We start from the raw sequence: 72,089 nt of genomic DNA on the forward strand, positions 1-72,089 counted from the left end.
GAACTCCCAACTCTTGAGCCACGATCGCCCAATTTGTCAGCAACTTTCTGCCAGCCCTCTCTCCTTGCTTTTGCAACTCTGAAACTCCTGAAATCCCTCAATCAAGAGTTCTTGCTCTGCTGCCGAAAAATACCGAGCGCGCTCCTTCGACATTTTCGCCAACCAATTAAAGGGTTGCCGATCAATGTTTCTGCTATCGATGCGTAGCCCCTGTTAAGCCACCCAGTGATCTCACATTACTTCATCCAGCTATACTAATCGTCAACAACAGGTGTGTTCGGAGAACCGGAATAGCGAGCTCAAAGTTAGCGCGATGATTTGATCTTGGATGTGTCATTTGATCTTGGATGTAGTAAGCGAGGTACGAAGAACGGACCCCAGTACAGAAGTGAAGCCCAACAATCATGTTTTACAGTCCTGTGGTCTCAGCCTCATACTCAACTAATCAAAGTGATGTCATGACAAAAATGAATGACAAAAAAAACTTTTTTTTTTTCTCCATTTATGTAAAAAAAAAAAAAAAGCTGTATGAAACGTTTCTCGTGGTTAGTATCATGGTTGCTAGGCAACCTGAACAGCGCGACGAAGGCTAGACCGCCCCATTTCACAAGCCTCTCACTTCCACACTTCTCGTACTTATAGTATGCACCGTACGTAGTACGCGTACTTGTGCATTCGTGTGTGTGTGCGCTGCATGGTGACGTAGGCGCGTGCATGTGTGCCCCGGTCACAGCTAGTGATGTGCGATACCACTGATTTCCTTTCCGATCCGATACCAAGTAAAATTCAGGGTGGTATCGACGATACTGATCCGATACCGATACTTTTTGTACAAAAACGTATTTTATTTATTGTATTGTTGGCAGAGGTATGAAAATGCGCAGGAAAATCTGACTTACATGGCAAACTTCACCGACGATATTTAGGGAGGAATAAACACACATCAGCCTTCGGCCATTTTGATGAACGCATACGCCCCCTAGAGCGCGCTTCATTAACAGCCACACAAATGTAAAGCACACATCAAACATAAATGAACCATTTGACTGTCTCCATAATTGAGAGCATTTTCTCTTATGTCAACATGCATCTCAAATTATAGTGTCATAATGATTACAGGACATCAGATTACTTGTTCTTATCACTTAATAATGCAAAGTTCATCATATAGAAATAAAAAAACCTGAAGTTGTGCGCTATTTGAGCACCTTGCCTGCCTGCAGCACTAAAGGACGTCTGTCTCGCCCTAGCAGCACCTGTCCCTGTCCACTCCTCCTCTTCAGTTCGCTTTAACATACGCTTGTCATATTCTGTGATATGATTTACTCTGGGGTGTTTGACAAATTTGTGGTGTTGCCACAACACCTCACTTTCTTGCCACATGTATGGCAAACCACATCTCGGCTGTTTGTGGATGTAAAATAGGTCCGTACATAACTCCAATTACGCTCAGCCATTGTTGTGAGTGCGCACGCCAAGGGGCTGCCACATTTATACAGCCATATTTCGCACATGACTATGAAAGGTGGAAGAGGTAGTAGTTCCTTCCAATTGTAGACATTCCGAATGAAATAGGTTATTTCCACTGTGTTCCTGTTAATGATAAACTACAAATTTACCCTTAATTACTAAAATATCAATATTTTAATGTGAGAATCGATTCTAGAACATAAATGACTGGTATCGGAGGAATCGACATTTCAGTATCGATCCGCACATCACTAGAGGAAACACACTACCTGTCGTCCATCTCATGATTTATCTGTTTTTTTCAGGTTAGTAAGTAATAAGGCCACACATGTGGTCCACATGTGGACCAGCAGTTTGTTTTGCTGAGATCTGTATTCGTCTGTTTTGCTCATTGAAAGGTGTTACGATCGAGAGTAGGAGCTAGCTTAGCTCGCCACATCCTGGAGTAGCTGTTAGCTTTGTTGTTTTCTAAACTTAAGGCACCCTCTTGTAACAAAAGTACACCACGGCTCCTGTATATTTGAGTTAATGTGTTCGCAGAGACAGTTTGATGTGTTGTCACTGTTATTGTCTAAAGTTAGTGTAATAACCTATAATAATTCTGATCGCTCTGCAATGTTGATGTGGAGATTTCCACTACACAGATACGCCATTAGTATATGGTACAGTACTGGAATGTTTGCTTTATCAAACTATGTGTGAAAAAAGTGTGATTTATAGCTCTTAGTAACAAACAACAGAGATGACTGTTTAGATTTTTGTTTATACTATTTTAGTTTATTCTGATTTTGGGCTTTGGGAATGTGAGACAGAGATGTTAAGAAGTTTTTGCAACCTGTTGTGAACACATGAATGTGTTTAAATAAAGATCTGGCAGAAGCGAGAGAGGAAACACACTACCTGTCGTCCATCTCATGATTTATGTTTTTTTCAGAACCAGACATAATCTGTCAGCCGCCCTCTTGCTTGGGGTGTGTTACACAATCATATGGCACACTGACTTCTGAGGAAATTTTAAATGGCACTCATCATCAGAAAGGATGCCTACCCCTCTACTAAACACTTTAAGGGCTTTTAAAAAAAATCCAGCTTCCCAGACAGTATAAAATTTGTCAGTTTTTTCAGCAGGGCTACATACTGTAAATTGGCTTTATACTGTTTCATGTCCACTTTGATAATGCATAGAAAAGTTTTCTTAAAGCTAAAGAGACAGAAAACTACAAAGAAACAAAAAGTACAAACAGAAGAAGAGAGGCGTGTCTCAGATGAAAAACTGAAACTCAACCAACCAGTTGTTTCAGTGTTCACTGGTAGAGCATCTGAGACGTAGGAGAGTATATCTGGGATGGATGTAATTTATAGAGGTTGGTGCAACTTATTTTAATCTTTGTAAATACTTAAACATTTATAAATACTGTTGGTTTACAGATCAAATAATTACCAAAGCATCAGAAAAGTGTAATGTATATAATTTTATTCAGAAATCAAAATCTTAATTAGTATTAAACAAAATTGGTGAAAAAGAAGAATTTGTAATGTATTTATCTCTTCTGATATTTTTTTACAAAGCCCCATGTCTGTTTGCTGCTCATGCACTGACATGGACTAAAAGTACAGAGGTAGGAAGTAATAAAGCAGAATTTGCAGTTGGGCTTTACTTGAGTATTTATTTTACTGACAACTTCTGACTTTTCCTCCCTATATTTTAAAACAAATATCTTAAATTGTCAGAACAGTCTTGCTACTTTTAACACAATTGAGGGGTGTTATTTCAAGCCACGTCCAAACATCAAACCGATTTGAGCCAAGACAGTAACGCATGAAAGGCAATTCTATTTGTGTATTAATCATCAGGAAATGTCGTATAAAAATAGATGAAAGGCGCAAAACATGTACCATACTCAGGGTTTAAAGCGGGTTGGTGTTTTTTTTTTTTGTTGTTTTTTCTTAGATGTTGTTACACCCCGGCCTAGGCAACCGGAGTGCAACACGAAAAAAAGTAAAAATAAAGAAAAAAAAAACCACACAAAAAACCCCCACTAAAGCTCACCACCAAAATCCCAAAACGAAAGTATCGACAAATCTATTTTACAGCTATTTACAACAAACTATTTATTTACAACAAAACACCAAACTATTTACAACACGGGGGAGATCGCGACCATGACACACTGAAACACAGGGTTTAAATACATAGAGGGAGCAATCAGGAAAATGGACAACAGGAGGGAAACACAGCTGGGGCAAATTAGAACTGACGAGACAGGGAAACGTAAACTGAAAACACTAAGATAACAGACTTTCAAAGTAAAACAGGAAACACATAACAGTCACGCCAAAAACAACACACCGACAACACCAAAACGTAACAGTTCCCCCCACCCAAAAATCAAACATTTAACACCAAGTGAAAAGTTTGATCCAGACAGACGAAGCCGATGAAGGCTGGAGCGGTCCCACTGACCCTCCAGCAGACGACGAAGGCTGGAGCAGTCCCACGGACCCTCCAGCGAAGGCGGATGAAGGCTGGAGCGGTCCCACGGACCCTCCAGCGACGACAAAGGCTGGGGCGGTCCCACGGACCCTCCCTCAGCGAAGGCAGACGGAGCTGATGAAGGCTGGAGCGGTCCCTCGGACCCTCCAGCGAAGGCGGATGAAGGCTGGAGCGGTCCCACGGACCCTCCAGCGACGACAAAGGCTGGGGCGGTCCCACGGACCCTCCCCTCAGCGAAGGCAGACGAAGCTGATGAAGGCTGGAGCGGTCCCACTGACCCTCCAGCGGAGACGGACGGCTGAAGCGAAGGCAGACGAAGCTGATGACGGCTGGAGCGGCCCCACCGACCCTCCAGCAGACGACGAAGGCTGGAGCGGTCCCACGGACCATCCAGCGAAGGCGGATGAAGGCTGGAGTGGTCCCTCGGACCCTTCAGCGAAGGCGAATGAAGGCTGGAGCGGTCCCACGGACCCTCCAGCAGACGACAAAGGCTGGGGCGGTCCCCGGACCCCCCAGCGAAGGCAATCCCGGACGAGCCCCCATATGTTACACCCCGGCCTAGGCAACCGGAGTGCAACACGAAAAAAAGTAAAAATAAAGAAAAAAAAACACACAAAAAACCCCCACTAAAGCTCACCACCAAAATCCCAAAACGAAAGTATCGACAAATCTATTTTACAGCTATTTACAACAAACTATTTATTTACTAGTGATGGGACGTTCTGTATCGAGGCTTCGGAGCGTGTGTCGAGTAATGGAGGGGGCGTTTCCGCGAAGCGCGTATCGAGGCTTGCTTCATTTATGGGAGGAGCTGAAAATGATGACGTCCGAAGCCTCGCTGCCCGGCTGTACCACGTGACTGGTTCATGAAGCGGTTCGAACTTTGCCGCAAATAATCATTTTCCATACTGCCAGCATAAATATACACAGTATACTGCCATCACTACAATATACATGTTTTACACACTCCTTTTGTTGTTGACATTTACAGGCTGTGTGCAAAATGCCACACTCTTCAAATTCATGCCAGCTATTATTTTTACGTCCAGTAGGTGTCCTGCTAGAGCAAATGAAGCTTCATGAAGCTTCGCGTTGGGGTGAACCAATTGGATGAAAAGCTCCAGTGCTTCATGGGGCTTCATCTGCCCATCACTATTATTTACACCAAAACACCAAACTATTTACAACACGGGGGAGATCGCGACCATGACACACTGAAACACAGGGTTTAAATACATAGAGGGAGCAATCAGGAAAATGGACAACAGGAGGGAAACACAGCTGGGGCAAATTAGAACTGACGAGACAGGGAAACGTAAACTGAAAACACTAAGATAACACAGACTTTCAAAGTAAAACAGGAAACACATAACAGTCACGCCAAAAACAACACACCGACAACACCAAAACGTAACAATGTCCATACGCTGCGGTTGTGCCGGTGTCATGCCAAAGTAGTTATTCCCTACAGAATATATCAGGCTGACCCTGCCACAATCTGTTCCCCCTGTCAAAATCATTGACAAACAGGATCACACATTCTTTCAGCTACAGAAATGTGTTTTACAAAAATAAAAAAAGACAATAGTTTTCGGCGGGGTCAACTGGATCTGCTCTCCCTGCCCAGCGTGAGCGAGCGAGGGGATCATAAGGGGCTGTTTCTCAATATGCATACTTGTCTGTACTTCCACGCAAAAACACTTTTTTGGGCGTGTTGTCTGCCAAGTTTCATAGCCTAGAGGCAAATTAATTTGTGAAACCTATCTGCACCTAGTTCTATCACCACCGTTGAAATGAATTCCCTTGCATCTGTAGCAGCTGGAGGATATTGTGACAAACATCCCAAACAGCAGGGCGTTACATCCTGTGGGGTACTTGTATACAAAGGAGCTATAATGCTCATGGTGTTGTACTTGAATAAAGACAGATTCTAATTAATAGAAAACAGGTTGCAGAACAAATTCTACCAGGGACAACAGTACAGTCTTTCATTGAAGGAATTGCCAGGCTAAAACTGGGCATAGTGCTCTGTCTGCTCAAAAACTCAGCCATACCCCAGAAACGTCTAGATATTCATTTAAAATTTAAAATATTTATGTTTTATGTTTTTCTTTCCCTTTCTTTCTCCCTTTTCTTTTCCCCAGTCAAGTTTGTCCCGTATTTAACAAGTGAAAATAAAATAAAATAAACAATAAAAAGTGAATCAAATAGACCATTACGGCAAGGCTGGGATGGTCCATTTGGTAAAGTAAATCCGTTGGGCATCTTTCTTCGCCTTTAGACAATAATTCTGATGGCAAAAGAGCCAAACGAGACAGCCAAAAAAAAAAAAAAAAAGCATAAGAGGTCAAAACAAGACTTCCATGGTGCTGTCTAAAAACAGCAGCTGTCCTGGAAAATGTCAGGACATGCCTTAGAAGATGATACTGATGGGAGGTCGGCTAATTTTAAATCAGGTAAGGTTTTCGGCTTGTATGTTCAAACAATGACAGACTCACCTTTTCTCGTAGGACAAAAGGACCAAAGTTTACCACATGCATGAAAATCAGGGCTGGAAAGAACTCATTTACACAAAGCAAACCCTAGTTGACTGTACACACATATGCACTCACAATATCACATGAGGTAAGATCATATCAGTCCCAGAACAGACTGTTGATAGGAACAATTACTCATTAAGCAGAGGCCTTGTGAGAAGTCTGATTCCATGCTTTTCAGGCATGCTTCACTATTGAAGCTGAGAAAAAGCAAACTGGCCTCACATCAGGATTTTTATAAACCAGCAAAAATATCATCAACAAACTCGTGTTTGCTTCACAACACGCACGCAGTGATCGGCAGTGAGTGAGAGCTTGGCATAGGGATGCCAAATGCTGTCATTTTTTCTGTAAAGCAAATTTACCTTGCCCATGGGTATAGATAAAGTTACCTTGACCTTGAACTTCTTCTTATTTTTCACATCATTGTGTGTCACACCTGCAGTTCATCCCCGCCCCAGGTTTGACAATGACTCGCTCAGTGACAGAAAACAAATGGTACGTGCGCACTGACCTTGCATTGCAAAGCTGTGTGAAAAGCTGCAACATGAATCATTCTTTGGTGTACTGTAAATATAAATGTGACTGGTGTATGAGAATATAAATGTCTCTGTACTCACTGGGATGTAGAATGTGTTCATCTTGGGATCTTCATTGGCAGTGAAAAGCATACCTGTTCATGAACCAGAGAGCAGAGGAACAGTTAAAACCTCATCTAGTAATTTATAGGTCAAGTTCCTTCAGCACTGGTAATGGTAACCCATTTCTGCTCTAATAATGAAGAGTTAAAAAAAAACATTCAGGCAGCCAAAATGAACAAAAACAGCTTTAGAGAACATCACTATAAGTTATAGAAAAATCTGAGGTTTTATTCCCCTTGTACACACTGCCTGTCACACAGTAAAAGTGTGGGAGCTCTAAAATAAGATGGCGCCATCCAGAGGTGGAGCTGCACAAAAAACTCTTGTTTTAAATACCAGCTTAACTTACAGGAATCATTACTGTTTCATTCATAGGCCTATTTAGTCATGCATAAAAGCTGCTGGTTGCACTTCAACACACTGCAGAGTTTCCACAATGTTTTTGCTTCAGTGGGTTTCTAGATGGGTTTAAGCTTTGGCTGTATTTTAATATACCTGCAGGCATATTAAAAGACAGCCAAAGCTTGGGGGGGGGCAACACAGCAGACCACCCACCCACCACCACCTGTGAATTTTCTACTTTTGTATTAATTTAATGAAAAGCACAGCATCTTAACCCGATTCCCGATAACAATCGATCAGGAGTTCAAGAACGTATCACTGCTGCATATTTATGTGCAGTTATCTGATATTGTAATATTAAGAATGCAAGGAGTGGAGTTAGGGAGGATAACATCAAATTAAAGTAAATATAGCTGGGGCAATGAGGTTGATCTGTATACAGCTGCTAGTTAAAAATCAACAGGTCATGCAAGTGGATAATGATAAAAGTAATTTTTTTCAGATGCCGAATGCTTGAGAAAGAAAAAAAAAAAAGAGAAAAAAGAAAAAGAAATGTATGTATAAATCCTCTTGTAGCATGCATTTTCAATGACCTTTCCAAACTATGCCTGTAGTGAGAGAAGCTCTGGTGCAGTGACTGACTTGACTTTCAATGTGCAGAGTGCCCTTCAATTAATACATAATGTTTGCTGAAGCCTCATCAGAAATGGTCAGGATACACCATGAAGAAGCCATTCTTAAGAAAAGGAAAGGGCTCCATAATTTCCTTTGAGATTAATAAAGTACAAGTTGAGAGAAATATCACAAAACTGAGACTGAATATTAGTGGCAACGGATGTTATTTGAACCAAAAATGTCAATATTATAATTTGTTCAATGTCTAATCCTGTCCATCCCGGTCACTGCAGGCTAAATTTCAGTATCTGCTCTTTGTACTTTTAGTTCATGTCCATTTAGGAACAACATTTGTAGTAGTGATTCTAAGAATTTTGGTAAACAAAGGAAATGAAAGCAAAATCTCTAAGTATAATGTAATTTATTTAACACCCGCCCCAGTGTTTTTTTTATTTCTCTTCACAAGCGCTCTGAATCTTTTTCCACAGTAACCTCTAAGTAGGTTTTTTAAAAAATTAATTTATTTGGATTTCACGTTTCCTGTAGTGTTTTTTAGTGTGTGTAATGTACATTTTTTAATCATCAAGTTAATATTGAAATTAACTTGTGATTCATATCTAATGAGCATTACAGTCAAATGACTAGTACTAATATATCACAAAATTATTATCTCTCTGACTTCTAATCTTTGGTTTTGTCTATGCTTGCAGAAGTGAAAAAAGAAGGAAAACAAGAATGGATGAAAAAAGTGAAAAGAGAATTTAAAAATGGCCCACTTGCATCAAATGCTGTGTTTGGCTTTATTTTGACGATCCTGGAAAGGTTGGTGCAGACAGAGTTTGAGTGTCCCTGTAAAGGGACAGACGTGAATGGTGGGTTTGTGGCTACATTCTTCATCGTTCCAGGGATTTTGGCCTTTGTGCTGATGGCTTCAGTTCAAGAACCGAAGTGCTCTTGTGACAAAGACAAAATGTGGTAATACACCATTTATGACAGGTTTGATTCTAAATGGGTTTTTTTTTTTCATTCTTTATCTCTGTTCCTTGTTTTAGTGGGCTGGACTTGGCTTGGTCTTTCTGTTGGTCTTGGCCTTGGTCTTGGCCTTGGCCTTGGTCTACCTGATCAAAGAATGCATCATGAATAAATCTGAACAAAAGCAATCCAGTCTCCAGGTACCTGTTCACTTTAACCTGTATTCAGTAGAAGTGATAACAATGATTAATAAAACAATTTACAACCTGTTTTTGTCTTTAAATGTCATGAATTTCACACACAAAAAGTATTACTGGAATGTTATGATATGCTATTAATTGACATTAATTAAGTGACATTGTTGACTGTATTCTGATTGTATATTATTTTTTTAAGTGATAATGAGAAATTATTGTGTTTTATGCTTTGGTGTGCACACATGTGCTGGCAGGAGGGCAGGAGAGAAAGGTGATGATGATTCTAAGGGCCCATGAGTAAGAGTCCATTAGTCATTATTATTATGAAAATTAATAACTGATCACCAAAAAATAATGTTTGCTTCACAGTGTCACTCAGCTGACCCTGAGTGCTTGACCTGTACCTCTGCAGGAGAAGGAGACAATAGAATAGCTATATTCAAAGTGAAGTCTATGTTTCAAAAAAGAAAAGTGAGACCGGTGGAAATTATACTCATAGGAAGTCTCCATGAAAGACTTTCCTAGTGTTAGTTTGCTTAATTTCTAACGCAAAATAATCAGACTCAATCAGTGTAATCAGTGCAGACAGACCCTTTGTACATATGTATACTAAAATACTTTTTCCTGCATCTGCCAACCTGCTGCCAAACAGATGAATCTATCCCACTCTGCTACCAACAGTCCTGACACCAACCCCACTGATATGTGAAGAAGCATAGGTGAGTTCTTTTATGTCAAACAATGTTTCTAACTGGCAGGAAGCCGCTTGGGAACTTTATTTATTTTTTAATAGTTTTGATAATAATAATAATAATAATACATTATAACCCACACAGAGGATTTGTGGACAAGTGTGTATTGTTTTGCATATATTTAGCACAGTTCAGTAAGATGTTTTACGCCATTTAAAAGTTACAAATATTTGTAGTTGGTGTACAGTACAAATCAAAAAATGTTCAAAAAAGATATGTAACAAAAGGATTGCACATATCTCATCAAGCTTGCAAAAAATAAAAATAAATCTATTTATCTAAGCAAAATATTGATTTTGGAATATTAAAGTGGTGGGCCCAAAGTGATATATTTTTGTTTCCACAGGGCCCCAGTTTCCTTAGGTGTATCATCCTTCATTCAGTGGCCAAGAGAATATTGCAGTCCGAGAGATAAAAGTCCATGTTTTGAGATGTAGAGGTGGAAATGGTCAGACGTATATTAACTAGGAAATTGTAACTTTCATGCTGTTTAGGAAGGTTGTGTTTTGGACTTTGATGAACTTTTACTTACTTTTTTCTGCAGGATTTTGCATCGGCACCACCTTGCTTCCCCTTTTGTTATTTTTTTTGTTTGATTAAAAACATGCAAAGTCTGTATGTGTGTTCACAAGTTAAAATTGTCTTTTCATCCTACAAGTTAACAAACTTTTGATAAATCTTAAGATTTAGGTAGCTTAGAAATGGAGAGGAGAACAGCAAGAAAATAGACAAGCTATTGACTCTTCTTGGGGCACTGGTAAAAGATTTTCAAACAGCTGCTAAATTTTTGTTTTGTTTTTTAGTTTTATTTATCTAACTGAGGAGTGGGTGGTGCTAGAGAGATACTCCCATACAGCTTATGACAAAATTTGATCCGATTTGATTGATGGCCCTAATCCAGAGCGTTCTCACTCCCGAGGCGTAACATGTCGACGTTTTGTCACGTCCCGCGGCGTTCCTGAGGAACGCGAAAGGAGACCTTCGGCGTTCTTATGGTACGCGGCGGGTTATGGCTGGAATCCAGTGCAATGACGCTCCCGCGGTAATAGACGTTCCAGCCCTGTATTCCAGCCCTAAACCTAACCTTATCCCTAGCCCTGACCATAACCTTATTCCTGACCTTAACCAGGACTTTAATGATGTTAAATAGCGTGTTTCTAAGCGATTTGAAGAAAAAGAGCGAACATGTGTAGGTTCAGTCCAGACGGTTCTCATATTTCCTCTTTTTCCGAGGTCGTCATTTAGGAACGTGGTGGGTAGCCGAAAACGTAATATGGTGACGATTTGTCACCTAGCGTAAAATGTTACGCTTTGGGAGTGAGAATGGGTTGCCTAATCATGACCTTTTGACCTCCCCCCTCCCCCCCGGAAATGTGTAATTTGATCCCCTAAGCGTGACGAGTTGCATCCGGAGAAGGGAGGGGGAACCCCCCGGTGCATCCGGAGAAGGGAGGGGGGAAACCTCCGGAAGCGCGGCACCTGTTGTTGGAAAAAAAAGAAAAAGGTTTTTAGAGGGAGGGAGGGGTCTGCGGCAGGGGAGGGTAATAAAAGCAGAGAGGAGGCCGTCACAATTTCCAGGCACAGACGCAAGATGGATCCTTTCATTCTGCAGCCCAGCAGCATTCCTGTGTACTTGGACGGCGAAGAGATCTGCTCTCCCGAGGCCGCGAGCATGGGAGGCAACAGCTGGGAAGATCAGAGAGGGTTCCTGAAGCATAGCGGTGATGCAGCAGTTGATTCTGTGCTGTATAGAGAGACAGAGCGGCAGATAGTTTTCCACAAACTCATAGTTTGAATTCTGTTTCAATATTATGACAATTTTCTCTGTATTTTTTTTTTTATTTTTTTTTACAATAGCGGATGTAATTTTACTTTCTTAAGCTGCACCGGCGCTTGTAATGGGAAAAAAGAGTGACTTCCTATTGCCTGTAGAGAACCGTTTCTTTCATTAGTATTTTATTTTCCTATAATACAGACGCAGTAAAAAAAAACCTTTAAGATGATCTGCCTAGCAACAAATTGCATTTTTTAGGCTACACCATAGCTTGTGATGAAAAGAAGAATAAATATCCCTTAGTGAATACTTTTCTTTGAATACTACTTTTCCTTTTGAGAATCCCTTTTACAAGGGACTGAAAAACAAACCATAATTGCCGTGACAGGCGATCTTGTTTCACACACACACACACACCGCGGGTCAAGGAGGAGTGAGACAGCAGATATCAGTTTTTTCTCAATGCTTATATCCTATAACACGCCCCCCAAAAAATATTATTATTATTATTATTAAAACATCTATATGAGGTAGGTTTTGCGCAACCTGCTCCTTGTCAGACCAAAGTAGAGAGTTTTTTTCTTCATTACTTTTACAATGGGTTTTCTCAATAGACAGAAAATGAAAATGAGGAGTCAACAGCCGATATTATCATTGCTTGTAACCCGGTAAATAATTTCGTACATCTCCCCATAAAATAAGCCTTAGTGGAAAAAAGCTCATATTCGAATAAGTTTATTCCTCTCTGTGGGGAAAGAGTTTTTTTCCTCAGAGTCAACCATGAGGCGAGTTTTGTCAACAGGAGACGAGCAAGAACAAGGGCAGACAACTGTTGCCCATAAAGTAAAACAAATATCCGCCTCTAAGTCGTATTTTACCGTTGCAGAATGTGGAAAACAGACAGCCCTCACAAGAAGGCGCCCCCCAAAAAAAAGGATATTGGACACCCCAACTTTCCCCCCTCCCGACTGCGCGCACACACACACACACACACACACACACACAAAACAATTTCTGTGGTTTATTTTAAGTTTACAGAATATAACATGTGGTAAGACGACGAGTTTTACTTCTCACTGACCGTGTTATGTGTATCTATTTATCATGTATGCTACTTTGCTCTGTGGACTGTAAAATGTTTCATTGTGTTCATGAAATAAACCAGACTTTCACTGTCTGCATCTTTTACTGTTTTTCTGCTTTTGTTTTCTGCAAGTTTGACAAACCTACAGATATCCAGAGTTAACTCGCTAACAATGTGGAGCAGTCTCAGTGTATTTAGCTGCTTTTTCCCTGAACACAACCAACTGAGAGAAACGCCTGTAGGCCTCACTTTGGTCATTTGAACGCTGAAGGAGATTTGTTCCATAGACACCTTATACTAGTGTTTCCTGCATTTAATCCATCACTACTATGTTCTATATAAATCCAGATTCCTTTTATAGTTTGCAGTGAAATTTGTTAAACCATTGCTTAATGGGACAGAAGTACAAGTCACTCTTTACTAACACATTTGTAGATGAGTTTATTGCTGAACAACACAGCTAGCAGTCTCACACACTCTTTAGGTTTTTTCAAGTTATGTGTGTAAGGGTTTAGTCTATCAAACCTTACCCTTTTCTCCCCAGTATCACAACAGTATGACTCCCAAAGTACGGCTCAGTAAACAACCAATGATTCTAAAGCCAGAACAGAAAGATACAGTTGGAAGATGAATGATTGCGTTTTTATGATGTGTAGTAAAACGACCCCCTCTTCTTCTTCTCTGTGTTGTTGTTGTTCGTGTGTGTGCGCGTGTGTGTGTGTGCCTTAGAAGTCAATTAATACATTAGCCATACTTAAAAAACATCTGAATTTCATTTAGAACTGAGATTCTAAGTTGTAAGGAGGAATCTTATGCACAGCCAGAAACATGTTTCCCCACTTTCACAATGCTGAGGTGTCAAATCCACAACCCCCAACAAATGGTTTGTTACACGCGGGTGTGAAGGGCAAGCTTTACTTACACAGCCTCACACACACAGTAGATTTTTAAAGTTTTTGGGTACAGGGGTTTAGCCACAGATGCAACATCCACTTTTGATAAAGATCACGCCACCTGTTTATTTCTTAAGAAATTAAGCATCTTTATTAAGCTCTTATTTATAAATGTCTACACAATAATAGACACCGTGTGCTCTGTGACATTACAGTCTTCTACTTCTGCTTCCATCGGTTTGCATTTTAAACTCCCGGCCTTTCAGTTTGTTATGAACGACTTTATATCACAAAATGTTAGAAATATAAAGTGAACCATGCGACTTTTTTTTTTTTTTTCTGTTTGATGGAAGGACTTAAGACACGAGTTATTTAAACAATTCTAAATGACAGTGTGATGGCCATAGCACTTTATGTGGGCCAAATGTGTTAAGGATAATGTTTATCAATGTAAAATTGCAAAGAACTTGTGGATAGATTATAACATTTTGTAAACAGATACCTCAGAAGCTGTACTGGTAGATCTATGTATGTAAGGTAAAACTATCCACAGTACTTCCACTTAAGTAGCTAAACACATAAAGTCACCCTTACCAATAATCCGCTGCTCCTTGAAAAAGTAGCACAAACAGACAACTGACTGAGCAATGATAAGTAGAGCTACCCGAGGCCGAGACTCAAGCAGAAGAAATTAAAAGTTGTTTTTGTGGCTCGAAAAATTAAAGAAAGTATGTTTAATAATTCAACAAGACCCGCACCTTCAACACATGTACATTCAAATTCTGGTACAGGCTCATCATTGCTGCTGTTCAATAGTTTTTATCCGTTCGAAAAAGTCATTTTACGGCTTTAATGTTTCCAGCTGATAAGGAGAATGAGCGCGTTTTAAATGTGCGTCCAAAGGCTTTAAACATCTGCTTTGTCTGTAACGACAGTATCAAACTACAGAGCATTGTTTTTACTAAAATTCAACATTTTCAGATGAAAATTTGGCTGCTTTTTGTTTTTTCACTGTAACACCCACCTCAACGCCATTTTTAGGATATTCTTGGTGATCCCACCTTTTTCATATTTATGCTTTTGGCACTGAGGGTATCTAATACGCATGTTGTCGCTGTGTTTTGTACTACCAGCTGTGAGGGCTCTGCTTTTGCTTTGAGCAGTCTGTTTTTATTTTGTCTCGTGACTGTGTGGTTTTTTTCAAACGAGATCCTCGTCAGTTTGATTTTGTTACCACAAACTTTGTGTGAAGTTCACAACAGAGGTAAAGAGATTTAAACACCCCAGTTTAAGGAGGCAGGCAGGGGTTGGACCACCTGCACAGGACGGGTGAAGCAGAGAGTGTCGGGGGGAGATGTGCAACAGAAGCAGAGGGAACATTTTACTAGATGATAAATGGCAGATTTAGGTGATTAAGGATTTGTTGACAAGATTAAAAGACACGTCCGTCAGAGTTCAACAACATTACAGTTTGATTAAATAAAAAGTTTTTAAACTACACAAGGGTCATTTTCTCCTCTGATAGTAAGCATATTAAACATGTCAAGAAAGAAAGAGTATAAAGAAAATAGTAAACGTGTGTCTAATTAAACTCTTCCTGTGAACCTTATATCATCCTTTAATATGTTTGGTGTTACAAACTTGAAGAAGCACATAAAAGATCATCAGACATTAATCTAATCAGTTTTCAGCCTTCATTCATATTGAAAAGTTGAAATCTTCCCTGCTAGACCCAAGTGCAACGTTTAACACCGTTGGCCATAACATTTTATTACAGCTATTATTAAATGGAGAGTCCTCTTCACACACCGAGGTTAATTATGAAGCTCCACAGGCTTCTGTGCAAAGACCAGTTTTGTTTACATTATACGCGCTTTAGAAGGCATAGCATAGCATACATTTTCACTGCTATGCATATGATACCCGCTTTTATTGGTTAAACTGCCGGGATGTCTTAGACACATAATGAGCTTTAATTTTCTGCTTCTAAGTTCAGATAGAACTAAGGTTATTGTAACGGGGCGTAAAAATCTTAGAAACACTGTGGCTAACAAGATCCTTACTCTGGATGGCATCGCCTTGAGCCGCCTGTTGTAGTGATTTGGCACATTATAAGTAAAATTGAAACATACAATCCCATAGCACAACATCAACATTTATTTATATACAAAAATAAAAATGCTTTTTCAGAAAAGAATTGTAACTTCACAATTCATCACCGATTATGTGGGTACATTTTTTTTTTTTAAATGCACTATATGTAGAATACATTGTTTGGTAAAATGCTGGTTACACGTTCTAAGAATGAAAAAATCAGTCTGTCAGAGAAAAAATTAGCAGCCCCCTTTGTAAAACTCTGCGACCAACCGTAGCTGTCTGATTTTCACCATGTCCAACCCTACCAGATTGTGGTATGCCTCGGCGATGGCGTCAAAGACTTTCCTTTCCGATTTCAGTTCGTGCAAGAGAGTTTCCGCCACCATGCAGACTTTGACGTCGTCCATTTTGATGTGGCGAGCAATCAGCAGCCGTTGAATGGATGGAATGAAACGAGGGGTGAGGAGTCTTTTTCTGATGCTGTAATAATTTTCAGCGTAAAAGTCATCCTCCAACACTCGCGAACACTCATGCTGTTTCTGGTGGGGTTGATCGGACATACAATCGTTGCATGTGTCAGTGAGGTACTTGTTGATTACGAGGTTGACAAGATGATACACAGCAGTTTTCACGGTATCGATGAACAAAGAAGATGCCCAACCGTCAAGCTCGTCCGCTTGCTGCTGCTTTTCCAAGGGTCGATAGTAACCGGACGTGTCAGGTAATATTGTGCCCTCGTCCGCAGAACTTTCCTCCTCCTCCGCAGGGTGGCGCAGGGCTGTAGAGGCCATACTTCTCTCTGTTTTTGAGCTAAAAAAAAAAAAAAAGGTTTGAAGGAATGAGACGGCGGTCTTCTTTTTAAATAACAGAAGAGGGCGTGGTCTGGAAGTGGGTTGATCTTAAAGGGTGCGGGTAGGTGTGGCAGCTATTTTCAAAAACCGTAGAGTTGGCCACTGCGTCTCTAGCAGCTGTAACTTTGGAAAAGAACGGTAATTCCCATCTGTTGGGCTTGAAATTCTCCATGAAAATGGCATCTTCCAGCCCTTCTGCTCAATCAACCATCAGAGTGACAGAACTTGGTACATATTTGGTACTTGGTACCAGGGATACTGAGCAATCTTTAGTCTCTGAAGATTGTGAGATTCATAATGTTCCCGATGATGCTGACATCGTGCTTTAAATGTAGTTCTCCTGTGCTGACTGAAACGTGCATATTTACAGCAGTTAACATGCAAGAAACTAGTCTTGCACAGTGGGATAATGGAGTGACAGGGTTCATCACAGTTGAAAACAGCTGTCCGTGTGCACAGGCCATCCTGAGATCCTAAAAAGATTTTCAGATTTTCAGAAGAAAGAACACGTTGCTCTTAGCAATACTGTCTAGAACATTTCTTGCTCCACCTCTTCTTCAACCCTGTCTGTTCCCTGCACGACTCCAGCCAGACATACAAAAAAAACCCACAAAAGAAATCCTACTGAGTCCACATCACACACATGCACACGCAGCCTCACACACAAGAACACAAATACCATAAAACATCCATGCACGCATGCACGTACGAACTATTTACTCAATCCTGCAAGAGGAGTGTAGGATTTAAATGTATGTATGTAATTTAAATTTGTATAAGCTGTAGATGTTTTTTTTGGTTTGTGGCGACGACTACACGACAAAAAAAAAAGTTGTATGAGTCGGTGGAGGGGCCCCCCGTGTTCTGGTTACCAGCACCGACCTTTGCAGTGAGCAGCTTCGGTTACGTGCAGCCCGAGTTTTTTCACCCACGCTGAGGACAAAAGAAAAAAAAAAAAAAAAGAAAGAAGTTCTGTAAACACACCTATGTGCATCTCCGATAGTTCCTTCACAATAAAAGCATCAAGCTGAATCACCATTTCAAAGCTTTTAACTTGAAGTAAGAAACGCCGGAAATGTCTCGTCGGCATTCACAATAGCGCTGAGACGTAAACAGTCCTTCACAGCGAAATGTCTTGAAGGTACAAAGACGAGAGGAGACAGGCGGGAGTTTGTGGCACAACACTGGCACATGCTGACCGTGACCGAGCACGAGCAGCATTAGAGTGATGATGGGTGTAAAAAAAACAATGAGCACGATTTTTCACGTAGATTGCACTGTACACAGTATTATATTAATGTACAGTATGCATAGAGATATGTGAAGTGAATTTCAAGTGCATGTAGGCTAAATATTAAAAGGCCGCTTTATGAGTTTACCTAAAATAAAAGTATTCATGCAGAACAGTCAGTTTTACTAGTTCACCGGTTGTTGTTTATGAGAAGTGATAGAGGAAAGCTCATGACGTCCCTAAATTAAAATCCAGTTTAGTCAAATTACCTGTGCAGATGAGTGAAAAGGAGATATATTCACCAGACCATAGGTAACTTTCAATAAAATGGGTCTCATATACTAACTGTAAAGCATGATGAGGAAATGGTCAGTGTGCAGTCAATGACTAAACGATTCAATTAATCTATTCAGAGAGCTCAGGATAACTTGACTAAAAGATGAAGATGATCTGGACCTTTCAACAGGACGATGAAAATTTACAAATAAATAGTATCAAAAAAGATCAAAGGAAATCCTTTTCAAAAATCCCATTAAAACTTTGAGCGAAAACCATTAAACACTCTGGCACAGACACGATTTTCATGGACCGGTTTTCAGTTTGTGTTATGCGTATAAGTCATTTCTGCCTAAGTGGGTGATGTTGTTTACTACCGGTGGTGTACTTTTGTCAGTTAGAGAGGGTTTTTTGTTTTTTTTCTCATCCTTCGGGTCTCTGTTTTGTGTGTGTGTGTGTGTGTGTGTGTGTGTGTGTGTGTGTGTGTGTGCGCAGTCGGGAGGGGGGAAAGTTGGGGTGTCCAATATCCTTTTTTTTGGGGGGCGCCTTCTTGTGAGGGCTGTCTGTTTTCCACATTCTGCAACGGTAAAATACGACTTAGAGGCGGATATTTGTTTTACTTTATGGGCAACAGTTGTCTGCCCTTGTTCTTGCTCGTCTCCTGTTGACAAAACTCGCCTCATGGTTGACTCTGAGGAAAAAAACTCTTTCCCCACAGAGAGGAATAAACTTATTCGAATATGAGCTTTTTTCCACTAAGGCTTATTTTATGGGGAGATGTACGAAATTATTTACCGGGTTACAAGCAATGATAATATCGGCTGTTGACTCCTCATTTTCATTTTCTGTCTATTGAGAAAACCCATTGTAAAAGTAATGAAGAAAAAAACTCTCTACTTTGGTCTGACAAGGAGCAGGTTGCGCAAAACCTACCTCATATAGATGTTTTAATAATAATAATAATAATATTTTTTGGGGGGCGTGTTATAGGATATAAGCATTGAGAAAAAACTGATATCTGCTGTCTCACTCCTCCTTGACCCGCGGTGTGTGTGTGTGTGTGAAACAAGATCGCCTGTCACGGCAATTATGGTTTGTTTTTCAGTCCCTTGTAAAAGGGATTCTCAAAAGGAAAAGTAGTATTCAAAGAAAAGTATTCACTAAGGGATATTTATTCTTTTTTACACATACGGGGTAGGCAGCCTGTAGGTTACAAGCGGATAGAAAGTTCTTCTTTTCATCACAAGCTATGGTGTAGCCTAAAAAATGCAATTTGTTGCTAGGCAGATCATCTTAAAGGTTTTTTTTTACTGCGTCTGTATTATAGGAAAATAAAATACTAATGAAAGAAACGGTTCTCTACAGGCAATAGGAAGTCACTCTTTTTTCCCATTACAAGCGCCGGTGCAGCTTAAGAAAGTAAAATTACATCCGCTATTGTAAAAAAAATTTTTTAAAAAAAATACAGAGAAAATTGTCATAATATTGAAACAGAATTCAAACTATGAGTTTGTGGAAAACTATCTGCCGCTCTGTCTCTCTATACAGCACAGAATCAACTGCTGCATCACCGCTATGCTTCAGGAACCCTCTCTGATCTTCCCAGCTGTTGCCTCCCATGCTCGCGGCCTCGGGAGAGCAGATCTCTTCGCCGTCCAAGTACACAGGAATGCTGCTGGGCTGCAGAATGAAAGGATCCATCTTGCGTCTGTGCCTAGAAATTGTGACGGCCTCCTCTCTGCTTTTATTACCCTCCCCTGCCGCAGACCCCTCCCTCCCTCTAAAAACCTTTTTCTTTTTTTTCCAACAACAGGTGCCGCGCTTCCGGAGGTTTCCCCCTCCCTTCTCCGGATGCAATTCGTCACGCTTAGGGGATCAAATTACACATTTCCGGGGGGGAGGGGGGAGGTCAAAAGGTCATGATTAGGGCCATCAATCAAATCGGATCAAATTTTGTCATAAGCTGTATGGGAGTATCTCTCTGGTGCTCCTGGACACTGGTAAACACAGACACTCCTATCGCATCTCTCTGCTTGGCTGAGACGCTGCCTGAGAATCTCCCTGCACAGGCTGATGATGATTTATCCATTTTTGAGTAGTTTAGCGGGCAGGGATAGCTCAGTAGGTAAAGCGGTTGCCCCGTGATCGGAAGGTCAGGGGTTCGAATTCCCTGAACGGCTACCCTGAGGTACCCTTGAGCAAGGTACCATCCCCACACGCTGCTCCCCGGGCGCTGCACTGGTGGCTGCCCACTGCTTCACTGAGTGAATGGGTTAAATGCAGAGAAGAATTTCCCCACGGGGATCAATAAAAGTGTACATTATTAGTATTAGTTTAATCTGTAGCATTATATATCTTATTAGGATGTCCTGTCAGGCCCATTTTTAACAAAAAATCTTGGGTCCAAAATTATACCTAGCCCCTGCTAGGTTGGGTCAACATTTTGTAGTTTCCATGCCCTCACAGCAGCTGGCTAACTCTTCGCTGCAGCTGCTACACCTGTGCGATTCCAAATCACTGCCACTGCATCCAGCTCCACCCACTATAGAGTTGTCCCAACAGTTGGTGTCTGTATCTCCACCCACATCTGCTATACCAGCACGCTGGTATAGCGCCAACCAGCGCGCATGCGCCAACGTGCGCATGCGCCAACCAGCGTGCAGCCTGTTACAGTTGCTCCTGCTTTTTCTCTTAGTTTAGCTCTTTTACCTTACGTATTCTTTTTTTTCTGACTTGTATTTTCATCCGTTTATTATCTTTTACTCAATCATGTGGATCGAGAGAGTTTTTGTTCTTCTGTGGCCGTGGAACTGTTACTTTTATCAAGGAACGGGACCGCGGCCCATCTCCTACACTCACGGACTGTTTACTCCAGAGTTCAGCTGATCGCCCTGATGCCAGCTCGCTGGCCAGGCCCGCAGAAGTGCCAGCTGAAATTTGGAGGAAAACACATCGGGGATGCAGAGGTCAAGGACAGAAGAGAAGAAAGAAGGAGACGGTGAGACAGCGGAGGCTCGAAGCGAGGAGGAGGTATAAACCGTGTCTGCCGTCTATCGTAATGGGAAATGTGCGATCGTTATCGAATAAAATCGACGAGCTCTCAGCACTGGTTGTTAGGATGCCTGGGTCGTTGACCCAGGGTTTTTTGAGTTTATTATATTATTTATAATTTCTAGTCTTTGGGTTTTTGTTAGAGTCATGTCTTATGGTTTGTCTCTGTGTAATCCTTAGTTGCTGTCTCCCCTGTCCGCTATATCCCCGTGTCCAGTCAGTGTCTGTGTCTGCCCTGGTGCCACGTCTCTGTTCCCTCTGTTGTAGTGCCTGCATGTGAGTCTGTGTCTTTGTTCAGTCTGTGTTATGTGTTTCCTGTTTTACTTTGACGGTCTCTGTCTTATCTCAGTGTGTTCAGTTTACGCTTCCTTGTCTCATCAGTTCTGATTTGCCGCAGCTGTGTTTCCCTCCTGTTGTCCATTCCCTGATTGCTCCCTCTATGTATTTAAGCCCTGTGTTTCAGTTTGACATTGTTGTGATCTACCCTTATTTTGCTGTGTGTTCTATCTGTTTAAAGTTTACCTTGGAGTCTCAGTTTTGTTACTTTTTGGAGTTCAGCATTAAAGCTGTATTTAAGTTCACCTTTGATTTCTGTGAGTCTGCATTTTGGGTCCTTCATATCATCACCCCTGCGTGCACACAGCCTTCACATAACACTGGTAAGGAGTCAGAGGGAATACCGAGAGTGTAGCCTAATGTGTTTCACCGAATCATGGATGCACCAGGACATTCCCGATGAGAATGCTTCCGTGGAAGGCTTCCACACTGTTCGGGCGGACAGGGACAGCATCGCTAGCGGTAAGCGGAAAGGAGGTGGGCTTGCTGTTTTAGTTAACAACCGGTGGTGTAACCCTGCCAACATAACAATCAAAGAAAGGATTTGTTGCTCGGACATTGAACTGTGTGCTGTTGGACTCAGGCCGTATTATTTACCCAGGGAATTCTCTCACGTCATCTTGGTGGCTGTTTATGTTCCTCCCTCTGCTAACCCTACAGCTGCATGTGACACTATCCACTCTGCCATAGCCCGGTTACAGACTCAGCACCCGAGTGCCTTTATTGTGATCTCGAGTGACTTCAACCATGTATCACTGGACAATACACTAACAACATTCAGACAATATGTGGATGGACTGTCCCACCAGGGGATGAAAAATTCTAGACCTACTGTATGCTAATGTCAAGGATGCATACAGCTCCTCCTCCCTCCCCCCACTTGGTAGGTCAGATCATAACCTGATTCACCTCACCCCCCGCTATGTGCCAATTGTGAGGAGGGAACCTGTGACCACGAGGACTGTTAGGAGGTGGTCAGAGGAGGCCTTAGCAGAACTACAGGGCTGTTTCGAGGTGACCAACTGGGAAACACTCTGAGCCTCACGCCGAGGACATCAATGGGCTTACTGAGTGTATCATAGGCTACATAACTTTCTGCACCGACTCCATTGTTCCAGCTCAGACTGTTCATTGTTACCCAAATAACAAGCCGTGGGTGACTAAGGACATCAAAGCCCTCCTCAACAACAAGAAGAGGGCTTTCAGAGGGGGCAACAAAGAGGAGGTGAGGAAGATCCAGGTGTTACTAAAGGACAAGATCAGAGAGGCTAAGGACAATTACAGGAGGAAGCTGGAGTGGAAACTCCAGCAGAACAGCATGAGAGAGGTGTGGAGGGGCATGAAGACCATCACTGGATTCAGTACCAGGTTGAGATGCAAATGAGGAGACTTCACTCAGGCAAGTCTGCTGGGCCAGCTGTGTGGAGTCTTTCATAAACTGTTTATGCTGAGTCTGCAGAGGGTACCAGTGATGCGGAAGACATGATGCCTCGTCCCTGTACCAAAGACGCCACGTCCCAGTGGCCCCCAGGATTACAGGCCCGTGGCACTGACCTCCCACCTGGACCCTGGAAAGGCTCATCCTGGACCAGCTGCGACCCATAGTAAGACCACATCTGGATCCCCTTCAGTTCGCTTATCAGCCTCGTCTCGGAACTGAGGACGCCATCATCTACCTGCTCAATCGTGTCTACACAGCGACCTCCCTGAACAGGGTCCAGTAACCATCACAGTGGCAGATATCCAAGAAAGGGTCTCCAGTATGAAGAGTTGGACAGCACCAGGGCCCGACATGGTTCACGCCTACTGGCTGAAGAAGCTGACTGCACTCCACGAGCGTCTGGCAGCACAAATGAACCAGCTGCTAGTTAACGAGAGACACCCGGAATGGCTAACCGAAGGTCGGACGGTCCTGATCCCCAAGGACCCCAAGAAGGGACCGGTCCCCTCCAACTACCGACCAATAACCTGCCTCAGTACTACATGGAAGCTCCTGTCAGGCATCATATCGGCTAAGATGAACAGGCACATGGGTCAATACATGAGTGGGACACAGAAAGGAATTGGCAAGAATACCAGAGGCGCAAAACACCAGCTACTGGTAGACAGAACAGTCAGCCGAGACTGCAAGACCAGACTGACCAACCTGTGCACTGCCTGGATTGATTACAAGAAGGCCTATGACTCAATGCCCCACAGCTGGATACTGGAATGCCTAGAATTGTACAAGATCAATGGGACCCTAAGAGCCTTCATCAGGAACTCAATGGGGATGTGGCGTACAACACTAGAGGCCAACTCCAAGCCCATAGCACAAGTCACCATCAAGTGCGGGATCTACCAAGGAGATGCTCTGTCCCCACTGCTGTTCTGCATAGGCCTGAACCCCCTCAGTGAGATCATTAACAAGACTGGCTACGGATACCGACTACGGAACGGAGCAGTTGTCAGCCACCTCCTGTACATGGATGACATCAAGCTGTATGCCAAGAGTGAACGAGACATCGATTCACTGATCCACACTACCAGGCTATACAGCAATGACATTGGAATGTCGTTCGGACTGGAGAAGTGTAGTCGGATGGTAACAAAGAGAGGGAAGGTAGTCAGAACTGAGGGGATTGAACTACCAGAAGGCAACATTGCAGACATAGAGGACAGTTACAAGTACCTGGGGATCCCGCAGGCAAATGGGAACCATGAAGAGGCCGCTAGAAAGGCTGCAACCACCAAGTACCTGCAGAGGGTCAGGCAGGTCCTGAGGAGTCAGCTGAATGGTAAGAACAAGATCCGGGCCATCAACACGTACGCCCTGCCCGTGATCAGGTACCCTGCTGGGGTAATAGGCTGGCCAAAGGAGGAGATAGAAGCCACTGACATAAAGACAAGAAAGCTCCTTACCATGCATGGAGGGTTTCACCCCAAGTCCAGCACCCTGAGGCTGTACGCTAAGCGGAAGGAAGGGGGCCGGGGACTGGTGAGTGTCAGCACCACAGTCCAGGATGAGACAACGAACATCCAAGAATACATTGGGAAGATGGCCCCAACTGACCGAGTGCTCAGTGAATACCTCAGGCAGCAGAAACCCAAGAAAGAGGAGGGAGACGAGGAACCATCATGGAAGGACAGGCCCCTGCACGGTATGTACCACCGGCAGATAGAGGAGGTGGCTGATATCCAGAAATCCTACCAGTGGCTGGACAAAGCTGGACTGAAAGACAGCACAGAGGCACTAATCATGGCAGCACAAGAACAAGCTCTGAGTACAAGATCCATAGAGGCTGGGGTCTATCACACCAGGCAAGACCCCAGGTGCAGGCTGTGTAAAGATGCCCCAGAGACAATCCAACACATAACAGCAGGGTGCAAGATGCTAGCAGGCAAGGCATACATGGAACGCCATAACCAAGTGGCCGGCATAGTGTACAGGAACATCTGTGCCGAGTATAATCTGGAAGTCCCGAGGTCAAAATGGGAGATGCCCCCAAGGGTGGTGGAGAATGACCGAGCTAAGATCCTGTGGGACTTCCAGATACAGACGGACAAAATGGTGTTGGCTAACCAACCGGACATAGTGGTGGTAGACAAACAGAAGAAGACGGCCGTAGTGATCGATGTAGCGGTTCCGAATGACAGCAATATCAGGAAGAAGGAACACGAGAAGCTGGAGAAATACCAAGGGCTCAGAGAAGAGCTCGAGAGGATGTGGAGGGTGAAGGTAACGGTGGTCCCCGTGGTAATCGGAGCACTAGGTGCGGTGACTCCCAAGCTAGGCGAGTGGCTCCAGCAGATCCCGGGAATAACATCGGAGATCTCTGTCCAGAAGAGCGCAGTCCTGGGAACAGCTAAGATACTGCGCAGGACCCTCAAGCTCCCAGGCCTCTGGTAGAGGACCCGAGCTTGAAGGATAAACCGCCCACAGGGGCGTGCTGGGTGTTTTTTATATATATATATATATATATATATATACACACAGACAATATAAATAAAATATACAAAGGGGATAAATAGAATAAATAGGAATTAAAAATAAAAATACAAGTGAATTGCACATTTCAAGTATTGAGTCTATTGCACTGTTGACTATTTACAAAAGTATTGCACAAAAGGTATTGCACAGTGAGGTGAAGAAAGAGGCACTACAGCTTAGTTGTTCCCCCCTCCTTTGTCCTCCTGTTTCCCCTCCCTCTCCCCTCCAGAGAGGAGTTAAACAGTCTGATGGCGTGTGGGACAAGGGAGTTTTTAAGTCTGTTAGTTCTTGTCTTTGGGAGAAGCAACCTGTCACTGAACAGACTCTTCTGGTTGTTAATGGCCGTGTGCAGAGGATGCCTGGCATTGTCCATAATGTCCATCAGTTTCTTTAATGTCCTTTTCTCTGCCACTGTCACCAGAGTGTCCAGCTTTATGCCGACCACAGAGCTAGCCCTCCTGATCAGTTTCTCCAGCCTGGATGAGTCCTTCTTTGCTGTGCTGCTCCCCCAGCACACCACAGCATAGAAAAGTACTCCAGCAACCACCGACTGGTAAAACATCCTCAGGAGCTTCCTGCAGATGTTAAAAGACCTCAGCCTCCTGAGGAAGTACAGTCGGCTTTGGGCTTTTTTATACAGATGCTCTGTGTTGCATGACCAGTCCAGTTTATTGTCCACCCACAGCCCGAGGTACTTTTTGACCACCTCCACCTCCTCCCCCTCTATCTGAACCGGCAGTGGACCTTCTCTGGACCTCCTGAAGTCCACAACCAGTTCCTTAGTCTTAGAGGTGTTGAGTTGCAGGTGGTTTGTGTGACTCCATGCGACAAAGATGATCGTGGACTTCAGGAAGACCAGGAAACACTTGACCCCTGTTTCAATCCAGGGGGTCAGTGTTGACATTGTGGAGGACTATAAATACCTTGGAGTACACATTGACAATAAACTGGACTGGGCTAAAAACACCACAGCACTTTACAGGAAGGGCCAGAGTCGTCTCTATTTTTTGAGGCGACTGAGGTCCTTCAACATCTGCCAGAAAATGCTCAGGATTTTCTATGAGTCTGTTGTGGCCAGTGCGATCCTCTATGCTGTTGCATGCTGGGGGAGCAGGCTGAGGGTAGCAGATGCCAACAGACTCAATAAACTAATCCGTAAGGCCAGTAATGTTGTGGGGATGGAGCTGGACTCCCTCAAGGTGGTGTCGGAGAGGCGGATGCTGTCCAAGATAAAGACAATGTTGGATAACACCTCCCACCCACTCCATGACATGCTGGTCAGTCACAGGACCACGTTCAGTGAGAGACTGAGATTACCGAAAAGCACCACTGAACGACACAGGAAATCTTTCCTGCCTGTGGCCATCTCCCTGTACAACGCATCCACTTAACACACTGGTTACTGCTACAACTACACATGGTATGGCACTCTCACACATATTTAACACACACATTGCAATATTATGCTCTCTTAAACATGTATTTTAATCTACATATTTACACATTTGCACTCTAACATACATGCATTTTCATTTATGTATTCCTACATTTTGCTCTCATTTACATGCATTCAAAATGCATTTAATTTTACAAATAATATATTGTAGCGACCGTGGGTTAGTGGAGCTAAACTGGCTAAACTGCTCACTAGCTAAAACGGCTAGCGGGGCGCTAGCAGCTATCGCTAAACTTCACAGCGAATGGAGAGCGCTCGTGCCTCATACACCGCACGACCCCGAGCGTCTCAGCAGCAGACTGATAATCCCCAAATGATCCAGCAGGAGGCAGTAGTGGTTCACACCAGTCATTTATTTGCCGTCTTTTTCACACAACGTAACACTGCTGACACCGAACCCCTATCACGCTCCCACCACATAGAGTCGCGGTGTCAGCCAACTATACCAATTCACCCCCCTCCACAGAACACACATCAACTTCACTGTGGCTTACATTAACATAACACTAACACAACATGCAAATCAACACATATGAACTAGCAGAACGATAGAAAACACAGAGACAACACAATACCCAGAATGCACCTGGCTAACAACCCCAGCCAGGTCATTACACAGCCCCCTCCCAAGAAGGTTTAGTGTCCCCACAACCTTAACTGTCCACAATGTAGTCCAGCAAATGTCCGGGCCGGCGTCGAGTACGCTTCGGCCTCGACTGGGAATCCATGGCGCCCCCCTCCGGGCCGGGCGTAGGGGGCGAGGAGTCCCCAGGCTGCACACCAGCCTGCGGGTTGGGGGCAAGCGGATGGTATGGCGCCAGCCGGTCCTTGTGTAGCACCACCCGCCTTCCCCGCCCCGGCATCCGGACTCTGAAGACCACCTCCGACAGCTGTTCCAGGATTTCGCCCGGGCCTTGCCAGTGGCTCATGAGCTTGGGGGTCAGCCCCCGCTTCCTCTGGGGGCAGAACACCCAGACCCGATCTCCGGCCCCCAGCATAGGACCGTGCGCACGGGTATCATACGCCCGTTTCTGGCGGGCCCCGGCTCCCTCCAATGTCCGTCTTGCCAGTTGATGCACCGTGTGCAACCGCTCCCTGAGCCGCCGGAAGTAGTCCATCTCTGGTCCACCAGCAATCTCCGGCTCAGGGGGCGCTCCGAACACCAAGTCCACCGGGGTCCGGAGCTCCCTTCCGAACATCAACGCCGCAGGAGTACACTGACTTGACTCCTGCACTGCTGTTCGATATGCCCACAAAACAAGGGGCAGGTGTTGGTCCCAGTCCCTCTGATGTTGGCTGGTCAGGATGGCCAGCTGGGTGGCCAGCGTGCGGTTGAACCGCTCAACCAGACCATCGCTCTGAGGATGGAGGGGGGTGGTCCTCGTTTTTCTCACCCCCAGCCTCCGACACACTTCTCCCAGCACCTGGCTCTCAAAGTTCCTCCCTTGGTCGCTATGGAGCTCCTCCGGTACACCAAACCGCGTGAACATCTCATCCACCAGAGTCCGCGCCGTCGTCACCGCACTCTGGTCCGGCACCGCGTACGCCTCTGGCCACTTTGAGAAATAATCCATCGCGACCAGGACATACCGGTTGCCGGCATCAGTCACAGGGAATGGACCCAGGATATCCACTCCGATCCGCTCCATTGGCGCCCCAACTAGGTATTGCTGCAATGGGGCATGGGAGCGCTGGCTGGGACCTTTCTGCGCCGTGCAGTCGTCACAGCAGTGGACGTGGATCTCCACGTCCTGACGACACCCCGGCCAGTAGAACCGCCGTCTCAGCCGTCGCAACGTCTTGCCATTCCCAAAATGGCCAGTACCTGCAGCCCCATGGACCCAGCGGAGGACCTCAGGCCGCAAGGCCCGGGGAACCAGGAGCTGGAGTATGTCGCCTCCCCCGTCTGGCGCTCGCCACCGCCGGTAGATTACACCGCCATGGAGCTCCAGGCTGTTCCACTGGGAGTACAGCGACTTTGTCTCGGGCCCTTGGGAAGACACGGCGGACCAGTCTGGCCGTGTCCCTGCCTCCATCCAGTCCCTCACCATCTCCAGCGCTGGATCGCTCACCTGGTGCTGCTGTAGCTCCGCCGCGGTGAAAGGTTCCTGCCCTTCACCCACACCCTCAGGTTCTGCTGCTGCCGATGTCGGACCCCGGTCCAGCTCCTCCATGCGCCTGCAGTACCGGCACTCATCCGCAGAACAGGGGCGCCTGGACAGGGCGTCAGCGTTGGCGTGTTGCCGCCCTGGTCGGTGCTGGGCCTCAAAGTCGTACTCTTGTAGTATTTCCAGCCACCGGGCCACCTGACCCTCTGGCTGGCGAAAGTTCAGCATCCAGGTTAGGCTGGCGTGGTCTGTCCTGAGCAGGAACTTAGTGCCCAGGAGGTAAGGTCGGAAGTGACGAACCGCCAGGACCACAGCCAACAGCTCACGCCGGGTAACACAGTAATTCCTCTCGGCCCGGCTGAGGCTGCAGCTGTAGTATGCCACCACTCGCTCCTCCGCCTCTCCCCTCTGGGAGAGCACCGCTCCGACCCCCACGTTGCTGGCGTCGGTGTCCAAAATGAAAGGCTGGCTGGGGTCAGGATACGCCAAGACCAGGGCACTCACAAGGGCAGTTTTCAGCTGCTCGAAAGCCGTTGCACAGCCCTCCGTCCAACCAAACCGCTGACCCTTGTTTGTCAACTGATGCAAGGGGCTAGCGACGGTGGCAAAGTCTTTTACAAACCTCCTGTAATAGGAGGCCAGCCCCAGGAAGCTTCGTAGCTCGGCGACGTTCGATGGGGTAGGCCAGTCCCCCACAGCAACCACCTTCTCGGGGTCAGTAGCCACCCCCTGTTCGCTCACCACATGTCCCAGGAACTTCACCTGGCGAGCAAGAAGGTTGCACTTGGCCGGGTTCAGCTTTAGTCCGGCCCCGCGGATGGCAGTCAGAACCTCTCGTAGGTTGGCCACGGCCTGTTCAAAGTCCTTAGCATGAGTCAGCAAGTCATCCAAATAGACCACGCAGCGGGCACGGGGAATGTCTTTGAGGACCCTTTCCATTAACCTTTCAAACGTGGCTGGTGCATTGCATAGTCCAAAAGGCATCACCTTAAACTGCCACAGTCCTTGCCCTATGGTGAATGCAGTCTTGGGCCGCGCCTCGGCAGCGAGCTCCACCTGCCAGTACCCACTGCGGAGGTCTAGCGAGCTGAACCAACTGGACCCAGCGATGTAATCCAGTGCGTCATCGATGCGAGGTAACGGGTAAGAGTCCTTGCGGGTGACCGCGTTCAGACGCCTGTAGTCCACACAAGGGCGCCACCCCCCTGTTTTCTTCCGCACCATAACCATAGGTGCGGCCCATGGACTATCCGAGGGTTCAATGACGCCATTAGCTGCCATCTCTTTTATCAGTCCCTCGGCAGCTTGGCGTTTGGCGAGGGGCAGGCGGTGGGGCCGCAGCCGGATTGGAGCAGCTGCTCCAGTGTCTATAGTGTGTTGCACCAGGCCCGTCCTTGTGCAGTCCTCTTCCCTGGCGGCAAAAGTGTCCATAAACTCTGCCAAGAGGCTCTGCAACTGCTGCTGCTGTGTCGCACTGAGGTGCACCCCACTTCGCCGCCCAAGCTCCTCTACTGCCGCGACAGTCTCAGGTGACGGGGAGACTGCCGAGCTAGGCGGCGACTCTGGCTGCGGGATGTTGGCCCTGCTTACGTCCACCCCCTGGGTCCTCTTCCGCACCCCTGCCGCCCTCGGCCCCTGGCTGTGGCATGGAGCTGCGGGGCGTAAGGGCTTTGGGGGTGCTGGTGGGGTGGGGGTCTGTCCCTGGCTACCGCGGCCCACTTGAAGCTGCACGGTCTCAGCACCAAGGTGGATGGCAACTCCCGGTACATCGACCCGTGCCCCCCAGTGGGCCAGCAAGTCCAGTCCAACAATGCACTCGTCTGTTATGTCGGCAAGCCAGAACTCATGGTTCACACTGTTCGTTCCCACCACCACCTGCAGAGTCTTTTTCCCCGGCATCACAGTCTTTTCTCCTGTGACAGTGTACAACGCTGTGTGAGTAGGGGTCCAGTCTTTTGGCAATGAGCCACCCGTCTCCGGGAGCACCCCCCTTCGCAGCAAGCAGATGGTGGACCCCGTGTCTACCAGGGCCCGGCAAGACCGTCCATCAACTATACAGTCCAGGTACAGTCCACGGGTGGACCCACAGCGGCCCACCACGGGATGAGTGTCATGGAGAGGGTTTAACGATTGGGGTGGGGGTTCCCTCACTGTCCCACCCCGTGGCCGTTTCCCGTCGGTGATGTCACTCGGCTCCGAGGACTAGGTGCGGGACAGTTCCGGGCAAGGTGACCAGGTTCCCCGCACCGATAACAGCAGTCCGTCCGGCGCCTCCGACGTGGAACTGCCTCTGATTGGGCTCGTCTGGCCTCCTCCTCCTCATCCGACTGGGACGCGTTCATCTCTCGCTCGACCATCCTGACCGATCGTCGGGTCCCTGGCTCGCCCCGCAGCACCTCCTCAGCCCGCTCAGCCTCCCTCAGTGCCTCCTCCAGGTCTCGGGGGGATGACAGCCGGACATGCTGTCGCAGCCTCTCCGGTGTGAGGCCCCTCAGGAAGGCGTGGAGACCCAGCTCCTCTCGTGCCGCTCCTGGGAATGTCGGGTAGCCCCGTCGGGCATAGAGGCGGACGTCCGCAGCAAAGGACCCCAGGCTCTCTCCCTCGCGTCGGCGTCGGCAAGCCAGCTCCTCCCTGCTCTGTTCGGCTGGTGGTCTCTGTCCAAACCGTCTGCCGAGCGCCGTGGTCAAGGCCCGGAGGTCGCGCTGCTCCTCTGGGGGCAGGTCCAGCAGAACCTGGAGCGCTGGGCCCTCCAGTGCAAGCGCCAGGTGGGTGGCAGTCTCTTCTTGACCCCACCCGTTGTGAGTGGCAGCCAGCGTGACTTGGGCCAGATACGGCTCCAGCTGCGTCGCCCCAGTGTAGTGCTGTAGCTTAGCAGCCGTCCTGCCAGGAAGCTGTGGTGCGGCCCCAGGAATCCCCTCCCGTCGCAGGGAGAGCAGGGGGTGGCTGTTCCGGGGCGCGCTGTGGCCCTCTGGCCGCCCCAGCTCGGGTCTTCTCCGCTGGGTCTCGGCAGCCATGCTTTCCAGAAGCGAGCTGTTGTCTCGGATTACGCGCTCTAATTCGCCTATGGTCGGCTCCATAGTGTCTGCTAGACACTCATGAATCCCACTTCTGACACCAATTGTAGCGACCGTGGGTTAGTGGAGCTAAACTGGCTAAACTGCTCACTAGCTAAAACGGCTAGCGGGGCGCTAGCAGCTATCGCTAAACTTCACAGCGAATGGAGAGCGCTCGTGCCTCATACACCGCACGACCCCGAGCGTCTCAGCAGCAGACTGATAATCCCCAAATGATCCAGCAGGAGGCAGTAGTGGTTCACACCAGTCATTTATTTGCCGTCTTTTTCACACAACGTAACACTGCTGACACCGAACCCCTATCACGCTCCCACCACATAGAGTCGCGGTGTCAGCCAACTATACCAATTCACCCCCCTCCACAGAACACACATCAACTTCACTGTGGCTTACATTAACATAACACTAACACAACATGCAAATCAACACATATGAACTAGCAGAACGATAGAAAACACAGAGACAACACAATACCCAGAATGCACCTGGCTAACAACCCCAGCCAGGTCATTACAATATGTATGTAAGAAGAGAATGCATACATATCTGAAGAAAATATATGTATGCAAGAGAATAATGTATGTGAATGAAAGAGTATAGTGGAAACGGAAGGAGTTTAATGGAAACGGAAGGCTGGGTGTCTGTACCGCTGTGATTGGCTGAGAAGCACGCGCGGGTCACTTTCAAGTGTCTGACAGCATGGAGGGGGGAGAAGAAACTCGAGTTCTTCAGCAAGCTGTCAGGTTGTTAAGAAATATTTTATCATCTCCTGAAACGGTCACATCGTTGTCCTCGTCACTTGATCGAGATGGGACGGGCTCAACTGCACCCAGTGTTACCCACAGCACGGTGGAAAGTGAGATGAGGGAACTTTTTAGACCAGCTAACACCCGGGTATCTTCAACGAGTCAAGTAGCTACACGGAGTTCGACTGGAGTGGGGCAGTCTTTGCGATATCAGACCCAGAAACACTTTGGCAACTGGAACTGCAGATCAAGGAAAAGGTAAGAACAAAACAGTTTGCCACTTAACTATACAACTGCGAAATACAAAATACGAAATGTGCTTTGCTGATTTAGCAACGCACTTTTTTACCCTTATAAATTTTTAGCCCTAGCTAATTTATTCAGCAGCATCCACATTACAAACAGTAAAGACCGTGGCATTTATTTCAATATTAGTGGCTGTTTGTACTTGTGAACCGAGTGTAAGTTGATGCTTACTTTAAGATTACTTTATTAAATCTTCTTTATTAATGTGGGAGGTGGTAGCTACATTAGCCTGCTAAATAAAAGGTTGGGTTAATTTTCTTGTTGTTTTTGTTTAGTTTTGTATTTATTTATTTATTTTTTGGGGTAGAATTTTAATCTTGCTAGAAGACATCAATCCAACTCTGTGTTGTGAGTGGATCAATATCTGTACCACTGTAGAGGTAGATAAACATGGATGCCAAGTCATGCCTTCAGTCCAGTTTCTACAGTGTATGAAATAAGAAAAAAAGAAATATGATCGGTGTCTTTTTTGTTCTTTAGTCAAAGTAAAAAGTAATAGCAAATGTTTCTTTGTATGCCTCTTTGTAGGCGTATTTCATTTTAAAGAGCAGTAAAAAAAAAAAATTATATATATATATATATATATATATATATATATATATATATATATATATACACACACACACGCACGCACGCACGCACGCACACACACACACACAGTGGGGCAAAAAAGTATTTAGTCAGCCACCGATTGTGCAAGTTCCCCCACTTAAAATGATGACAGAGGTCAGTAATTTGCACCAGAGCTACACTTCAACTGTGAGAGACAGAATGTGAAAAAAAAATCCATGAATCCACATGGTAGGATTTGTAAAGAATTTATTTGTAAATCAGGGTGGAAAAAAAGAATTTGGTCACCTCAAACAAGGAAAATCTCTGGCTCTCACAGACCTGTAACGTCTTCTGTAAGAAGCTTTTCTGTCCCCCACTCGTTACCTGTATGAATGGCACCTGTTTGAACTCATCATCTGTATAAAAGACACCTGTCCACAGCCTCAAACAGTCAGACTCCAAACTCCGCCATGGCCAAGACCAAAGAGCTCTTGAAGGACACCAGGAAAAGTATTGTAGACCTGCACGAGACTGGGAAGAGTGAATCTACAATAGGCAAGCAGCTTGGTGTGAAAAAATCAACTGTGGGAGCAATCATCAGAAAATGGAAGACATACAAGACCACTGATAATCTCCCTTGATCTGGGGCTCCACGCAAGATCTCATCCCGTGGGGTCAAAATGATCATGAGAACGGTGAGCAAAGATCCCAGAACCACACGGGGGGACCTGGTGAATGACCTGCAGAGAGCTGGGACCAAAGTAACAAAGGTCACCATCAGTAACACACTACAACGGCAGGGAATCAAATCCCGCAGTGCCAGACGTGTTCCGCTGCTGAAGCCAGTGCATGTCCAGGCCCGTCTGAAGTTTGCCAGAGAGCACATGGATGATACAGCAGAGGATTGGGAGAATGTCATGTGGTCAGATGAAACCAAAGTAGAACTTTTTGGTATAAACTCAACTCGTCGTGTTTGGAGGAAGAAGAATACTGAGTTGCATCCCAAGAACACCATACCTACTGTGAAGCATGGGGGTGGAAACATCATGCTTTGGGGCTGTTTTTCTGCCAAGGGGACAGGACGACCGATCCGTGTTAAAGACAGAATGAATGGGGCCATGTATCGTGAGATTTTGAGCCAAAACCTCCTTCCATCAGTGAGAACTTTGAAGATGAAACGAGGCTGGGTCTTCCAACATGACAATGATCCAAAACACCCCCCCCCCGGGCAACAAAGGAGTGGCTCCGTAAGAAGCATTTGAAAGTCCTGGAGTGGCCTAGCCAGTCTCCAGACCTCAACCCCATAGAAAATCTGTGGCGGGAGTTGAAAGTCCGTGTTGCTCGGCGACAGCCCCAAAACATCACTGCTCTCGAGAAGATCTGCATGGAGGAATGGGCCAAAATACCAGCTACTGTGTGTGCAAACCTGGTAAAGACCTATAGTAAACGTTTGACCTCTGTTATTGCCAACAAAGGTTATGTTACAAAGTATTGAGTTGTATTTTTGTTATTGACCAAATACTTATTTTCCACCCTGATTTACGAATAAATTCTTTACAAATCCTACCATGTGGATTCATGGATTTTTCTTTCACATTCTGTCTCTCACAGTTGAAGTGTACCTCTGGTGCAAATTACTGACCTCTGTCATCATTTTAGGTGGGGGAACTTGCACAATCGGTGGCTGACTAAATACTTTTTTGCCCCACTGTATGTATATGTATATATATGTACAAAAAAAAAAAAAAAAAAAAAAAAAAATTATATATATATATATATATATATATATATATATATATATATATATATATATATATATATATATATATATATATATATATACATATATTTGATTCTATTTTACGTACATTTTCCATTTTTTTCAAAGGCAATTTATAAGCATGCTATTACTTTATGCATTTTTTTCTTTCAAATTATGTTTCTGTTATTTGTGTTTGCTATTATACTCAACTCTTATGCACGAGCAGCTTTAAACATATTCAAGTGGGCTAAATGGCTAGCTGTGATACTGTTTTTTTAATATGAACTGTGTAACATTTTATTTTATTTATAAAAGCTTAGCAACAGTTTAACGTGTAAGCTGGTCACTACCAAGTGACATTAGCAACTTTCTTAAGGAACTGATAGTGTCTAAGTATCGGTAAATAAAACAAAGGATACATAAATCTGAATATAGTTTCTGTTTTGTTTTTTTTATAGGGCCAAGACACATTATCATGATACTTTCAACAAAGATGTCATCCTTCTTCCACGGCCATCAAGCAGTGTTGTTGTCAAGCATCGCACAAAACAACATTTACATGAACAAGGGCATATATTGAATGGATTTGAATTCCAAAAATCCTGGGACCAGAAAACTGTCTCTGAACAAATAAGGGACGCCTTTGGAGATAAACTTTCTATTGATGTAAGGTAGGTTGTGCTAGCAGTCGAAACCTAATGCGACACAGCTTTTGTCAGTAGTCTTTTCGATATCTAGGTATTTCAAAGCTTTACATAACGATTTAAGTCAGAGAACAGGTAGACATGAATCAGTAAACTAAACTAAAAGAACCAAATCAGTTATCCTTTCTTGAACACTCCATTTTTGGCATACTTTTTTGACATTTGTATAAAGTTTACTTCTGTTACTACTGGTTTAAGTCTGATTCAAAGAGGAAAACAAGATTAGCTCTAAAACAGTTATTGGAACATTTTTGCTGTTTTGGATTTTAAACATTTTACAACTTAACTGTTTTCCAGCCTGGAGTTTCTGATGGCGTGTGGCAACAGACTGATTGCGCCCAAACTGCGAGCAGGACAGGAGCTGGATGCAAATCTCATACATAAAATTTATAAATTGAAAGCCCTATACATCAGACCATCAAAACCAATTTTGGTACGTTATTTGACTTTTGAATGAATCTACCTAGCACTGTACAGTAATAATATGAAGACCAAAAATTGGTGCATAAACAACCTTTGAACTTTCTCATCTCTGTTCTTTTAAAACTTGCCTTTCACCTTTTGTAGTTGGATAGAATAGTACCAAGTTAATGTTCCTTTTTTAAAATGTTAATCCTAAGCTCTGGTATTGACTAAATTTAAAGCTGCTCTGTTGGACTGTTTGTGAATTATAGAACGTAAGACTACTGCTGTTCAGGAGATGTGTTACAATTTTGTCTGCCTAGTATGTAAAAGTAATTGTGTGAAAGATCTATTAACTCTTGAAATTTCTCACCCTATGGTAGCTGGGATAGGCTCCAACCACCCCACCTCTGATAAGAATAAGCAGAAGAGGTTGGATATATGGTATTTAATGTTCAAATTCAATATATGTGAATTATTATAATTATTATTTTATTTCTAAGGATGATATTACAAGCTACAGCAGTGAGGAAAACTGTGAAGAAAACCCTGTTTCATCAAGGCAGCTGCGCTCATCATCTTCAGACAGTTTTGCCAGTTCAACAGCTGCCTTCCAACCAATCTCTGCTCCGACGCGATCTCCTGCCTCATCAGTTTGTAATGGAACATTATTAACGGAAACTCCTGCCTTGACCCATGAAAGTAGTATCTCACACAAGTACAGCAGCGCTTCAACAAACATTTCCTTCAGCCAGTTACCAGTGTCTTCATTGGAAATCTACCCTTCCACTAGTCAGCCTTCTACCTCATCATCTGCATCTTTAAGCGATCCAGTTCTGGTCCTGACGTGCCGAAATACCTCAAGCTCACCCTACCAGACCAGGAATCCAGAGAATCATTGTTCAGCATTACCCTCTACATCAACACACAGTCAATCTGTAAACTACGATAACTACCTTTCAATCATGACTCCACTATCTGACATGTCTTCTGATGATGAGGAACTTAACCAGGCTATACTAGCAAGCCTGCAGAGCGAAAGGTTAGTTTCAAATACAAATGTTTTACAGTAGCCAATTAAACACACCATATTTGTTGCAATCCAATACTGTAACCAGTGTTGTGAAGGAGTGTAATCCATCCTCAGATATTTATAAGCATATATGATATTTATATTTGCTGTTAACAAAACGGTTTTTGAATAATGTCTACAGAGTCAAATGATAATGCTGTAATGCTGGCAAATTTTATTTTATTTGAAATAGGCAGCGAATTTTTAACAGAGCCTATCTGACAATGAAATGAAATTTACTTATTGTTATTTACTTATTGTGCATTGAAACTATTTTTCTTTGCTCTAGTGCTTTCTAGTTCTCCAAAACATATAAACAATATAAAAAGCCACTGAGCAATATACTCCTTTGTACATTTTGCTTATGATTATGATAATTTCCTTTAGGGATTAATAAAGTATGCTGATTCTGATTTTGACAAAACTTTGTATGTCCTTGTAGCCCTTGTATCTGAATGTTTTTACTGATGTTCATTTCAATATTTTTTCTTTTTTTTCTTTTCTTTTTTTTTATCCTACAGGACTTCAAGTTGTTTGGTATCAGCAAAAGATATTTTGGAGGAACTTTCTGCAAAAGTAAACCAACAGAAGAAATGCAAGTTCAACATTAATAGATCAACAGTCCTGGATGGAGCAATTAGAGGTTTTAAACGAGCGACATATGATCCATGCCACACAATTTCTGTCAGGTTTTCTGACGATATGGGAGTACCTGAAGAGGCTGTTGACTTGGGTGGACCAAGAAGAGAATTTCTAAGACTTCTGATCGAAGCTTTGCCACTGTCTCCAATGTTTGAGGGTGAAGAAGGCAAAATGAACTTGGCGCTTGATAGTGCTGGTATGTATTTATTTTAGGCTGATATCCCTGGAGTAATGCAATAAAAAAATCATTTTTATGAAGTTCTTGTCAAGCGCTTTCATGCATCTATTGACATGTAATGTTTTTCATTATTTCTAGCCATGAAGGAGGACAGGTACTTCATTGCAGGCAGAGCCATTGCAGTAAGCCTTGTACATGGTGGTCCACCAGCAGGCTTTCTGTCCCCAACACTCTTCTCTTGCCTTGTTGATGGCCCAGATTTGGCTAAACCAGTTTTAGAAGATGTTGCCGATAGTGATCTGCGTGATAAAATTAAAAGGGTAAAACTTATTTGTCAGTTGTTGGATAATGTTTTAGTATTGTGTGCATTTCGTTCTACTCCATGTATTAATTGGGGCCCATAAATTTTTTATTTTTTTATTTGAAGGTTAAAGAGTGTAAATCCTTTGAAGATCTGATAGTAGCAACTGAGCCACTTCAGGAATACTTAGCCAATGCTGGCTGCCTGAGGCCGCTACGGAGGCTGGAAGACAAGGATCTGCTTATACATGACATTATCATGTTCCAAGTAATACACAGAGTCCGTGGTCCATTTGAAAGGTATGTATGTATGTATTTATTGTTGTCCAATAAGTAACTCAAACCCATGCTGATTGCCTTGTATTCTGGGAATTTTGTGTGACATTTCTTTATGTGTAGGTACACCATGCCTCCAAAGGTGACAGCATCACATGAAAAATGCAGATTTGGGATATACACTTTTGATGATGTGAATAATCTGAAGTGAAAATTATTGTTTATATATATTCTTATGTTTTAGATTATACTTCTTGGATCCATTCATTTTTGATGTGATTTGTGATTTTAAAGGTAATTCTGATTATCATTTAGATTTCAGGATGGACTACGGACACTTGAGGTGCTGGACAAAATCCAAGCTCACCCAGAGAGTTTTCGCACCCTTCTATGCTGGTCACCTTCAGTGCTTACAGCTGACCTTCTTGACAGCCTCTTTACCATCCGCCTTTCTCCAGCTGGGAGCAATAAAAGGCATGCTGAAGCAGTTGTCATTAGTTTCTGGAGAGACTACCTAACAGATGCAGAAGGTAAATTTAGCGTTTTAAGCATTGTGTGTTCAATTTATAATGCAGTGCATCTTTTCATTGAATCAGTTAAAAGTAGAAATGCTTGCTGTGTTTTTTTTGTCTTTAATGCCATTTTTGACAGTATTGCTTTTCCTTTAGATCAAGACGGAACACAGAAGCTGGGGACAATTCTTGCCTTCGCCACTGGAGCCAACACTGTTCCACCAATTGGCTTCTCTCCACAACCGTCCATTGAATTTCTTCACCAAGAGCCTGATGCACAAACCATGTCTAAACTACCCATTGCAAACACGTGCATCAATTGTTTAAAGTTACCACTTCATACCTCTTACAAAGACTTTCAGGAGAATATGGACTTTGCATTAGGTAATACACATGGTTTTGGAATAGCTTAATTCCTGGTCAGGTTAGTATGCTAATCTGAGTTTTGCACTCAGTTAAATTAATGAGTGTCAACCATTAAGTAATTCTAAGAGGGGGGGGGGGGGGTTTGAATATCATTGCATTTTCTTTCCCAGAAATCAAACACATGTTCAAAATGTTCCACCTAAAACACCAATTAACACACTTGAGACCAAGCTGAATTTACTTTATGTTGCCATATTTCATATGTCACCCACCTATTATGTGATTGGAGGCTCTGTTTTTGCATTGACCTTTTAACAAATGTTCATTTGCTTCAAGTCTTTTTGCTTGTCAGGGTACCATTCTACAAGTATACAATAGTTATATATACTAACATAATTCAATAATAATTTTTTCATTGCATTAATTTATGTGCATTGTGATTATTTTTGTTTTCTAGCTTTGTACTTGTTTGTTGCTTTTATTCTCTGGTGTTCTTCAATATTGTTTATCTGACATTTCTATTCTATTTGATCAGTGATCCATGTTTGATGTATTTACTGACTGTATTAATGTTAATGTTATCAGTTTGAGTCATCTTGTTCCAAGACAATACATCTGGTGATTGTGATGACCAAAAACCTCAATAAAATGTGGTTGCACAAATTTATTTTTTCTTTTAACAAGGTGTTTTAAAACAAAACATGGTTGTAAAATCTCAACAGACTCACATAATACAACTCAGAAATTCTTTAAAATTGTATACAAACCGTAAACATGCATGTAAAGGTTGATAGTAGCATTCTTGAAATTTAAAGCTGTGACTAAACTTCTAATAATACTGAACTAACAACAGTCTTGGCACTGTATTCTTTTTAAGCTGCACAACCACAATTACAGTAAATGAAATTTCTCCAGAGGCCTTGTTGATATTTTAGGATTGTCTCTCAAGAAAACGAACAAGGTTGCAAAATAAATCTATACCGTTATTGCCATCATCTTCAAATGGATCAAAGGTCTGTTGAAGTGTAACCATCATGGTGTCACTGATGGAAATGTTAATTGATGGAACAACGACATTATTGTTTGTCTCCAGCTCTGGCAGTGGTCTGCATTCATCAATACCAAAGTCATTTTGGGGGAGCTGGCCCCAGGGAGGGGTTACCTGCCCCTCCCTTCCTTCCCTCCCCATCTCCAGCTGCCTCCCTCTTCCCGCTCCACCACAACCACCCACACATGCAGGCCTTGGAGTAGGGGTATGTCACCAGGGTGCGGAGGAGGGTGCCTCTCCCCACCGCAGGGAAAAGGGTAACACCACCTGGGTCTGGGTGCAGTTCCCCCCTCCAGGGGCAAGGGTACCTAGACCCGGTTTGTAGAGTACGCTTGGGGAGTGTGATCGTGTGTACAGCGTCTCTTTATGTCTGTCTCCACGTTGGTTGAGTGTGGAGTAAGTGCACATGAGAGCATGAGGGTGGGAATGGATGTTTGTGTCTGTGTGTGCCTGTATGTCTGTGTCTATATGTCAGGTTGGGTATCAGACGCCACCTCTCTGGGGACACCTCAGGCCCTCCAAGGTTTGGAGGCCTATCTCCACCCACCACCACTTCCCCTGCCGGTGGCGGACTCCCTCAGGTGTCGGTGCGTTGGTGGTTCTTTGTGTCTGGGGGTGGGTGTCCAGGTACACACCGGCTCACTCCTTGGCGGCCGCTTATCGGGGCCTGGAGCCTGGGGCTCGCTCGGGCCCCTTCGGAGGTGGGGTGCCCCCGGCCTCTCGGCCTGGGGCTCGGTCACTCAGCTGGGGGCCGGCGGAGCTCATGGGCGCGTCACTGCAACTCCCCCTGGCTTCTGCTCCGCGGCTGCTGAGTGAACCCTCATCTGGGACTCTCCTCAGCTCTTACTGGAACAGTGGCGCGGCTGCCCCTCTGTTGGTCTTCCATGGTCTCTTGTGTTCTGGGGGCCTCTGGATGTCGAGAGTTTGACCTCCTCCATACCCGCTTCACACCCTGGAGGACGGGGCTGTGGCCCCCCCACACTCCCTAGCAGATCGTTACATGGAGAAACCTTTGGAATACAAGCATGCTGATCCACACAGGTATGCACACACGGGTGTTCACTGCTCGTAGACCCAAATTACACCTTTCTTGGCCGCTACTTCGAAGCACATCTGTCCTGCGTGCTGCACAACAACATTGAATATTTAGTATTTACTGCTGTTTACACTTAGCTAGATTAATGCGATGGTGTTGTGTTTAGTATGTTGCTTTGTTTTTTTTGCTTGTTTTCTATTTTTCTCTCAACAGGTGATCCAGGAGATTTTTTTTTTCTCCCCCCCTTTCTCACTGTCCCTCTCCCCTTCTGTTTTTCCTTTCCTTCCTCTTTCTTTCTTCCTTTCCTATCCCTCACTCATGTCTGTCCCGTCTGTAACATCTGAAAATAAAATATAATAAATAATAAAAACAAAGATCGACCAAATGGACCAATACGGCAATGCCACGATGATCCATTTGGCAAAGTAAATCCATTGGGTATCCTTGTTGGTCTTCAGACAACAATTCTGATGGCTAAAGAACCAAATGGGACAGGCAAAAAAACAAAAAAAAAACAAAAAAAAAAAACAAAGTCATTTTCACAAATACCATTCATATTTGGGTTATGTATTCCTGCATTGTTGAGAATCAGAATCAGAATCAGAATACTTTATTGATCCCTGGGGGAAATTATTTTTTGTTACAGTGCTCCATTTTAAACCAACATTAAGACAAGACAGACAATACGCTAACTAAGAATAGTACAATATATACATATATATATACATACATACATACATAAGTCACTTATAAATAAATATTTGGAAAAGAAACAAGTGTAGCTGTAGCAGCAAACAGTGTGTTAAGTGGATGCGTTGTACAGGGAGATGGCCACAGGCAGGAATGATTTCCTGTGTCGTTCAGTGGTGCTTTTCGGTAATCTCAGTCTCTCACTGAACGTGCTCCTGTGACTGACCAACATGTCATGGAGTGGGTGGGAGGTGTTATCCAACATTGTCTTTATCTTGGACAGCATCCGCCTCTCCGACACCACCTTGAGGGAGTCCAGCTCCATCCCCACAACATTGCTGGCCTTACGGATCAGTTTATTAAGTCTGTTGGCATCTGCGACCCTCAGCCTGCTCCCCCAGCATGCAACAGCATAGAGGATCGCACTGGCCACCACAGACTCATAGAAAATCCTCAGCATTTTCTGGCAGATGTTGAAGGACCTCAGTCGCCTCAAAAAATAGAGACGACTCTGGCCCTTCCTGTAAAGTGCTGTGGTGTTTTTAGCCCAGTCCAGTTTATTGTCAATGTGTACTCCAAGGTATTTATAGTCCTCCACAATGTCAACACTGACCCCCTGGATTGAAACAGGGGTCAAGTGTTTCCTGGTCTTCCTGAAGTCCACGATCAGTTCCTTGGTCTTTGCCACGTTGAGCTGCAGATGATTCTGCTCACACCACGTGACAAAGGAGTCGACCACAGCCCGGTACTGATAATGCCCCTTTGCCACAGCTGAAGAGGGGTTTGCCCTCCTTGTGTTGAAAGTCCATGGTTATTCCACTGGTTCTGAAATTCTGTGGCAGCTCTTTGAATACGTGGCAAATATATATAATGAAGACAAAATAAATGGACCTCATTAAGTGAATCTAATACACCATGCTCCTCCATAAAATTGAAAAGATTAACAAAATGATATGAGGCCACTCGATTTAATTCTGCCCATAATCGCTCAATTCTTTGATTATGCACAGACCTGCCAGTGATAACACTATGCCTGTTCAGTCCTTGCCTGTAAAGCATGAAACGGGCAACACCAGTGTTTTCTAGTCCATGATCACATCTCACGCTGGATGGCATTCCAAAGTTCTGAACACCAACCATGAACAGTGACAAAACACTTGATGCCCTGTTGTTATCTAAACACGCAAGGTAGATGATGGTTCTACTGAAACCATCCACACAGCCATGGAACACCATCCTCCATCTCACAAGTTTGTGGTTTCCATCTATATGCCTATAGAAAAATGAAATAAGTATAAGTTATGTATGGGGAAACTATGACATGGTCAAGGATATGCACACGTTTGAGTAAATAAAACAATGAGTTATTTTGCTTTAGATAATCCATTTCGCTATAGACTTAGAATCAGGACTGTTTTTCTGTTAGAATTTTCTCACCATCACTGATTGGGGAAAGGAACACTGTACAGTCGTTGACGTATTGCATTGCGTCTTCTGAGGGAACGTCCAAAGGGGTCAATTTCTTGTAGACTTTGTCTTACACGCCACCTTTGGATTCGTAACCCATGTGATCTCAAGCTGCCATGCACATATCGTTCACCTGCATTTGTGGTATTCTGAAGGATTTCCCTAACAACCCTGTTCAGGTTTTCATCGGATAATGTTGCATAAGTCAGTGGCTCAATGCCAAGGTCCTCTCTGTGCCTGTACAGAGTACGGGAGCTAACCCCTAAGCATGTTGCAATGCTTTGCCAGTTCATTCCAAGAGATACTAAATGAGATATTTGCTCTCTTGAAATGCTGTATCGCGGTCGACCTTGAGAGCAAGTCATGAGAGGTGGAGGTAGCAAGACAAGTCTGTTCTCAGATGTAGTTCCTTGTCTGGTTTCATAAGCAGTCAGTAAAAAAATTAGCCATCCATTTTAGGACTGTAATGTATTCACTGCTTCTCTATTTCTTGCATCGTCAACAAATCTTGAGATGGACAAAATTCCAGATAAGGTTTGAATGTGATCACCAAGTTCTCTATGGAGCCTCTGACGAACAAAAGAATCTGTAGCTTCTCTTTGAATTTGTTCCATCCATCCATCCATCCATTCGCTTCCGCTTATCCTTTTTCAGGGTCGCGGGGGGCGCTGGAGCCTATCCCAGCTGTCATAGGGCGAGAGGCAGGGTACACCCTGGACAGGTCGCCAGTCTGTTGCAGGGCCAACACACAAGGACAGACAACCATTCACACTCACATTCACTTGCACATTCACACCTAGTGGCAATGAATTTGTTCCAAACATTCTAATACATTATTTAAAAAAGTTCTAATGTCATTTTCATTACTACTTACTCGACAAATTAACTGCAATACTAGCAAAGAAAGCAGGACAGGGGGTCACGTGGCCAAGCATTAAGATGGCAGCTTAGCGAGGTCGCTCTCAGGACAGTGTACAAACTTTCTATAAAAAACCCTTGCATATGCTGTTAGTGTGGTCTGGAATATACGGCACTGACATGTCAAAAGCTTCATCTGTGAAACAGTGTGACATCTTTACCCGAAGATGCAAGACAGGCGCTATACCATCAACGTCCGACACAGATGCTAACATGGCTAGCATAGCCGAGGTTTTGGATGAACTCAAATCACTCCGGTCGGATTTTGGAGCCAAGTTGGACAGCATCGATATAAGACTGACTGGGATGGCGAGCGCAGTGACTGCACTGGAGGGTAAAGTCTCGGAGGTAAAGCAAGACATATTGAACCAGGGGGCTCATATCGAAGAGGCCGAAGCCCGCATTGCCGAAGTTGAAAGCACACTTGAGAAAACAGAAACGTCACTGAACTCGGCTATCAAACGAATCGCACTTCTTGAAGCCAAAACAGATGATTTGGAAAACCGCGGACGACGAAAGAACCTGCGCATCTTTGGCATAAAAGAGGGAGCAGAGGGGCAACAATCACTCTTCGACTTTATTAACATCATGCTACCTAAGTGGCTGGGGCTAGCGCCCGACAAGTCATTCACACTGGAGCGAGTGCATCGCACGCTTGCCTCCGGGAAACCAAACCAGAGCAGAGCGGTGCTTATTCGTTTCTTAAAATTCCAAGAGAAGGAACTGGTATATCGGGAAGCAAGAAAACAACAAATTACACATGATGGGGCCAAGATCACATTTGCACAGGATCTGTCTGCGGAGACGGTTCGGATCCGACGGGGATTTCACCCGGTTGTCAAACTGTTTATTGATATCAATGCCTTCCGTGGATTCCAGCACAACCCATGCAGACTCAGGATCCTGTACGGTGGGAAGATCCACCTCTTCTCAACACCTCAAGAAGCCGAAAAATTCTACAAGAATCTGCCGAAGGAAACAGCAGAGGATGCTCATCACCAGTGAGTTGGTTAAACAACAGGTTAACCATTAAGACACTCCATAAGACTGCCTCTGCTTCAACATAACCGACCAGTAATTGAGTCACTGATAAGAGACAGATAAAATTTTGAGCTCGAATTTATGTGGGACTTATGTTACCATAACTGGGCGTTTTTAAGCGCATATTCGTTCTAAGTTTGATTGCAATCGTTTTTGGGTTGTAGATTAACAGCTGAACCTCACCTAAGTCTTTTTTGTTTTGTTTTGTTTTGTCCTACCAAGGGTAAACTTTGCTTTATTGTGGGGGAAGAATCAGTATCATTGTATGGATAGTGTACACTGTCTGATTTATGGGGTTTTGGAGAGGTCGCGTTGACTAGTTACTCCTCAGTGATGTGGATTAACGCCCTCCAAATAATTTGTTCAAGGGAGGGGGGAGACATTTCCAACAAGGAAATGCAAATGTTCAATCAGAAATTGTTTACAAGTTCTTTATCTGGTATGTGTGAGTGTGTGAATGTATGTGCAAACCTGCTTCTTCAATTTTCCCTTTACTTTGTTTATTTAAGTGAACAGTCTGACAATATTTTATGGAGAGGACAACTAAAGAGAACATTTTGAAGGTTAACATTACGACCTGGAACGTTAGGGGGATACGGAAGTTAGCTAAACTGAAACAAGTATTAAACCGACTAAAACATTTTAACTCTAGGATTATTTTCCTACAGGAATCTCATCTTACTGCATCAGAGATACATTTATTAACCAAAAGATGGCAGGGTCAGGTATATTTCTCTTCTTTTACTAGACATGCCAGAGGAGTCATTACTCTTATACATAAGTCAATCCCATTTCAAACTACGAGGGTGATTACAGATCCAAACGGGAGATATGTAATTGTGCAGGGCCGTATCTCCATGTTAGAAATAAACCTGATAAATATCTATGGCCCCAACGAGGATAACCCATCCTTCTATGAAAATCTATTTCTCACAATATCAACCTTGGAGGGCCTTTATATCATAGGAGGGGACTTCAATTGCGCCCTGGACCCTAACCTGGATAGGTCGTCTCAAACTGACACTACTCATACCCAGACTAGAAAAATACTTTTTAACTATATGAAAGATTTGAGATTAAATGAGGTCTGGAGAACAAGGAATCCAAATAACAGGGAATTTTCATGTTATTCTAGTTCGTATCAAAGTCATTCGTGGATAGACTACTTTCTTATCTCTACAGAGTTATTACCTTGTGTTGAGAACTGTTGGTATAACAGTATTGTGATTAGTGATCACGCAGCAGTAGGTCTATCAGTTAGATTGGGCAAAGTTGATCAAGGTGTAAAGCGATGGAGGATGCAAACATTTTTGTTAAAGGACCCATCATTTGTCAAATTTATAGAAACTTGCATTGATCAATATTTTCAAATAAATAAAGATGAAACCACAGCTAGTATTAGGTGGGAAGCATTTAAAGCTTACATAAGAGGGGAAATTATAAGCTACAGTAGCAACAAGAGTAAGCAATATAACCAAGAATTAAAATCATTAGAAAGGCAAATTAAATCTAATGAAACAGAATTTTACCAGAGCAATGATCCCACTAAACTAAACAATCTGACTATTCTAAGAGCCAGGTATGATAAATTAACAGCAGAGAAAGTGGCAAAAAGTTTAATGTGGACCAAACAATTATTTTATGACCAAGGAGAGAAGGCAGGAAAATTATTGGCCTGGAGGATAAAAAAGATGCAAGCAGAAAAGGCCATCACCCACATAAAGTCCAAATCGGGTATTATAACAACAGACCCTTTAAAAATAAATGAAAATTTCAGAGAGTTTTATCAATCTTTATACCAATCTGAATATACGGGAAACAGAGAAACACAAGATGCATTTCTTGATCAGTTAAAATTTCAAACCCTCTCAGAAGAGGATAAAACAGCCCTTGATAGTCATTTAACAATAAAAGACCTGTCAGAAGCCATAGACGACCTGAATAGCGGTAAAACGCCTGGTCCTGATGGACTTCCAATGGAATTCTATAAAACATTTAAAAATAAATTAATACTGCCACTTCTTAACATGTATGAGGAGTCATATAAGTCCGGAATACTCCCAGACTCACTGAGATTAGCTACAATAACCCTTTTATTGAAGCCAAATAAGCCTCCGACTGAATGCTCCTCTTATAGGGGAATTAGTCTTATGGGATGTGATACGAAGATTTTGTGTAAAGCACTCTCTAGAAGACTAGATAAATGTGTGCCTAATTTGATAACAGACGATCAACAAGGTTTTGTTAAAGCGAGACAAGGCTATCATAATATAAGACGTGTCCTCAATGTACTTTATGAGAAAAACAATAGGGAGGACACTGCGCTGCTATCACTAGATGCGTGCAAAGCCTTCGATAGAATAGAATGGAATTATCTCTTACAAGTGCTCCCCAGATATGGACTAGGTGAAACATTCCTGAAATGGATCCGATTATTGTATACACATCCAACAGCACAAGTTTTAACTAATAATAACGTATCAAAACCCTTTAATTTACAGCGATCAACCAGGCAGGGCTGCCCTCTGTCACCAATTCTCTTTGTGTTAGCAATAGAACCTCTGGCCATAGCTGTGAGAGCAAATGCAGGAATATCAGGGACAAGAATTGGAGGAAGAGACCATCTAATTTCTTTATTTGCAGATGATATTATATTTTTTTTGACTAATCTGAAAGATAGTATCCCTAATTTAGTAACATTAATAAAAACATTTGGAGAATTTTCAGGATACAAAATTAACAATTCTAAATCAGAATTAATGTTTCTTAATGAGGAAGAAAGAAGAAGCCCTGTGGTGGCCACCCCATTTAAGACAACTACAACAGGCTTTAAATATTTAGGCATTAGGATCACTCCAAGCCTCGAGGACATAACCTCAATAAATTATGATCCCCTTGTAGGAGAGGTCACGGAAATGCTAAACCGTTGGACAAACCTGCCTGTATCTATGATAGGCCAGATAAATATCCTAAAAATGACAATTTTACCCAAATTTTTATATTACTTCCAAACACTTCCGTTGCCTCTACCAACTTCATTTTTTGACAGTTTAAACAAACTATTTAACCAATTTATTTGGAATAATAAGAAGGCAAGGCTCCGCTTACAACTACTTTACTTGCCCTATGAAAGAGGAGGTCTCCAAGTCCCCAACCTCAGATGGTATTATATGGCTGCCCAACTAACATCAGCCACCCATTATTTCTGCCCAACAACACCTCCAGCCTGGGTTGACATCGAGCAAAAATCTGTTCCAGATCTTCCCTTACACACTTTTCTATATTCTTCAGACACTAAGATATTAAAAAAAACTACAAGGAACCCTTTCTTGAAAAATACAATTATAATTTGGCATGCAGCTCATAAATATGTGGGCGATCCTCCATCGCTTTCGCAATTTACCCCTATTTGGGGAAATGAAAAGTTCACGCCTGGTAAAAGTGATGGAGGATTTAAAATATGGAAAAATAAAGGCATTCAAAAAATTAAAGACCTATATGCAGATGGCATACTGCTCACATTTGATCAGTTGTGTAAAAAATATTTAATACCCCCAAAGCATTTTTTTAAATATTTACAATTGAAAAACTATTTGTCATCAAAACTGCAAAGGATTGCTGAACTTCCACCATTGACAAAAATAGAGGAGGTATGTGTTAAGAATACAAAAGGGAAAGGTTTTCTCTCTATATATTATAATTTACTGGTGCTTTCCTCCAAAGACTCAGCAGCAGATAAACTGGATGCTTGGAGAAGGGAGATCCAAGAGGACATAGATGAAAATGACTGGAACCAGGCTTGCTTAAAAGCACAAAAACAAACAATAAACACACGCTTTAAACTACTGCAATATAAATGGCTCATGAGAACCTATATAACACCTGTCAAGCTTCATCATATGTCCAATGATATTCCGGACATCTGTACTAAATGTCTAGTTGAAAAAGGAACTCTTCTTCATTGTCTATGGGAGTGTCCTAAAATCCAGGACTTTTGGAAAGATGTTATCAAATATCTGTCTGAAGTGTTTAAGGTAAAAATCCCTTTAATAGGAAAACTCTGTGTACTTGGAATATATCCAAGGGAATTTAAGCAATCGGGGAAAAAAACTAAATTACTGGACTACGGACTACTTCAAGCCAGAAGAGCCATTGCGCTATGTTGGAAGAGTATGGATGCTCCCTCCATGGGACTCTGGAAGAAGGAAATTGCAATCTCTCTAGGCCTGGAAAGACTGACATATATTGCCAAGGGCAAACAATGGTACTTTGTGAATATGTGGAAGCCATATATGACTATTTTAGGGAGTGGAGGTGAAGGACATTTATGAACAAAAAGGAAAAGAAGAAGGAAAGGAGGGGAGAATCTTGTCTATCCAAACCCATTGTATTTTTGTATTGCTGTGAGAACTATGCTCATTTCTACATTTGAATGTGATGTAGGCAGGTTTGATGTATGGATGGATGTGTGAATGTGAGGGTGTTCAACATTTGTTTGTATTGTACTATAAAAAATTTCAATAAAAATATATGGGAAAAAAAAAGAAAGCAGGACAACTTTGAACAGCTTCATTGCTTGGTTCTTCTGGTTTTGGTCTGGGTATGTCAAGTAAGTTCTCCAAGTGTATTACATTTCCTGGTTTAAGAATAACTTCCTGCTTAAAGGATTAACTTCCTGTGTTAGGAAATGCAGATGTGAATGTCAGAGTGTATGTATGCAAGAGTAAAGGATAAACACTGGGATTGTATGTGTATATGAGTATAGGAGTACAAATATATATGTGTTGAAAGGTAAAGGGTATGTATATATATGTATGACTAGAAAGGGCTGCACCTGCGAGGAGAATAAATATATGTCAACATAAAAATATGTAGCATTAAGAAAAATAGAATACATGTGTGTGAAAGGAAGATTAATGGATTTATGTGAGAGTGAATATACATGGATATGAAATAAGAATAAAGGTGTGCGAGATGACAATATATATATGTGAGAGTGAAACTATATGTATGTATGTGAGAGTGACAATACATGTGCATGAAAGAAGAATATATGTATGTGAGAGTGAAAGTATATGTGTGTGAAAGAAGAATATATGTATGTGAGAGTGAAAATATATGTGTGTGAAAGAAGAATATATGTATGTGAGAGTGAAAATATATGTGTGTGAAAGAAGAATATATGTATGTGAGAGTGACAATACATGTGCATGAAAGAAGAATATATGTATGTGAGATTGAAGGTATATGTGTGTGAAAGAAGAATATATATATGTGAGAGTGAAAATATATGTGTGTGAAAGAAGAATATATGTATGTGAGAGTCAAAGTATGAATTTTGGCTTGTACGGCCCCTCATACGTACGTATGTGTGTATATATATATATATACATATATATATATATACATACGTACGTATGTGTGTATATATATATATATATATACATATATATATACATACGTACGTATGTGTGTATATATATATATATATATATATATATATATATATATATATATATATACGTATGTATGTGTATATATATATATATATATACGTATGTATGTATGTATGTGTATATATATATATATATATATATATATAGGGTGTACCCCGCCTCTCGCCCTATGACAGCTGGGATAGGCTCCAGCGCCCCCCGCGACCCTGAAAAGGATAAGCGGAAGTGAATGGATGGATGGATGGATGTGTGTTTAAATATGTGTGTATATGTATATATATGTATATATATGTATATATATATGTATGTCACATATTGACAGTGGTTCACCGATGCCAATGACATAATTACCCAGCTACATTTCTGAAAGAATGCAAAAGCATTGACTTATATTTTTCCTTCCTACAATAGCCCGACGGGCAGGGAAGAGATAGATTTTGGTAGCCCGACTGAAAAAATCGCTAGCCCCAGGACGTCGGGCTAGCGATATTGCAAGCCCTGTATCTGATTGAGGAATCACTCATCTTTGGAAAAGAGAGTTTATTACAGAGAAATGTCTCTTTCCAAAATAAAAGCTATACTATCCGCTTCTTCTGGGCTATATTCTCAGCAGCATAAGGAGAATCATGTGCTAACAGCTGTCTAAATGGCTGGGCTAAAGTTAGTAGCATGCTTGTTGTTTTTGTCTTTGCACTAGGATGATGTTGGCGTAAATGTGCAGTCATATTCGTTGTGTTCCCACTAGTGCTTTCAGGTTAATCTCGTTGAAATAACCTTAACGCCACAACACGGCAAATCTCCGTTAACGAGCTACCGCCGATCGCCCCGTGCATGGGGCTAGACGGCCAACACGTTAACGAGCTAACTGCGCTAACACACTAGTTCCCACCCATGTAATTGAGCATTGCATGGCACATCCAACGTACTGTTTTACTTTACTCCATGACTCGCTTACCTTCAGGGTCATACGTCACATGAAAACCAAAATAATTCCAAACGCCAGATCTGAATGAGGGTGGGGGAGGTCCATGTTGCAAGGAGAGCTTAACTTCTGTCTTGCTAGCTTGCCCTGCGCTCTTCCTTCTGACTATGCTGTCTGTGTTGAGCGCTCAGTGGATCTGCGCTCGACAGTGCAGCCTAGGCGGAGTAGTCGAACGCAGATTCACTGAGCGCTCAACACAGACAGCATCGTCAGAAGGAAAGTTGATAAAATAAATTACAAATGTTGTATTGTTCGATACATATGCGTACCGAATCGAAAGCACTGTATCGAACGGTTCAATATCGATACGAATATCGTTGCACCCCTAATATGTATGTATATATATGTATGTATGTATATGTATGTATGTATATATATGTGTGTGTATATATGTATGTGTGTGTATATATGTGTGTGTATATATGTGTGTGTGTGTGTGTGTGTGTATGTATGTGTGTGTGTATGTGTGAGAAGCCTCCTTTCTCCGTCTTGTCCCTCCACTGGGCTCATGACATCCCAGCTTGTACTCTGCACTGGAGTCTGTCGCTCGATGCCACTGCGGCTCCCCTCGTGTCATCGCCCTGTGAGTAAACAAATAGGGGCCAGAACCATCATCCCAGAAGCTGAATTGGCTAATAGCCATGGCGACCCTCTCCCACCAAGCTAACATTCTTTAATTAAAACAAAGAACAGAAAACCAAGCTTGGTGGAGAGCATGCATGAGCATGTAACTACACAGTTACACCTATATCTGGGACTCCCCACCATTTGACCTTAGAACTGAACTGAAGAAGCTTCTCGGATGAGAGGTGAAACGTCTTCAAGTAACTTAAAGAAGTCCAGACGCTTTTCTTTGCAAGCTCCTTTGACCATTCCTATCAATAAACCTTGGAAACACACAATTAACAGGAGCAATATATCCCCTATTAATCTACCGATTAAAGTAAAATAAATAACTCATCCTAGTTGTCTGTACATACCACTGTTGGATATTTATGTAGATCCATACCGTCAGCCATAAGGAAGACAAATTGTCTTAACCCTTTAAGACCTACCATAGAACCAAGTCCGCCAGAGCTTATATTATATTTTTACATGCTGTGGTGCCATTTCTGGGAGCATTTCAAGTTGCTATACACCAATACAACCATTATAGCCCAAATTTTAATAATATGTATGCATTAAGTGCATAGTAATTACATAAATTGCCAAAAAGTGCAATGAACTACAAAAAAATTGAAAATCAATTTTGTTTTTTAAACATATATTTCTAGTTAGAGAAATTTAAGAGGCTTATCCCTCAAAACTGTAAATACAAAAAAGTTGCACAAAATAGTTTCCCACCACAGGAAATTTATTTTGAGTGTCTTCATAGTTTTATTTTTGAAATACACCAATTTTTTTTTAATACTGCAGGAAAAATGAAAATAAATATTATAGTGCAAGTTTGCAAAAAAACCAGCATATGCATCAAAATAAACTATTTCCAGCAGTGCAATATGAGTCCTAAGCATCCCAGAAATGACACAGAAAGTCATAAAGTCAAACATAACTTTTAAAAACACCCGTATAGGCTCATGAGGCCCTGATGGTAAAATACTTCATTTCCCCGAAAATGACGTCACTTCCGGTTTCGGACAGGTAATGGCGGACATGCGGTAGTTCGTGCTGACGTCTATTCCAACGTAGGAAGTGTTATGAACAGCTGATCGGATCGGCAAAGCCTGTTTCTGGAATATTATGTTTTTGTTGCTGCAAGCGCTTTTTATGCAGTTTTTGCAAAGCTGTATGTGGAAGGAAACTGTGACCGAGGACAAGCTGATGGCATAAGATGGCACAACTCCTCCGGTTTCATATGCAAAAAAAAATATTGCGCTAGCTTATGTGGTTGCAGTGCTACCGCAATTTAAAAGTAGTTGCGCAAAACGGAGCGTGCCCGCTCCGACCGGCTTTAAAGGGTTAAATACTAACTGCGGTGGTACTCCCAAGCAATGGACTCCCAATTAGTGCATTATACATCGAGTTGCAGTCAAAAATGCGTCAAAATGCGGTCAAAATGACTCAAGCTGCGGTCAAACTGTGCATCAAGCTGCGGTCAACAGAAAGTTTCCCCTCGTGCTCACCCTACCTTTCTGCTCATCAACATCAGGTGCAGTGAACAGGTGAGTGCAACCACATTTATCATCTAACACACCCATGAGTCACTCTCCACACTCGTGCACCAATACACTATGTGCATTTAAATCAAACCTCTTAATCCAAAAAAGGAAAAACTCATATGGCTCCTACAATAATGATCAGCTTATTTCAAGACAACCTTAATTTTACGCAACCTTAGTTTTTATAACTACTGTTAGTATTATTATTAAACTAATGTTAGCTAGTAACCCATTAATAGCTACTCTGTCAGTGGTGTAAGTTGATAATATGTGGCGTAAGTTACAAATGACACGGTCCTAAATATAACGTTAGGAATAAAAAAGGGTCTTACTCACCTTGCACTCCTATAGAAGTAGATAGAATGTGTTACAAAATAAATATATGTGAAGAGAAAATGTAGAAGGCAAAGGAACTCAGACTCAAGATATCTTAATACATGTGCACACATGGATGACCCCCCCTCATCGCCCAGATCCATCCCGCAGCAACGTGTGCAGGGCAGATATGAGTGAGAGGGAAGACCGCCCAGTGCATCCAGAGCTTTCTTTATTTATCCTTCAAGGAAGTAGGAGTGGCATGTTCAGAATAGTAAAACATTTCCATATTAGGAAAAAGAGACCGTTAGCTTGCCTGTTGACAAAGGATGTAGTATGTATAGAAATGCAGACATTCCATAAAAGGGAAGAGAGAGAGAGGGGGAGCGCCAGTCTGTCTGTTTAAAACCGGATGTCACCACATTCCTCTAAACATATGGCTTCAATCTCTCTCTCTCTGTGTTGGCTCCAATTCACAAACTCCTCTTCTTTAATGAAGCTACAACTAAGCATAATTCACAAAATTAAAAAAATCTCTCAACAATATATATTCTTAGTGCTTATTTTGTCATTACATTGTTTTATGTTTTTTAATAATAATGGCTTGTAAAGCAAGGCCAGTTTTGACTCACAAACTAAGTGCTTAGCCAGAGTGAAAAACAGGAAGTTCAGTGCAGAGACATATTAATAAATACAGGAAACCAGACAGAAAGAGGGACTAGTAACATATAAGGAGTTGTTTGTATCGAGGCTGTGTGTGACGTGTAAAGTACCAAAATAACACCTATATGAGACACATTTTTAGCTTCTAATGTCAGAGATTCTGCAACTGGCTTTGGGCTGTGCAGGGCTCTCTCTTCCGGAAGATGATTGAATAAAGAATTAGAAATGTTTTGACCACTCCCGAGTCGGGTTTTCTCTGTTCTATCATGGGGATCAATGAAATATTGTAGGAAAAGGACTTAGAGTGCTTAGGGGTGAATGCAAACACGCTTACACACATAAATACTAATTAGGCTAATTCTTTTGATTAGATAGCCCAGAACACGATAGTTTGAACTAACTTAGGATAATTTAGAGAACAATTGATGAACATAATAGAGTATTGAGGCGTAGCAGAGAGAGGTGTTTTCGTTTTCTGTCCTTTACAGAAGAAGGAGCAGATTCCAGAACCACAGCAAAACTACGAAGGGGTTGGCGAGAATCCAGGAAGGATCAGACCAAACGGATCGGGCCAAGAGAGGGGGACACGGATGTGACCCAAAAGAAGCACAGAGAAACCTCTCAGAAGAGTAGTTGTTCAGATTGCAAAGAAGATCAAAAACTTGTTACAGAGAGGTTATAATGTGAGCATAAAGTAATGAAGAGTAATGAGAGGGACTTTAGTAATAGTTTGTTGGATTTTTATGTTATGTAAATTCCCCAAAAACAGTGTTAAGGCTATGCGCTACCCGTTAAAGGGGGTGAAAAAACTAGGAGTAAATTTTTAAAAGAGGAAACAGGTTGGTAAATGGTAAATGGCCTGCATTTGTATAGCGCTTTTTCTAGTCCCTAAGGACCCCAAAGCGCATCACACTACATTCAGTCATTCACCCATTCACACACACATTCACGCACTGGTGATGGCAAGCTACATTGTAGCCACAGCTGCCCTGGGGCGCACTGACAGAGGCGAGGCTGCCGGACACTGGCGCCACCGGGCCCTCCCATTTTTCACGAGCTGAACTCAAAGATCTGAAACATTTTCTACATACACAAAAGACCCATTACTATCAAACATTGCTGACAAATCTGTGTTACTGAGTACTTCTCCTTTGCCGAGATAATCCATCCCACCTCATAGGGATGACATATCAAGGTACTGATTACACAGCATGAATATTGCACAGGTGTGCCTTAAACTGCCCAGAATAAATCTTTGCCTTACTGGGGGGACGGTGAGCAGAAAACCAGTCAGTATGTGGCGTGGCCACCATTTGCCTCATGTAGTGCAACACATCTCCATCGCATAGAGTTGATCAGGTTGTTTGATTGTGGGCTGTGGAATGTTGGCCACTCCTCTTCAATAGCCATGCGAAGCTCCTGAATATTGGCAGGAACTGGAACACGCTGTCGTATACACCCATCCAGAGCATCCCAAACATGCTCAGTGGGTGACATGCCCAGTGAGTATGCTGGCCATGCAACAACTGGGATGTTTTCAGCTACCAGGGATTGGGTACAGATCAATATGGGGCCATGCATTATCATGCTGTAACATGAGGTTATGGTCATAGATGAATGGCACAACAATGGGCCTCAGGATCTCAACACGGTATCTCTGTGCATTCAAAATGCCAGCAATAAAATCCACCTGTGTTCATTGTCCATAACATATGCCTGCCCATACCTGAACCCCACCGCCACCATGGGCCACACGATCCACAACGCTTAAGTCAGCAACCTGCTCCCCCACACAACGGCACACATGCTGTCTGCCATCTGCCCTGAACAGTGAAAACTGGGACTCATCCGTGAACAGAATGCCTCTCTAATGTGCCAGATGCCATCTAATGTCCAACTCAAGTCCGTTACAATGACAAACTGCAGTCACATCCAGACCCCGATGACGATGACGAGCCTGCAGATGAGCTTCCCTGAGACAGTTTCTGACAGTTTGTGCAGAAATTCTTTGGTTATGCAAACTGTTGCTGCAGCTGTCTAGGTGGCTGGTCTCCGATAATCCTGGAGGTGAACATGCTGGACGTGGAGGTCCTGGGCTGGTGTGGTTACATGTGGTGTGTGGTTGTGAATGTACTGCCAAATTTCTGAAACACCTTTGAAGATGGCTTATGGCAGAGAAATGAACATTCATTTCACAGGCAACAGCTCTGGTAGACATTCCGGCAGTCAGCATGACAATTGCACACTCCCTCAAAAGTTGCAACATCTGTAGCATTGTGCTGTGTGATCAAACTGCACATTTCAGAGTGGCTTTTTATTGTGGTCAGTCTAAGGCACACCTGTGCAATATTTGTGCTGTCTAATCAGCACCTTGACATGCCACACCTTTGAGGTGGGATGGATTATCTTGGCAAAGGAGAAGTTCTCACTAACACAGATTTAGACAGATTTGTCAACTATGTGTGATAGTAATGGGTCTTTTGTGTATGTAGAAAATGTTTAAGATCTTTGAGTTCAGCTCATGAAAAAATGGGAGCAAAAACAAAAGTATTGCGTTTATATGTTTGTTCGGTGTACATAGAGAAAGTTTCTCAAAGCTAAATAAACAGAAAACTACAAAGAAACAGAAAGTAGAAACAGAGAGGTGTGTCTCATTATGGTTGAGATGAAAAACTGAAATTCAACCAAGCAGTTGTTTCACTGTTCAGAGGGAAGAGCATCTAAAACGTAGGAGAGTATATCTGGGGTGGATCAAATGATTGAAGGTTGGTGCAACTTATTTTAATCTTTGTAAATACTTAAACATTTATAAATATTGTTGGCTTGTAGATCAAATAATTAACATAGCATCAGAAATTGTAACGTATATAATTTTATTCAGAAATAGAAATCGTAATTAGTATTAAACAAAATTGGTGAAAAAGAAGAATTTATAATGTATTTATCTCATCTGAGAGTTTTTACAAAGCCCCATGTCTGTTTGCTACTCATGGACTGACATGGACTAAAAGTACAGAGGTGGGAAGTAACAAATCAGAATTTTCAGTTAGGCTAACTGTACTTTACTTGAGTATTTATTTTACTGACAACTTTTGACTTTTCCTCCCTATATTTTAAAACAAATATCTACTTTCTACTCCTTACATTTTCAGAACAGGCTTGCTACTTTTAGTTTCACACATTTGAGGGGTGCTATTTCACGTCACCGCCAACCTTTAAACGTCAAACCGATTTGAGCCTAGACAATAATGCATGAAAGGCAGTTCTATTCATGTATTAATCACCAGGAAATGTCAAATAAAAAGAGATGAAAGGAGCAAAATGTGTACCATACTCAGGGTGCCCTCCGTTTGCAAGGTGCGCCTGCTGCTTGCGGCACAGGGAGGAGAGGGCGGGGCGGCGGGGGATTCTCTGGCTGGCTGGAGCAGCATCTAATAACCAACTCGCAAAATAAAACAAAATTAAAACAAACCAACAAACACGAAAACACCAGACATCATGATACAGACTTATAATTTGCACCGATGTTTTTTCAAAATTCCATACGCGAAAAGTAAGCGCGAGAGCCCTCGGTGCGCCTGCTTGCTGCTGAAGTCAAAGTAAACTTTATTGTCATCTCCGCTACAGTCCAATATATAGAGACACGAGACGATGAGGCTCCAGTTACAACAGTGCAAGTAAACAAACAATAAATATAAGAAGAGTAAGAAAATAGATATACACTTTAGGACTCGGGGTAAAGGGATCAATAACAATTTAAAATTTATAATTTACAGTTTGATGATTTAAAGTCTCACACACAACCCGTTGAAAGGGGAGGGGCCTGCTTCTTCCAAATAGAGCAGATTTCATTCATAATGTTGTAAATCCAAGCCCATTATGTATTCATGATTTGAACCCTGGGTTGTGCAAAATCCCAGAAATACACCCTAGACAAAGCGAATCTGTGAACTAAGCTGTAGGTCTATTAGGTTACGTTGTGGTGATCCTCGGGTTGGGGGGTGGGTGTTCATAATGGAGTGCAAAATTAAAACCAAGATGGACAAGAAAACGTTCAAAGCCATCAGGTGCTCAGTTTAGGAAAAAGAGAAAAGAAGAGGAGGAGAAATGAGCAAAAAATACAGGTAAGCAGATGTGTCATTGGATAATGGCAGGTCATCCTGAAACAATCAGAATCAGAATGCTTCATTAATCCCTAAGGAAATTATGTGGGTTACAGTTGCTCCAAGAAGAAATGGTAAAAATAGTAACAGTAACTGACTAAACTCCAAACAATACCTTATGTTACAGATTTTACACATTTAAGAAATAGCACTAATATATACAGATCACTCAATTATAAATATCAAGGATTAACAGAGGTGATTATAAATAAATATCAAGAAAATTGATGAGAATATTCCAGAGTAGAAAAGAGCATGTGTTCAGCACAAGATTAATTAGTCATTGTCAATTCTTGATTTGTCCTGTTCTCATAGTATGGCGAATTATGATGGCTGTTTGGTAGCTGTTTGCATACTCTCTCTCTCTTCATGTATGCGTGCTTCTCTGGTGAAATTCAGTATGGTTCCAACAAGTTTTATGTTAATGTACAATCCATAATATGGTTTATGTATGTGTGTTTGTGTGTGTGTGTGTGGGGGGGGGGGGGGGGGGGGCAGAGGGAGTGTTCGCCCAGGGCACCAAAAAACAGGCTAGGACCGCCACTGCTGAAACACATTGAATGGGTTACTTCAACATCACTTGGTGAAATGTCACTTTGATGCACCAACAGAAAACATATAGCTCAGTGCCTTTGCATTTCAAAGACACTGGACCACCTGAAGGACACATGAACTCATTGAGCGATCCACAGCCTAGACGTGTACAGAAATCTCCAGTAATTGTACATTTAAACATGTTCAGTTGCTTCATTCAACAACCTTGAAACCTTATTCAACTTTAGATGAATAACTCCAACAACATAGCATTTCTTTCAGACTGAATGCACCTGCTGTGGAGAGTGGTACCACACAGTGTGTGTTGACTTTCCTTGTGCAGAGAGCAATTACAGATGTTATGCATTTTAAATTAAACAAACAAACAAAAAATATATCCTTGTTGTCTTTGCTTAATGTTAGTCAATTTTTGTTTGACAATCCATGTTGCTGGCATTGCATCTTTGAACATGATGTTTTTGGGTCGATTTTAATGCACCAGGTGTAAGTGCAGCAAGTCAGCCTCTACTCAATGTGGTGATAGAGCCAGATGCAGATGGTTGTAGGCCAGGGGTAGGCAACTCCAGACAACTCCTGTACACAAAGAAATTAACTGGAGTGTTCAATGGAAATTATTGTCTTTTTCCCATTCTGAATCATTACAACTGATTTTAGGGTCCCCTCACCTGCTGAGACCCACTTTAACTTTAGCTAATTTTCCTATTTAAAGGCAAAGTCACTCTGTACAATGGAGGCAACAGAAAATAGAGCTATTATTTTCCTTCTCTTTCTCAATTGAAACTGAAGGGATTTTTTTATTCACATCTACTAATATTAATTTATTAATGCATTAATATAGCACAAGGTTCAGTAAGTTTTGCACAAATATAGTTGGTAGAAACATCTTTCAAAGAGCTACTTTTTACTTTCTTCCTTTGAGTACATTTCAGAGCCTGTACTTTTTCACTTTTACTTAAGTAAAGACGTTGAATCCGTACTTCAACTTTTAATGGAAAATTTTTCAACTCGAGTATCTGTACTGACACCTAAGTACAGAATGTCTGTACTTTTGCCACCTTTGGTGAGCAACATTTCCATGTATGATTGTGGGAGGATGCTAAAAAGAGCAACTGAAATGAAATTTCTTGGTAACAGGTACAGTACAAATCATTTAAATGTACTGTACAAAATTCTTGAGTCACACCAATTTTTTGTATTTTGCTTCCAAGGAGTTGGACTTTCTTGTAATTTTTTTCAAAGTGGTCTTAAGCAATTCTTCAGGATTTCTAAGTAAATTTGAGGAAAAAGGACACGTGGATGACAAAAGAAGTGGTAGGCCTAAAATAAAATCTACCTACAGCAGTATCTAAAAGTAGAAACAAATCTGGCAAAGACCTGACACAGGACCTCAATGATGCAGAGTGCCCTTCAGTTAATACATAATGTTTGCTGAAGCCTCATCAGAAATGGTCTCAGTTGAAGGGTGGCAGTGAAGAAGCCATTCTTAACAAAAGGAAAAGGTTCGATAATTTCCTCTGAGATTAATAAAGCACAAATTGAGAGAAATAACACAAAAACTGGACTGAATATTAGTGACAACAGGTCTTATTTGAACCAAAAATTTCAATATCATAATTTGTTCCATGTCTAATCTTGTCCACTTTTTTCCCCACTGCCACTGAAATCTCCATATCTGCTCTTTGCGCAATTAGTTCATGTCCATTTATGAAAAACATTTCTAGTGGTGATTCTAAGAATTTTGGTAAATAGAGGAATTGAAACCAAAATCTCTAAGTATAATGTAATTTATTTAACACCTGCCCCAGTGTTTTCCATTTCTCTTCACAAGCGCTCTGAATCTTTTTCCACAGTAACCTCTAAGTAGGTTTGTTTAAAATAATTTAATTGGATTTCACGTTTCCTGCAGTGTTTTTTAGTGTGTGTAATTAGGGCTGGGTATCGTCACTGATTTCCCGAAGGTCCCGAATCGATTCGATTTGCCTCAGACAGTCAGAAATATTATAATTCAGCTCATGCATCAGTACATTTCCATTTTTTTTTATATCTATAAAAAGAAAGCTGACACTTGTGAGACTTAATCAAAGGTGTGAGCATCACAGCAGATGCCTTTGTGTCAAAGTAACTGAGGATAAAACACAGAAAAACATGAAGGTGATCTTCCTGGCCTGGGATTTTATAAAAATATTCTGCAGTAGATCAAAAACGAAAGAAAACCATTAATCAACATATGAACATTACCTGATGCTGCTGAAGTGAAGCAGAGCAAAGTTACAGAGGTTTTATTAGAGACACAGCTAAGCATTTTGCAATTTTGCATAATATAAAGTTTAAATTTGTTCAGTATTGAACAGCAGAAATGAGGCTTTCTTTTCGGAAGTAAGTAAAAGGAAAAAACAGCGGCCGACAGCGCTGTAAACAACGGTAGACTTGTGCGTAATAAGCAAGCGAAAAATGCAGAAAACTGATTTTTAGATGGGAAACTGATCTTGAAGTACACACAGAGAGAGAGAGAGCTGTGCATGAAGTGTGATTTTATCATGGTGGAAGCAAAACAGCAAAGGTCAGAGGGAATTCATGACGATGTTTATGTGAAGCGTAGTTTGGATCTTCTTTTGCTGCTGGTTCGGTCAATATTGTTTGGAGAGAGATAAAAACCTGTACCTCAGAATCAGCGCAAAAAGGACATAAACACAAAGCGCGAACCTGCCGAAACGTCCGAATCAGTAAGCTGTCTGCTTTCAGCCCCGACCGTGTCCGTGCCGTCGGCTGAGAAAGGCGACTTCTCACTGATTCTGATCTGTCGGTGGGTCCGCGCATTGTTTTTATGTCTTTGTGGAGAATCCGTGTTCCTGCTCTCATTTACTGTTTTAGCTGTTTGGTGGTTGTTGAAAATTTGTGATGTTTAACCTGAGATTCTGGCATTTCGGGCAAAATAAATGTATATAAAAAATCGATTCAGGATTTTAATGAATCGATATCACGTTATCCAAGCTAGAATCGATTTTAATCGATAAATCGATAATCAAAACCCACCCCTATGTGTGATGTACATTTTTTTCAAGTTAATATTGAAATTAACTTGTGATTCATATCTAATGAGTGTTACAGTCAAATGACTAGCGTTAATATATCACAAAAAAGTATCTTTAGAATTATCAAATTATTATTTCTCTGACTTTTAATCTTTGGTTTTGTCTATGCCTCCAGAAGCGAGTAAAGAAGGAAAACAAGAATGGATGAAAAGAGTGAAAAGAGAATTTCAAAATGGCCCACTTGCATCAAATGTTGTGTTTGGCTTTATTTTGACGATCCTGGAAAGGTTGGTGGAGACAGAGTTTGAGTGTCCCTGTAAAGGGACAGACGTGAATGGTGGGTTTGTGGCTACATTCTTCATCTTTCCAGGAATTTTGGCCTTTGTGCTGATGGCTTCAGTTCAAGGACCGAAGTGCTCTTGTGACAAAGACAATGCAAAGAGAATCTTTCACTGCCTTGTCCCTGCATTTGTGTGGATGATCCTGTTGGTCTTTGATGGCAGCTACATTGCTTGTGGAATGAGTGATTGGTCAGGCAGGTATGTAACTGCTGGCAAAGCTGCCCCACTGAAATGGTGTGAACCAGAAAATGGTACCTTATATCAGGATAGACTGAAGAAATCTCAGGACTGGTACTTTTACTCTCAGGTAAATAAAATTTGCTTTTTTAAAATGGTATGAAGAGAATTGACATGTGAAATGAACTAACCTCCTCCCTACAAAATGTGGTAATACACCATTTTAGTGGGCTGGACTTGGCTTGGTCTTGGTCTTGGTCTACCTGATCATAAAACGCATCATGAAAAAATACCTCGGAGTTCACATCACGCAGGACCTGTCATGGTCCTGTCACATCAACACCGTGGTGAAAAAGGCCCGTCAGCGTCTCTACCACCTCAGACGCTTGAGAGACTTCCAACTGCCCTCCAAGGTGCTCAGGAACTTTTACTCGTGCACCATAGAGAGCATCCTGGCGGGAAACATCTTAACCTGGTTCGGGAACAGCACCATGCAGGACAGACGAGCTCTACAGAGGGTTGTGCGGTCAGCTGAGCGCACCATCCGCTCCGAGCTCCCTGACCTGCACTCAATCTACAGCAGGCGGTGCTGGACCAAGGCCAGGAAGATCGTGAAGGACCTCAGCCATCCCAACAACAGACTGTTCTCTCTGTTGAGGTCAGGAAAGCGATTCCGCTCCCTGAAGACCAACACAGAGAGACTGAGGAGGAGCTTCTTCCCGCAGGCGATACGGTCTCTCAATCACACCACCACACAGTACTGACCCACACATATGGTTCTTACACACACACTGGACTTTCTGGACTTTGGTTTTGCACAACACTGGTCACTATATTCTTCATTTCCGGTTAATACTTGTACAGCTGCTGTTATTGTGTATATATTTATTTATATTTAGATTTCTTCATACATTCTTATATAGTTCTATATTGTGTATTGTGTATTTTGTTGTACAGTTATTTTATTTTCAACTTTAATTTATATATTTATCTTTATCTTATTCTTCCCAGTTAAATTTACCCTTCATTCTAATTTGTGTTGTACAGTTATTTCATTTTTAACCTTAATTTATATTTTATTCCTTCCTAGTTAAATTTACCCTTTTTAATTTTTCATATTTATTTCCTATCTTATTCATAGCCTTTTCCTTTTTTGTTCTCTTTAGGTCACGAGCAGTTGTCCAAGCATTTCACTACATATTGTACTGTGTATGACTGTGTACGTGACAAATAAAATTTGAATTTGAATTTGAATCCCCTGAACAAGAGCAATCCAGTCCTCCTTCAGAAAGTCACCTCGGTCTCCATGATCCTCCAGGTACCTGTTCACTTTAACCTGTATTCAGTAGAAATGATAACAATGATTAATAAATTACATGTCATGTATTTCACACACAAAAAGTATTATTGGAATGTTATGATATGATATTAATTGACATTAATTAAGTGACATTGTTACCAGTATTCTGATTGTATATTATTTTTTTAAGTGATAATGAGAAGTTATTGTGTTTTATGCTTTGGTGTGCACACATGTGCTGGCAGGGGTGCAGGAGAGAAAGGTGATGATGATTCTAAGGGCCCATGGTTAAGAGTCCATTAGTCATTATTACTTTGGAAATTAATAACTGATCACCATAAAATAATGTTTGCTTCACTGATAAACGTGATTGTTTGCTAGCATTTGTTTTGTTTTCTGTTTGTAAAGAAAGAACAAAATCCAGTCAGCCTCTGATCCTACCTCTCCCCTCCTTATTTCCTGATTTGGTTTGGTCCAGGTGCACGCACTTCTAGCTGACCCTGAGCGCTAGAAGTGTACCTCTGCAGGAGAAAGAGAAAATAGAATAGCTATATTCAAAGTCTGTGTGTCAAAAAAAGAAAAGTGAACCAGGTGGAAATTAAACTCATAGGAAGTCTCCATGAAAGACGTTAGCTTACTTCATTTCTAACAGAAAATAATGTTTTGTGGGGTTTTTTTGCCAACATGTAATCAATGCAGACAGACCCTTTCTCCCCCAATAATAATAATAATGATACATTACCATTATAATCCACACAGAGGATTTTTGGACGAGTGTGTATGTTCTGCATATATTTTGCACAATTCAGTAAGATAAATCATATTGAAACTTAAGTTCCACTAAGTCTTCTTAAAGTGACATATTTTAGTTGGCTATACCTCATTTTAAAAAAGGATATTCAAAGAAGTTATATTTGCCAGTACTTTAAATTATAAATAAAAGTGTTTAAGTTGGTGTTTTACACCATTTAAAAGTTAAAAATATTTGTAGTTGATGTACTAATCAATGTTCAGAAAAATATATGTAACAGATGGCTTGCACATCTCTAGACTATTGCAGGCCAAGAGATAAAAGTCCACAATTTGAGGTTGTGCAGGTGGAAATGGTCAGATGTATATCAACTAGGAAATTGTAATTTGCATCCTGCTAAGGAGGGTTGTGTTTTGGACTTGGATGAACTTTTACTTACTTTTTCTGCAGGATTTTGCAACTGCCCTTTTTTGCTTCTCCTTTGCTTATTTTTTCTGTCCGATTTAAAAATACAAAGTCTGTATGTGTGTTCACAAGTTAAAATTGTCTTTTCATCCTACAAGCTAATAAAAGTTTTATTAATCTTTGAAAATATTTGCTTTTTTTAACTGCTGTGGTTGAATTCTTTTGCCAAGTGTAGGCTGCACCTCAGCTGTGGAAGTTCTTCAAAAGAGAGTTAATGGGACTGAAGCTGAAAACACACCAGGACAAAAAAGCCAATGTGACAGTGACAGCTTAGAAATGGAGAGGAGAACAGTAAAAAACAGACAGGGTGTTGACTCTTCTTGTGGGACTGGTAAAAGATATTTAAACAGTTGCTAAATATTTGTTTTGTGTAGTTACAACACAACATATAACAGTAAAATGGGGAATTACATTGGGGTTATTTAGAGAATACAGAAATGAAAAGAGCATTTTTTAAATTTTTCAAAAATAAAGGTTTATTTATCTAAAACAAGGAATCCGTGGTGCTCCTGGACATTGGTAAACACAGACCCTCCTATCACATCTCTCTGCATGACTGAGACGCTCTTTGAGAATCTCTCTGGACAGGCAGATAAACTGTAAAATAAAAGTATCAAGGGCACTAAAAAGTTTTACCTTTTATAATTCAAATGTCTAGCTAAATAACTAGTGTCACTGATTTTTTGTTTTCTTTTAACCTATGTAGGTGTTTACATTTATGTGTTGGTTTGGGAAATGATTATATGATTTATACATTTTTGAGTAGCTTAATCTGTATTATGTATCTTAAAAGGATGTTAATTGTTTGTGCCATCTGTGTCCTGTCAGACAAATTTAATACTACAGTGTACCCTTCCTTTTAAAAGGAAATGAAGGGTACACAGAAACATACAAAATGGAAAAATTTTGTTTGATTGTGTGTTGCTTTTGTTTCTTCTTTTGTAACATTATGAGATTTTGTATTTAAACATACGTCAATAAAGATTTCAGACAAATGTAGTGGTTGCAGTACATCAGTATTTGTCTGTGAGATAGAGTAGTAGAGGTAAACTGAAGCATGGTATTTGAGTCAACTGAGCTAAACAGTTTGAATAAAGTAATATCAATCAATCAATCAATCATTTCCATCACTCATCATTGTTAATGACATAAATACAAAATATATTTCATTACATATAAAATATATTTCATATAGCCATCCATCCTTTTTCTTTCACCTATTCAGTGTGACTAATGACCTGGAGTCCATGTCAGCTGTCAGAGCTGTCTGTGATAGTGTATCACAGAAGAATATATAAATGTATAATTGGCCACTTTCTCTCTGACATTTTTTTTTCTTGTCAGGGTTTATTTGTGGAATTACTTGCCTTCTTAATGTGGTTGGGACCATCAGTTGTATTTTGCAGAAGTCAGGTTGGCACACAGCTGACAGCCCTATTTGACAACTGTTAGAATTCATGTTATGGTAAGAACCAATCAGGTAAGTAAAGAGAAACGACAGTCCACCATTACTTTAAGAACTGAAGGTCAGTCTGTCTGGAAAATCGCTAAAATTCTGAAAGTGTCCCCAAGTGAACTCACAAAAACCATCAAGTGCTACAAACTGGCTCACATGAGGACCGCCCCAGGAAAGGAAAAGCAAGAGTCACCCTGCTGAAGATAAAATCATCTGAGTAAAAAGCCTCAGAAATCCCAAGTTAACAGCACCTGATTAGATTAGAGATTAGAGCCCAGATAAATGCCAAACGGAGTTCCAGTAGTAGACACATCTCTACATCAACTGTTCAGAGGAGACTGCGCAAATCAGGCCTTTATGGTCAAATAGCTCCTAACAAACAAATCCCAATGAAGTGTTACGAACTTGCATGTCCATGTGTTTGTTTGTGCAGGTGTTGCGTCCTTTTATGTTAATTCAGCTGTGCCAGGGCCCTGCTCCGATTGGTGCGTGGATACACCGCCCCGATGTGACTGGTTCCAGCTGGAGGACCCGCCCATTAAAAGGAGGCTGGAGCGCTACAGCGGGAGAGGTCCTCGCGTGTCTCCTCATGACCCAGCAGTAGCCTATTCCTGTGGCAGCCGCTGGCTGCAGTGCGCTTGATAGTTGTGGAAGTGGAGTGGGTAGGGGTGAGCTGCCGTTTCTTTTGACCACCCGTTTTCTCCTGTTTTGAGTTAGTTAAGGAGGTCAGACTCTGTCTTTATGTTACTCTGTTTGTGTCGGGGGACCTAATCCTTGGGTTGGTTTCAGTCATTATGCAAATATACCCTTATAAGATTGGGGGATCCTGCAGTCAGCTGAGACTGAAGAAGTCACTTGGATGAGTGACGAAACGTTTCTCCCACTGACAACGCTACATCCAGATGAACAGAATCAACCTTTGGAGATTTACTTATCTGGATGCTTGAGAATGCATCAAGACAAACCATGAGCCTTTTTCATTGTTTTGCTTTCCTTGTTTGCCTACTTGTTTCAAGTAGGAAAGGCTTTGAGCTAACAGAGGAAAAAAAAATCTTTTCTTTAAGTACTTGGTTGTTTGGAGTTAACGTAACGTAATGTGTTGGCTAGCCTGCAATTACCTCGTTAACTCCGTTAGTCCAGTCCAATATCCTGTATCAAAGTCGTAATCCAGACAGGGTTGTACCAAAAGTTCCAACAATTTGAGTAGTCTTTGCTCCAGAAATTGATGGCCAAATTTCAAAAATCTACAGGACACGATCAAAACACAACTTTCAAACAAATGGCAAACAGGAAGTGACAAATGGCAAACAAATGGAGTTAGCGTGTGTTGTCATAGCTTGAATAATATGCTTTTGTTTCGTATGCTTTGGCACCCTCTTGTGGCCTCAGTTGGTACTTGGGAAGTTTGTTATGCCCAGCTAGTTTGCTTCAAGTGTGCAGTGGAGGTGAAACTTTTGCCCACGCATACCTGTAAGTTTCCGTTACGTATCATAATCTTACCTATTTAAATTGAGATGTATGTGTAATGTGAGTATACTGAGTAACTGTTTCAGCTGTGTGCCTATTACTCATTTGTATAGCTATTTGTGTGCTAGCAACTATATATTAGCATGTGTTTGCAAACTTGCTATGAGCAATAATGCTAGTTTACTAAAGTTGACGTTTATGTTTAAATTAGGCAACATTAAGATTTATGTTGTTGCTGGTTGTCATTAAAACTAAGTCTCAATTAGTACATTATGTGTGTTCACTGATTGAGAAGATAATTATCTGCTTTGTGCTTATTTAGTTTTACAAAAAGAGAAAGGAGAGATAAAGAAAATGGATAAAGGATACCATGTATATGAAACTCAAAGTAACATGGCATTGTAAACTGGAGATGCAAATCAAAGTAAAGAAGAATCTGAGTAAGCATTTTCTTCTCATTCTGTTCACTGTCTGTCAAACAGGATAATATAAGTCAAGCCCACGTCTAGTGAGGACAGAACACGTGGTCATTTTTCATACATGTATTATGAAACACACACTTACTTAGAACTACCAGTGAAATACAATAAAATTCATATTTAATTTTATTCCAATTTTGATTAAGTTCAGTTAAGTAAATGGAAAAAAATGTTTATATTAAATGACCATCTTGTTTTCAGTTACATTTACCAAGCATTTCAGTATTATCTACTCATTTTTTTCAGTTATATTTACTTATTTTTATGTTACTGTACCAATTACAATTATTCATTTCAAATTAATTTGTTTAAGCTTTAGTTATTCAATCGATCAAGTATATTTAAGAGATTTGACTGGTTTCCAATCTTCTCAATATTTTTGAGTATAAAAATATTGCATCAAAAATTTTAAGTAAATGTCAGCTTTAATTTTTAGAGTGTACCACCAAAACAAAGATTTTTAATAATGCAGGACTAAATATTTAAACCAGGTCACTGCCATCTGTCATGTCAATGCTATCACTGCTTCTGATTATTAGGACTAAGGCTTAGTGCACCCTTTGGTAGTCTGTCCTGTTGTAGTACATGATAAATTGTCAGAAACTGCAGCTGAAACAAACTTATATTTTTTTTGACTTGAGTGATTCGTGTGTTTCCTTGAGTTGTTTATTACACCCTCAGAACACACGGATACTAGAAGTGGAAGAAGGACATTTGAATATTGTAAAAACAAAACAAAATAGTGATTTGAATTAAATAAAGAGGAGTCTGAACCACTCATTTCCATGTTTCACTGGTGCTAGGACAAAGACAGACTAAGTAACTAAAGTCCTAATTTGAATCCTTGAGCTTAGTGGATTCCCATCACCATCTTGCTATCTTAATTCCAGACTTGAGAAGAATGCATCAGACTGTGAAATGAAATGCTGATTGATGTGAAACTTCAAGCACAGGAAGAGGGTTGGAGTCTTAATATGGATTTGAAATTCCACATCCACACAAGTGCTCTCAAATGGAAATCCTGACAAAACCAGTTGGTTATGTCAGGATTTCCATTTGAGAGCACCTGAAACCAGTCTTGGAGCAAATTTGGAATGAACGCCTTGACAGGTTATTGAAACTGTATTTCATCTTTCTTAGAACGTGTATGATGGTCGTTTGATCCGATAATCTAAATAGAGATGAGAATTCAGAGATTTGAAAAATCACATTTGTCAAATCTGATCCTCTTTTTAAAAGAGCAGTTTATTTGTACTTTTAATCTTTTGCCATATAATATATAACCATATAACAGAGCATTGCAAAAGGAGCAACTGATAAAGAGTCTAGAGTGCATAATTGAAAAAAAAAAACAAAAGACTTCATAAATATGTAAAATCTTAAAACTCTAATTCAGGCCACCTTCATCCTACAGTTCCCTCAACTTCTATCTTGTTGCAATCTTATACTCTCATAGGTCATGACAGACTTAAACTTATAGACTACATATTAAAGATTCCTTTTGACTATAACAGGGGCTGAAATTAAAACAAATTAACAAAATGATTAAATGAGATATGAACTGGCAACAGAGCAAAATGTTTACTGAGGTCATAGAGCCAAGGAGACCATGGACTTCACCACAGGACTTCATTTTACAATCATGAGTCGCCCCCTGCTGGTCATAAGAAGAATAGTGAACCGTCATTTTTGTCCCTCAGCCTTGAAAGGCTGATGGGGTATTGTCGCAGGAAGCATTGATATGCACTGATGTAGTACTAAGTTGTCACACTGTCAGCTAACCTGAATAGAAAGGTGTCTCAATTACTCTAAAAGTTGCACAGAAATATTTGCAGAGGCACAACAACACATATCTTGTAAAAGAATGTTTCTCAACATTAAATATGAAGTGAAACTACAAAGAGAAGAAGAGGGGCGTGTCTCAATATGGTTTACAAGAAAATCCAGCCAATTTTTTTCAAAGTGGAGAGCATCTAAAGAGCAGTGGAGTATATCTGGAATGGCTCAAAGGCCAAAAGGTTGGTGTATTTTCATTGACCAGTTTAAAAACAGTTGTTGAATTTCTTGCTAATAAAATTATAACAACTAG

At 42.0% G+C, this 72,089-nt stretch overlaps 1 protein-coding gene and 1 long non-coding RNA gene across 3 annotated transcripts; both read left to right on the forward strand.

Moving 5' to 3' along the window:
* The first annotated feature begins 9,190 nt into the window (after positions 1-9,190).
* LOC113035301 (uncharacterized) lies at positions 9,191-10,636 on the forward strand. Its single transcript, XR_013900949.1, has 3 exons — positions 9,191-9,271; positions 9,921-9,987; positions 10,367-10,636. It is a non-coding gene; the product is annotated as an uncharacterized LOC113035301 (long non-coding RNA).
* A 22,145-nt stretch (positions 10,637-32,781) lies between these two features.
* Positions 32,782-40,703, forward strand: LOC113015838 (uncharacterized). 2 transcript variants are annotated; one of them, XM_080287858.1, is made up of 9 exons: positions 32,782-33,225; positions 36,046-36,258; positions 36,589-36,724; positions 37,197-37,735; positions 38,287-38,603; positions 38,724-38,905; positions 39,013-39,185; positions 39,477-39,691; positions 39,830-40,703. In XM_080287858.1, the coding sequence occupies exons 1-9, from the start codon at positions 32,921-32,923 to the stop codon at positions 40,084-40,086; spliced, it is 2,337 nt and encodes a 778-aa protein (XP_080143984.1). In that variant the 5' UTR covers positions 32,782-32,920; the 3' UTR covers positions 40,087-40,703. The 2 variants fall into 2 exon arrangements, with proteins under 2 accessions (XP_080143984.1, XP_080143985.1); XM_080287859.1 differs by lacking the exon at positions 39,830-40,703 and adding an exon at positions 39,285-39,354 and having other exon boundaries at positions 39,477-39,642.
* The last annotated feature ends 31,386 nt before the right edge of the window (positions 40,704-72,089 follow it).

This window comes from Astatotilapia calliptera, chromosome 13, assembly GCF_964374335.1.
Source record: "Astatotilapia calliptera chromosome 13, fAstCal68.1, whole genome shotgun sequence".
Lineage (NCBI taxonomy): Eukaryota > Metazoa > Chordata > Actinopteri > Cichliformes > Cichlidae > Astatotilapia > Astatotilapia calliptera.

Bases quoted from the DNA above. Each gene is read 5' to 3' on its own strand.
- LOC113015838 (XM_080287858.1), top strand. From the start codon at position 32,921: ATGGAGGGGGGAGAAGAAACTCGAGTTCTTCAGCAAGCTGTCAGGTTG. The intron at 37,736-38,286 runs GTTAGTTTCAAA...TTTATCCTACAG, and splicing joins GCAAGCCTGCAGAGCGAAAG to GACTTCAAGTTGTTTGGTAT. The intron at 38,604-38,723 runs GTATGTATTTAT...CATTATTTCTAG, and splicing joins CTTGGCGCTTGATAGTGCTG to CCATGAAGGAGGACAGGTAC.